The 69,982-nt window shown below is 44.9% G+C and overlaps 2 protein-coding genes and 1 non-coding gene across 6 annotated transcripts; 2 read left to right on the top strand and 1 right to left on the bottom strand.

Annotated features, from left to right (window-relative positions):
• Window positions 1-12,533: 12,533 nt before the first annotated feature.
• trnaq-cug (transfer RNA glutamine (anticodon CUG)) lies at window positions 12,534-12,605 on the top strand. The gene has a single exon. It is a non-coding gene; the product is annotated as a tRNA-Gln (tRNA).
• Window positions 12,606-18,475: 5,870 nt separating this feature from the next.
• On the bottom strand, window positions 18,476-48,393 carry zbtb8os (zinc finger and BTB domain containing 8 opposite strand). Its single transcript, XM_072246477.1, has 7 exons — window positions 48,278-48,393; window positions 34,524-34,548; window positions 32,387-32,508; window positions 26,613-26,695; window positions 24,958-25,010; window positions 22,165-22,201; window positions 18,476-22,067 (listed from the first exon to the last, which is right to left on the bottom strand). Exons 1-7 carry the CDS (start codon window positions 48,357-48,359, stop codon window positions 21,981-21,983), a joined length of 489 nt encoding a protein of 162 aa, XP_072102578.1. The 5' UTR covers window positions 48,360-48,393; the 3' UTR covers window positions 18,476-21,980.
• Window positions 48,394-48,470: 77 nt separating this feature from the next.
• On the top strand, window positions 48,471-66,722 carry iqcc (IQ motif containing C). 4 transcript variants are annotated; one of them, XM_072246193.1, is made up of 6 exons: window positions 48,471-48,530; window positions 52,327-52,470; window positions 61,388-61,757; window positions 62,593-62,714; window positions 65,420-65,475; window positions 66,411-66,722. In XM_072246193.1, the coding sequence occupies exons 1-6, from the start codon at window positions 48,492-48,494 to the stop codon at window positions 66,415-66,417; spliced, it is 738 nt and encodes a 245-aa protein (XP_072102294.1). In that variant the 5' UTR covers window positions 48,471-48,491; the 3' UTR covers window positions 66,418-66,722. The 4 variants fall into 4 exon arrangements, with proteins under 4 accessions (XP_072102294.1, XP_072102293.1, XP_072102296.1 ...); XM_072246192.1 differs by having other exon boundaries at window positions 66,292-66,722; XM_072246195.1 differs by lacking the exon at window positions 65,420-65,475.
• Window positions 66,723-69,982: the final 3,260 nt, after the last annotated feature.

The following is a 69,982-nucleotide window of genomic DNA, read 5'->3' as shown; positions in this document are numbered from 1 at the left end:
TTTAGATCATTGGGATCTCTTCTGGGGAAGGTGGGACCTGTACAGATTGGATGGATTGCACCTGAACTCGAGGGGGAGCAATATCCTTGCAGGTAGGTTTGCTAGCATGGTTCGGGAGGGTTTTAACTAATTTGCGAGGGGGATGGGACCCAGAGCGATAGAGCAGTGAAAGAAGTGCATGGAGTAAAGCCAGATCTAACATACAGAGAGGCTTTGAGGAAAGAGAAGCAGAATAAATGGTGTAGAGACAGTAAGGTAGAAGGGCAGAAATGTGTGTACCTCAATGCAAGAAGCATCAGGAACAAAGATGATGAACTGAGAGCTTGGGTACATACATGGAATTATGATGTAGTGGCCATTACAGAGACTTGGCTGGCACCAGGGCAGGAATGGATTCTCAATATTCCTGGATTTCAGTGCTTTAAAAGGGATAGAGAGGGTGGAAAAAGGGGAGGAGGGGTGGCATTACTGGTCAGGGATACTATTACAGCTACAGAAAGGGTGGGTAATGTAGCAGGATCCTCTTTTGAGTCAATATGGGTGAAAGTCAGGAACAGGAAGGGAGCAGTTACTCTACTGGGGGTATTCTATAGGCCCCCTGGTAGCAGCAGAGATACAGAGGAGCAGATTGGGAGGCAGATTTTGGAAAGGTGCAAAAATAACAGGGTTGTTATCATGGGTGACTTTAACTTCCCTAATATTGATTGGCACCTGATTAGTTCCAAGGGTTTAGGTGGGGCCGAATTTGTTAAGTGTATCCAGGATGGATTCCTGTCACAGTATGTGGACAGGCCGACCAGGGGGAATGCCATACTAGATCTAGTACTAGGTAATGAACCGGGTCAGGTCACAGATCGCTCAGTGGTTGAGCATCTGGGGGACAGTGACCACCGCTCCCTGGCCTTCAGCATTATCATGGAAAAGGATAGAATCAAAGAGGACAGGAAAATTTTTAATTGGGGAAAGGCAAATTATGAGGCTATAAGGCTAGAACTTGCGGGTGTGAATTGGGATGATGTTTTTGCAGGGAAATGTACTATGGACATGTGGTCGATGTTTAGAGATCTCTTGCAGGATGTTAGGGATAAATTTGTCCCGGTGAGGAAGATAAAGAATGGTAGGGTGAAGGAACCATGGGTGACAAGTGAGGTGGAAAATCTAGTCAGGAGGAAGAAGGCAGCATACATGAGGTTTAGGAAGCAAGGATCAGCTGGGTCTATTAAGGAATATAGGGAAGCAAGAAAGGAGCTTAAGAAGGGGCTGAGAAGAGCAAGAAGGGGGAATGAGAAGGCCTTGGTGAGTAGGGTAAAGGAAAACCCCAAGCCATTCTTCAATTATGTGAAGAAAAAAAGGATGACAGGAGTGAAGGTAGGACCGATTAGAGATAAAGGTGGGAAGATGTGCCTGGAGGCTGTGGAAGTGAGCGAGGTCCTCAATGAATACTTCTCTTTGGTATTCACCAATGAGAGGGAACTTGATGATGGTGAGGACAATATGAGTGAGGTTGATGTTCTGGAGCATGCTGATATTATGGGAGAGGAGGTGTTGGAGTTGTTAAAATACATTAGGACAGATAAGTTCCCGGGGCCTGACGGAATATTCCCCAGGCTGCTCCATGAGGCGAGAGAAGAGATTGCTGAGCCTCTGGCTAGGATCTTTATGTCTTCGTTGTCCACGGGAATGGTACCAGAGGATTGGAGGGAGGCAAATGTTGTTTCCTTGTTCAAAAAAGGTAGTAGGGATAGTCCGGGTAATTATAGACCAGTGAACCTTACGTCTGTGGTGGGAAAGCTGTTAGAAAAGATTCTTAGAGATAGGATCTATGGGTATTTAGAGAATCATGGTCTGATCAGGGACAGTCAGCATGGCTTTGTGAAGGGCAGATCGTGTCTAACAAGCCTGATAGAGTTCTTTGAGGAGCTGACCAGGCATATAGATGAGGGTAGTGCAGTGGATGTGATCTATATGGATTTCAGTAAGGCATTTGACAAGGTTCCACACGGTAGGCTTATTCAGAAAGTTAGAAGGCATGGGATCCAGGGAAGTTTGGCCAGGAGGATTCAGAATTGGCTTGCCTGCAGAAGGCAGAGGGTGGTGGTGGAGGGAGTACATTCGGATTGGAGGATTGTGACTAGTGGGGACCCACAAGGATCTGTTCTGAGACCTCTACTTTTCGTGATTTTTATTAACGACCTGGATGTGGGGGTAGAAGGGTGGGTTGGCAAGTTTGCAGACGACACAAAGGTTGGTGGTGCTGTAGATAGTGTAGAGGATTGTCAAAGATTGCAGAGAGACATTGATAGGATGCAGAAGTGGGCAGAGAAGTGGCAGATGGAGTTCAACCCGGAGAAGTGTGAGGTGGTACACTTTGGAAGGACAAACTCCAAGGCAGAGTACAAAGTAAATAGCAGGATACTTGGTAGTGTGGAGGAGCAGAGGGATCTCGGGGTACATGTCCACAGATCCCTGAAAGTTGCCTCACAGGTGGATAGGGTAGTTAAGAAAGCTTATGGGGTGTTAGCTTTCATAAGTCGAGGGATAGAGTTTAAGAGTCGCGATGTAATGATGCAGCTCTATAAAACTCTGGTTAGGGCACACTTGGAGTATTGTGTCCAGTTCTGGTCACCTCACTATGGGAAGGATGTAGAAGCATTGGAAAGGGTACAGAGGAGATTTACCAGGATGCTGCCTGGTTTAGAAAGTATGCATTATGATCAGAGATTAAGGGAGCTAGGGCTTTACTCTTTGGAAAGAAGGAGGATGAAAGGAGACATGATAGAGGTGTACAAGATAATAAGAGGAATAGATAGAGTGGATAGCCAGCACCTCTTCCCCAGGGCACCACTGCTTTAAGGTAAGGGGTGGGAAGTTCAAGGGGGATATTAGAGGAAGGTTTTTTACTCAGAGTGGTTGGTGCGTGGAATGCACTGCCTGAGTCAGTGGTGGAGGCAGATACACTAGTGAAGTTTAAGAGACTACTAGACAGGTATATGGAGGAATTGAAGGTGGGGGCTTATATGGGAGGCAGAGTCTGAGGGTTGGCACAACATTGTGGGCCGAAGGGCCTGTACTGTGCTGTACTATTCTATGTTCTATACCAAGGGGCTGGAGACTACCTAGACGGTATATGAAGTGTTGCTCCTCCAACCTGACTTTAGCCTCCATGGCAGTAGAGGAGGCCATGTATGGACATATCCGAAGGGGAATGGGAAGCAGAGATGAAGTGGGTGGCAACCGGGAGATCCTGTCAGTTGTGGTGGATGGAGTGGAGGTGCTCGACCTCCCTCATAGTTCTGCCTCCTTCTACTACCCATTGTGTTTTTCCCTATTCCTCCTTCACCTTTCCTGCCTATCCCCTCCCTGCTTCCCTTCCCCACCCCTTTATCTTTCCCCTTACTGGTTTTTCACCTGGAACCTACCAGCCTTCTCCTTCCCACCCTCCCCCCCACCTTCTTTATAGGGCCTCTGCCCCCTCCCTCTTCAGTCCTGACGAAGGGTTCCGGCCCGAAACGTTGACTGATCGTTTCCATGGATGCTGCCTGACCTGCTGAGTTCCGAGTTCCTCCAGCGTGTTGTGAGTGTTGCTTTGACCCCAGCATCTGCAGATTATTTTGTGTTTACGATATCACCACAGGCATAGATAGGGTAAATGCAAGCAGGCTTCTTCCACTGAGGTTGGGTGGGACTACAACTGGAGGTCATGGGTTAAGGGTGAAGGGTGAAAAGTTTAAGGGGGAACATGAGGAGAAACTTCGTCACTCGGAGGGTGGAACGAGCTGCCAGCATAAGTGGTGGATATGGTTTTGATTTCAACATTTAAGAGAAGTTTGGATAGGTACGTGGTTGGGAAGGGTATGGAGGGCTGTGGTCCAGTGTAGTTCAATAGAACGAAGCAGATTAAGTAGTTTGGGCATGGACTAAATGGGCCGAAGGGCCTGTTTCTGTGCTGAACTTTTGTGTGACTATATTTTCATTCCTGTATGTTACAAGTACAGCCCACATCATGACTTCATTGCCTGTGGAGAAAAAGTGCTATCACTCTGGTCGGAGAAGATGGAGTGAATTTATGAGGAACCGATGGGTCAGGTTAATGGCAGCATGGACTAAAGACAGTCAGTCAAAGTAAATTTATTAAAGTACCTATATATGCCACGATAAACCACTGCCAGATTCAGTTTCTTGCAGGCATCTACAGTGGAACAAAGAAATACAATAGAATCAATGAAAAACTTCACATAAACAACCAGTGTGCACAAGACAAACTGCAAATACAATAACAGAAGACCGATAAATATGTAGACAATTAATACAGAGAACATGAGTTGTAGAGTCCTTGAAAGTGAGCCCATAAGACTATAAGACATAGGAGCAGAATTAGGCCATTCAGCCCATCAAGTCTGCTCCACCGTTCCATCATGCTGATTGTGGACCCCACTCAACTCCAAACACCTGCCTTCTCGCCAATCCTTTGATGCCCTGACTGATCAGAAAACGATCATCTTCCGTCATAAATATACCCATGGACTTGGCCTCCTCTGCAGTCTGTGGCAGAGCATTCCACAGATTCACCACTCTCAGGCTAAAAAAAAAATTCCTCCTTACCTCTGTTCTAAAAGGTCACCACTCAATTTTGAGGCTGTGCCCTCTTGTTCTGGATACCCCCACCATAGGAAACATCCTCCCCACATCCACCCTATCCAGTCCTTTCAAACAGATCCACCCACATTCTTCTAGTTCCAGTGAGTACAGGCCCAAAGCTGCCAAACCTTCTTATAGCGGAGATCTTACAGAAATATCTAAAATTATGAAAGTGGTAGATAAGATAGAGGCAGGAAAGTCGTTTGCACTGAGGTGAGTAAATTTAGGACAGAGATGGATCTGACCAGTGAAGCAGTGGAGGCCACCTTAGTAATTATATCAAAGACAGGTTGGATAGATTTTTGCAGAGTAGAGGAATTAAGGGTTATGGGGAAAAGGCAGGCAGGTGGAGGTGAGTCCGTGGTCAGGTCAGCCAATAATCTTACTGAATGGCGGAGTAGACTCGACGGGCCAGATGGCCTACTCCTGCTCCTATTTCTTATGTTCCCCATATGTTAACCCTTTCATTCTCAGAATCATCCTCATGAATCTCCTCCGCACTCTCTCCAATGACAACACATCCTTTCCGAGATATGGGGCCCAAAACTGTTGACAATACTCCAAGTGTGGCCTGACCAGTGACTTGTAAAGCCTCAGCATTATCTCCTTGCTTTTATATTCTATTCCCTTTGAAATAAATGCCAACATTGCACTTGCCTTCTTTACCACAGGTTCAACCTGTAAATTAAACTTACGGAGTCTTAAGTGTCTATTTAAGTTCCTCTGCACCTCTGATGTTTGAACCTTCTCTCCACTCAGATACAGTGTTAGTCCACACTGTTGTTCCTTTTACCAAAAAGCATTATCATACATTTCCCAAAACTGTATTCCATCTGCCAGTTTTTTTGCCCATTCTTCCAATTTGCCTAAGTCCTGCTACAATCGTATTGCTTTCTCAGCACCACCTACCCCTCCACCTATCTTCGTATTGTTACGAACTGTAACGTTTTAGAAACAAACCAGCAGCAATAGAGTTCACACTGGAGCCTGGTTTTGATGTTAAAACCACTATCTTTATTAGTATCTACTTATAATATAGCAACTTAACTAAGATAAACAAAGGTTAACAGTGTTATATATATTGAATATAACTCCCAAACTATTGAGCTGAGGGGAACAAGGCTTAGCGTCTTGAGATGGTAAAGTATGAAAGTTCAGTTCATCCACGGAATAAATGGTAAGAGAGGAATATTTGTAATCCAGGGTGAATGTAGGGAGAAGGCAATTATGTCGAATTCCACAGGTTCCACGATGGTAATTAATAAGTATCAGTTGTCGAAGATCCTCCATCGAGCCGTTCCAAATCCACATACGAATTACCACCAAAGTGATCTGTCACAGGGATGTCGCATTCAAGGGGTTAGCACATAACATACCCAGGCAAGGGTTAACTTTGAGTGGTCCCACAGGACATTCCTTCATCCACTCCTACGGATTATACAAAGTGACCGCCACATGTTCGATGTGCACTGGATCGATGATCAACCCGCCCTTGTGGGTGCGGCAGAGTTCCAAATTCCCAGCTTCGACACGCTGGAGCGGCTCCCCTTTTCCAGGTTCACACCTCTCCCTCTCTCTTCTGACTGTGACTGTCTGTGTCCTTGTTTTGAAAGGTAAACAAACTGCGAGTCGGTCAGTGAACAACATCATGGTCCTGCCTCACTGAAGCGCTCTTTTAAAGTGACAGTCCACAGTACACGAAACCTATGGGTTTGTAACAGTATCATCTGCAAACTTTGCCACAAAGCCATCATTCCCATTATCTAAATCACTGACAAACAGTGTGAAAAGTAGCGGTCCCAATAAAGGCCCCCGAGGAACACCACTAGTCACTGGCAGCCAAGCAGAAAAGGCCCCTTTCATTCCCACTCGCAGCCTCCTGCCTGTCAGCCATTCCGCTATGCATGCCAGTATCTTTCCCGTAACCCACAAGTTTTTATCTTGTTAAGCAGCCTCATGTGTTCGCTAGTGAGAGCACGGCCTGGATGGCGGGGGCCCTTGATGACGGATACTGCTCTCCTGCGACAGCCCTCCTTGTAGACGTGCCCAGTGGTGGCGAGGGCTTTGCCCGCGATGGACTGGGCCAAAGCCACCACTTTCTGTTCCTGTTCTATGTTCCATAGAAGTGATGACTGAAAAAGGTGTTCTGGAGATGGTATTGAAAGAGAAGGGAGCTGATGCATAGGAAAGTTCGAATGAACCATTGTTTCCCGGGGGAACCCCCCCCCCCCAACTTTCAAATCTCTTACTAGCTCTTTTTCAGTTAGTCTTGACGAAGGTTCTCAGCCCGAGACGCTGACTGTACCCCTTCCTATAGATGCTGCCTGGCCTGCTGCGTTCACCAGTATCTTGTGTGTGTTGAAACAGGTGTTGGTATCTACGGTTCTCGAGGGTGCGGTGTTCAAAGAAATGCGAGCTGACGCAGGGGAAAAACATGCCTCTAAATGTTACTTAGAAGCCTCTGATGTGTTTGCCCGTACAACAACACCACGCAGTGCATTCCACTTGTCATTCACACACACGCCTGCTTCGTTTCATTTACTCGCCTGCGGTTTATAGGGCTGAAATATGCGAGACCCTGAACCTATTGAAATAAAATACGTGATGCGAACTCTCAGTCCTTTTTAACCAGTGCATAGGCAGTTGAAAATGCGCCATATCCTGGACCTATTTGAAGTTTTAGCCCCCAGCAAACAATGATTCACTTGAATTTTCCTATGCATCCGCTCTCTTTTCTTTCAATATCACCTCCAGGGGAACATCTTTCTCATCATCGCCTCTATGGAACATAGAACAATAACCAGGCACTTCAGCCCACGATGTTTTTCTGATCTTTTCACCTACTTATGCCAGAATCCTGTACATTGATTTCAGTTCAGCGTTCAATACCATCATCCCGCAGAGACTAGTGGAGAAACTGTTGCTCCTTGGCCTTAGCACTGCCATGTGTCACTGGATTCTGGATTTCTTGACAGAGAGACCACAGTCAGTCCGTGTTGGCAGGAACATCTCTGACTCCATCACACTGAGCACTGGATCCCCACAAGGCTGTGTGCTTAGCCCATTGCTGTTTACACTGCCAACACATGACTGGAGAGCCAGATTCAAGGAGAACCCGATCATTAAATTTGCAGGTGATACCACAGTGGTGGGGCTCATCAGCAAAAATGATGAAACTATGTACAGGGAGGAGGTCAAACACCTAGAGAGCTGGTGCAGGGATAACAACTTGATGCTTAATGTCACCAAAACCAAGGAGATGATCGTCGATTTCAGACCGTCTCAGCCTGAGCACACACCCCTCAGCATCAGCGGCTCCACAGTGGACAGAGTGGAAAACATCAAGTTCCTTGGGGTGCAGATCTTGGACAATCTCACCTGGTCCAGGAACACCACTGGGATTGTGAAACAGGCCCAACAGAGATTGCACTTTCTGAGGAAGCTTAAACAAGCATCACTCCCCACTAACATCTTAACTACATTCTACAGAGGCCTGGTTGAGAGTGTGCTGACCTCTTGCATCACAACTTGGTACTCCAGCTGCAGTGCTGTCGACAAAAAAGCCTTGCAGAGGGTGGTTAGGGGAGCAGAGAAGGTTATTGGGGTCTCCCTACCTTCTGTCCAAGACCTCTTCCAGAGTCGATGCCTCCAGAAGACACGGTACATCATTAAAGACCCCTCACACCCTCTCCATGAACTGTTTGTTCTTCTGCCATCAGGCAAACGTTACAGGAGCATCAAAACTAAAACCACAAGGCTACTAAACAGCTCCCTCCCACAGGCAGTCAGACTGCTAAATAGCTGCTCCACCTGACTCTGCTTTGGACACTTTTAACTTGCACTGAACACTTATAACTGATTTTAACTGACATGTGGCTGTTGTGTTTTACCATTTATTGTTATGTTTATCATTTAGTGTTGCGTTTGTTATGATTGCACTGCCCCTGAGAAACGTTGTCTCATTCTGCCCTGCAGAGCTGATGTATGGTTAGAATGACAATAAAGTTTTTTTGATTTTTTGAATCTTTTGAATCTACTCTAAGATCAATTCAAACTCTTTCCATCGACATAGCCCTTTTTTTTCAATTGAGTGACCTCAGATCTTTGGGCCGCCTCAAATAGCCTCTGACAACCGTCCAGCTCCAGTCCTCCACGTATGACTTAGCTACTACACCTGGCAGAACTGTTTCTACCGACAGGAGAAGGGGCAAAGGCTGGTTACCGGCGCCTTAAACAGACACCAACAGAATCGACAAACTCATTCATAAGGCCAGTGATGTTGTGGGGATAGAACTGGACTCTCTGACGGTAGTGTCTGAAAAGAGGATGCTGTCCAAGTTGCATGCCATCTTGGACAATGTCTCCCATCCACTACATAATGTCCTGGGTGGGCACAGGAGTACATTCAGCCAGAGACTCATTCCATCGAGATGCAACACTGAGCGCCATAGGAAGTCATTCCTGCCTGTGGCCATCAAACTTTACAACTCCTCCCTTGGAGGGTCAGACACCCTGAGCCAAAAGGCTGGTCCTGCACTTATTTCCTGGCATAATTTACATATTACTATTTAATTATTTATGGTGCATCTGTGACGAAAACCAACTTCCCCCGGGATCAATAAAGTATGACTAACTCACCAACTTTTTTAAAACTGGTCGTGTCGGTCAAATGGCTGTGGCTGGCAGCTCACCTCGGAGAAGGAAAACTCTGCTCTCAAACCTCCGCTGCCTAGCGGCTATACCCACTCATTGGGGAAGGGTTTGGGAGTAAGTTCCGGAGCTGGGGTGCCGAACGCAGTCCTGCGCTGAGTTCAGTGCCGACTGGCAACTCCTGCGACGCTTCTGGTGCCGAACTGTATCGGTCTCGGCCGGCCCTTTGGGTTGGTCAGGTGCGTGGAGAGGGGAGCCTGCTGCCCCAACAGCTCGTACTGCCCAGACTTGTGTCTCCGGGCAATGGCTGCACAACAAGCAGCACAGACAAACAGCTGGAGGCAGCGTCTATGGAAAAGAGTAAACAGCCGCCGTTTCCGACTGAGATGACGCTGCCTGGCCTACGGAGTCGCCCCAGCATTTTCTGTGTGTTGCTCGGCTCGGGTATCCAGCATCTGCAGATTTCGCAAACAACAGGAATTCTGCAGATGCTGGAAATTCAAGCAACACACATCAAAGACCCTTCGTAGGGTCTCGGCCCGAAACGTCGACTGTACCTCTTCCTAGAGATGCTGCCTGGCCTGCTGCGTTCACCAACAACTTTGATGTGATCTGCAGATTTCCTCTGGTTTGTGGAAACCCAGAGCCAGACAAACAATTTCAAAGAATTACGAACAATTTCCAAAGGCAAACTATTAGACCTAAATGTAAACACAAAATACTCTGCAGATGCTGGGGTCAAAGCAACACTGACAACACGCTGGAGGAACCCAGCAGGTCGGGCAGCATCTGTGGAAACGATCGGTCGACGTTTCGGGCCGAAACCCTTCGTCAGGAGGAACGCTGCACACCACGTGGTTACACCGAGAAAATACGATCTGCAAACTAAATGGAAAAACACATTTGGCACCAGGCCATTGTCTCCTACACCATCACCGACTTTATCCGCTCAGGGGATCTCCCATCCACTGCTACCAACCTTATAGTTCCCACACCTCTCACTTCCCGTTTCTACCTCCTACCCAAGATCCACAAACCTGGCTGTCCTGGCCGACCTATTGTCTTAGCTTGCTCCTGCCCCACCGAACTCATTTCTGCATACCTCGACACGGTTTTATCCCCCCTTGTTCAATCCCTTCCTACCTATGTTCGTGACACTTCTCACGCTCTTAAACTTTTCGATGATTTTAAGTTCCCTGGCCCCCACCGCTTTATTTTCACCATGGATGTCCAGTCCCTATATACCTCCATCCCCCACCAGGAAGGTCTCAAAGCTCTTCGCTTCTTTTTGGATTCCAGACCTAATCAGTTCCCCTCTACCACCACTCTGCTCCGTCTAGCGGAATTAGTCCTTACACTTAATAATTTCTCCTTTGGCTCCTCCCACTTCCTCCAAACAAAGGTGTAGCTATGGGCACCCTTATGGGTCCTAGCTATGCCTGCCTTTTTGTTGGCTTTGTGGAACAATCTATGTTCTGTGCCTATTCTGGTATCTGTCCCCCACTTTTCCTTCGCTACATCGACTGCATTGGCGCTGCTTCCTGCACGCATGCAGAACCCGTTGATTTTATTAACTTTGCCTCCAACTTTCACCCTGCCCTCAAGTTTACCTGGTCCATTTCCAACACCTCCCTCCCCTTTCTAGATCTTTCTCTCTCTGTCTCTGGAGACAGCTTATCCACTGATGTCTACTATAAGCCTACTGACTCTCACAGCTATCTGAACTATTCCTCTTCTCACCCTGTCTCTTGCAAAAACGCCATCCCCTTCTCGCAATTCCTCCGTCTCCGCCGCATCTGCTCTCAGGATGAGGCTTTTCATTCTAGGATGAGGGAGATGTCTTCCTTTTTTAAAGAAAGGGGCTTCCCTTCCTCCACTATCAACTCTGCTCTTACACGCATCTCCCCCATTTCACGTACATCTGCTCTCACTCCATCCTCCCGCCACCCCACTAAGAATAGGGTTCCCCTGGTCCTCACCTACCACCCCACCAGCCTCCGGGTCCAACATAACTTCCGCCACCTCCAACAGGATCCCACCACTAAGCACATCTTTCCCTCACCCCCTCTCTCTGCATTCCGCAGGGATCGCTCCCTACGCGACTCCCTTGTCCATTCGTCCCCCCCATTCCCTCCCCACTGATCTCCCTCCTGGCACTTATCCGTGTAAGCGGAACAAGTGCTACACATGCCCTTACACTTCCTCCCTTACCACCATTCAGGGCCCCAAACAGTCCTTCCAGGTGAGGCAACACTTCACCTGTAAGTCGGCTGGGGTGATATACTGCGTCCGGTGCTCCCGATGTGGCCTTCTATATATTGGCGAGACCCGACGCAGACTGGGAGACCGCTTTGCTGAACACCTACGCTTTGTCCGCCAGAGAAAGCAGGATCTCCCAGTGGCCACACATTTTAATTCCACATCCCATTCCCATTCTGATATGTCTATCCACGGCCTCCTCTCCTGTAAAGATGAAGCCACACTCAGGTTGGAGGAACAACACCTTATATTCCGTCTGGGTAGCCTCCAAGCTGATGGCATGAACATTGACTTCTCTAACTTCCGCTAATGCCCCACCTCTCCCTCGTACCCCATCTGTTACTTATTTTTATGTACACATTCTTTCTCTCTCTCCTTTTTCTCCCTCTGTCCCTCTCACTATACCTCTTGCCCATCCTCTGGGTTCCCCCCCTCCCCCTTGTCTTTCTCCCTGGGCCTCCTGTCCCATGATCTTCTCATATCCCTTTTGCCAATCACCTGTCCAGCTCTTGGCTCCATCCCTCCCCCTCCTGTCTTCTCCCATCATTTTGGATCTCCCCCTCCCCCTCCAACTTTCAAATCTCTTACTCTTCCTTCAGTTAGTCCTGACGAAGGGTCTCGGCCTGAAACGTCGACTGCACCTCTTCCTACAGGTGCTGCCTGGCCTGCTGCATTCACCAGCAACTTTGATGTGTGTTGCTTGAATTTCCAGCATCTGCAGAATTCCCGTTGTTTGTGTTTTTAATCCACCCCTGGTTGTGACGGAGCGCCGTGAGTGCGAGCGTTTGAGTGTGATAATGTAGCGCAGAGATAACCGGGTCGAACTCTGTCGGTTCTCTCAGGATTTGAACTTCCGACCCGGAGCTGAGGAAGGAGTTTGAATTGGTTTGAAGCCTCCGAGGTTGAGAGCTCCGGAGATAATTACGCTGCGCTGTTGGAGCCGCCGCTCAGAGCCTGTCAGAGCGGCAGCCGCCCCACCCTTCCGTGGTTCCATGGTGTAATGGTTAGCACTCTGGACTCTGAATCCAGCGATCCGAGTTCAAATCTCGGTGGAACCTCTGTAGACCGGACTCTTTTTACCAACAAAGTAAAAAAACAAGTTACCTCGATGTGAAAGTTTACACTGCCACTCCCCACATTTATACGCCGCAGATGCAGTTATAAACTACATTTGATTGTTGTAATTAAGCATAACTTTCCCAGGATTGAAATGTCTAATACCAGAGGGAATGTGCCTCAGGTGAGAGGAGGCAATTCTTTTGCACACAGGGAGAAGAATCTGCCGAATCTGGAGTATTGTGTTCAGTTTTGGTCACCAAATTACAGGAAGGATATAAATAAGTTTGAAAGAGTGCAGAGAAGGTTTACAAGGATGTTGCCGTAACTCAGTTACAGAGAAAGGTTGAATAGGTTAGGACTTTATTCCCTGGAGCGTAGAAGAATGAGGGGAGATTTGATAGGGGTATATAAGATTATGATGGGTATAGACAGAGTGAATGCAAGCAGGCTTTTTCCACTGAGGCAAGGGGAGAATAAACCAGAGGACATGGGTTAAGGGTGAGGGGGGAAAAGTTTAAAGGGAACATTAAGGGGGACTTCTTCACACAGAGAGTGGTGGGAGTACGGAATGAGCTGCCAGACGAGGTGGTAAATGCGGGTTCTTTTTTAACATTTAAGAATAAATTGGACAGATACATAGATGGGGGGTGTATGGAGGGATATGGTCCGTGTGCAGGTCAGTGGGACTAGGCAGAAAATGGTTCGGCACAGCCAAGAAGGGCCAAAAGGCCTGTTTCTGTGCTGTAGTTTCTATGGTTTCTAATGCCTGAAATGTCCTGTCAGGGGTGGTGGTGAAGATATGATAATTGGGCATTGTGTAGGCAGAAGGGATTAGTTTAGTTTGGCATTTGATGCTGGTTTCCTCCCACATTCCAAAGATGTATAGGTTAGCAAGTCAAAAACACGAGGCAGTCTGCAGATGCGGGAAATCCAGAGCAACACGCACAAAATGCTGGAGGAACTCAGCAGGCCAGGCAAATCTATGGAAATGAATAAACTGTCGATGAGACTCTTCTTCAGGACTGAGAAGAAAGGAGAAAGACGGCAGGATAAAAGGGTGGAGGAGGGGAAGGAGACTAGCTGGAAGGTGAGAGGTGAAGCCAGGTGGGTGGGAAAGGTCAAGGGCTGGAGAAGGAGGGATCTGATAGGAGAGGAGAGTGGACCATAGGAGAAAGGGAAAGAGGAGGGGCACCTGATAGGTGATAGGTGAGAAGAGGTAGGAGGCCAGTGGAGAATAAAAGAAGTGGGGAGGGGGACAGAATTTTACTGGAAGGAGAAATTGATATTCATGCCATCAGGATAAAAGGTGTTGCTCCTCCACCCTGAGGGTGGCCTCATTGTGGACAAGAGAAGGCCCATGTACCAACATATCAGATTGGGAATGGGAATCAGAATTAAAATGTTTGTTCACTGACTCAGGAGGCAACTGGTCACCCACCAATTTCAGGGCAGTTAATGTCAGGCAATAAATGCTGGCCTCTCTGGTGATGACCAGAATGCCCAAACTGTTGAAATTGTATAAGGCTTTGCTGAGTGTTGTGTGAAGTTTTGGTTACCTACCTATAAGAAAAATATAAATAAAGTTGAAAGAAGACAGAGAAAACTTACAAAGATAATGTTGGGTCTGGAGGACCTGAGTTATAAGGTAAGATCGAATAGGTTGGGACTTTATTCCTTGGAACGTAGAAGATTGAGTGGAGATTTGATGGAAGTTTACAAAATTATGAGGGGTAAAGAAAGGAGTAATGCAAGCAGGCTTTTCCTACTGAGGCTGGGTAGGACTACATCTAGAGGTCATGGGTTAAGGAGAACATGAGGAGAAACTTCTTCAATCAGAGGATGAAGTGTGGAATGAGCTGCCAGCATGTGAGCTTGAGTTCAACATTTAAGAGAAGTTTGGATAGGCATATAGATGGTAAGGGAATGTGGCAGGGCGGGGGGTGGGGGTGCGTGGTCACTGTGGTCCTGGTGCCAGTGGATGGGACCAGGTATTTTTAAATGGTTCAGCATAGACTAGATGAACCAAAGGGCCCGTTTTTATGCAGTACTTTTCTATGGCTCTAAAATATGCCAGATCTGTAAATTGTGCAGAACAGGGTGGTGTCCTCATAGAAACATAGGAAATAGGTGCAGGAGTAGGCCATTCAGCCCTTCGAGCCTGCACCGCCATTCAGTATGATCATGGCTGATCATCCAACTCAGAACCCTGTACCAGCTTTCCCTCCATTCCCCCTGATCCCTTTAGCCACAAGGGCCATATCTAACTCCCTCTTAAATATAGCCAATGAACTGGCCTCAACTGTTTCCTGTGGCAGAGAATTCCACAGATTCACCACTCTCTGTGTGAAGAAGTTTTTCCTAATCTCGGTCCTAAAAGGCTTCCCCTTTATCCTCAACCTGTGACCCCTCCTTCTGGACTTCCCTCACATCGGGAACAATCTTCCTGCATCTAGCCTGTCCAATCCCTTTAGGATTTTATACGTTTCAATAAGATCCCCCCTCAATCTTCTAAATTCCAACGAGTATAAGCCTAGTCGATCCAGTCTTTCATTATATGAAAGTCCTGCCATCCCAAGAATCACTCTGGTGAACCTTCTTTGTACTCCCTCTATGGCAAGGATGTCTTTCCTCAGATTAGGGGACCAAAACTGCACACAATACTCCAGGTGTGGTCTCACCAAGGCCTTGTAAAACTGCAGTAGTACCTCTCTGCTCCTGTACTCAAATCCTCTTGCTGTGTTGGTATGATCTTGTTTTCAGTGATTTGCCTACATGTGACTCACTGTGCTTGATAACGCTCGGTTGACCACTCATACTTAGGCCTCCATTGGCCAGGGTCGACCATGGCTGTTGCATCCTTTCTAGGTACATAAGCCAGGGCAGTACAATATGGAGAGCAAGCTGCCCTCTCCACCCATCTGATGAACCCAAAGAAATGGTGGAGATCGATACAGCTTGGCACCAGTGGTGTCGCAGGAGTTACAGTCAACATTGAACTCAACATAAGGCTGCCTAAGGGACTCCAGCTCCAGACTTTTCCCCTTAAGGTTTACTTCCAAAACCGTCCCCGTGAGTGGGTATGGCCACAAGGCAGTGGAGGTTTGAGATCAGTTTCTGTTTTACATGAGCTGCCGACTACGGCTTACGAGCCCCGTCTGCCTGAAACGGCTGGTTTTAAGGCACCAGTAACCCACCTTTGCCCCTTCTCCTGTCAGTAGAAATGGTTCTGTCGGACTTAGTAGCTAAGCCACACGTGAAGGCCAGGAGCTGGACTTGGTTCTCAGAGGCTATTTGAGATGCATGTCATTGGGCGCATTTAATAGGTAGTGGGAGTTCATCCCCTCTGTCCCTAGCTATAACACCTTAAGGAACCAACGCTCATACAGCGAAAAAATTAAACTGGACAGACCACATAACACTGCCACTAGACACACCAAAGGCACTCACAGCCAGCTGACCTTCCATAATTATCCTTGCTAGTTACAGGCAAAGGATAGGATTAATGGCAGGGTTCTTAGTGCGAAGGAACAGATGGATCTTGGGATCAAAGTTCACAGATCCCTCAAATCTGCCATGCAATTTGATAGTGTTAGTTGGAGGATTGAGGTCAAGAGACAAAGCTTAAAGAGCATTTATTATCAAAATATGCTCAACCTTGAGATTCACCTTCTTGCAGGCAGCCACAAAACAAAGAAACCCAATAGAACCCATTTCAAATAAAGATCTTCAAACTCCAAATGTGTTGAAAACAAAGAACAAATAGTGCAATCAATGAAAAAAGTAAACACATAATAGACTGAACATTAGCTGCAGAGTTCACAGCCACCGGTTAGACCACTCTTGGAGTATTGTGTTCAGTTCGGAATCAGAACTAAGTTTAATGTGACTGGTCTATGTTGTGAAATTTGTCATTTTGCGGCAGCAGTACAGTGCAATATATTAAAGAAACTACAAACAGCTTCCAGGACATTCTCAGACTGTGTTGGTGGTTGATGCAAAACAGCACATTTCACTGTATGTTTCAATGTGCATGTGACAAATAAATCTAATCTTCAATGATCAGACCCACAGGATGACCTGGGGATTTTCAGCAAAGAAGCAGCTGTACTGTGGGCTGGTTTTGATAGTATCACTGATACTCAACTGCTGGGGGACAGGAGTAGGTGTAAGAGCTTCCTTTGAGGGCGTGAATGCAGAAATGCATCTGTTTTCAATCTGACGGTTATGGATACATCTCTACCAATGGAGGTGAAAGGCACTCCTTCCATTTACTAGTCTGCAAGTCACCCTTGGGCAAGGTGTAGCACCTGCTTAGCCCCGGATCAGAGTCATGTAAAGTCATGGGAGTAGGTGGTGGATGGTCGTACGAGCAGCTGGTGCATATCACAAATCCTGGTTATGTGACCACAGACACCAGGCAATCTCTGAAGAGTATTGATAATGGCTGGGGTCACCCATCTTGTAAAGACCACTTCTGTAGGAAAATTTGTCAAGAACAATCATGGTCATGGAGAGACCACGATACAGCACATAAATGATGACGATGATGGTGGTAGTAAAACTCATTTCCTACAGCTTTTACAGCCACCTTACCTCAGAAGGTAACCACTAAATTACAAGTATATTAATGTTGGCAAGTGACAAACTGAACACAGATGCTTACTGTAACAGCTTTATTGAATTGTACTTTTAAATCTGCAGGTTTACGGACCCTGATCAGAGTAAAATATTAAGAACAGTGTAAATAATTCATAATACACTAAATGCTGGAGGAACTCAGCAGGTCAGGCAGCATCTATGGAGATAAATAGTCAACATTTTGGGCCGAGGTCCTTCATCAGGACTGGAAAGGAATGGGGCAAAAGCTAGGTGGGGCGGGGAGGAGTACAAGCTGGCAGGTGAAGGGGAAGGTGGGTGGGATGAAGTGAGAAGCTGGCAGGTGGAAGCCACGAAGGGCTGAAGGAGGAATCTAACTCATGATCACTGTGTGAAGCTACAGTACTTTGTCAAAGTATTCAACCACCATGCCTTTCTTCACATCAACCAGTATTACAACCAGGGACTTTGATCAATTTAACTGAGGATTTTAATTTGTAAATCACATGCTCCTTTTTCACAGTAGAGCCCCAAAGAAGGGAAAACTGTAGAGCACGAAATACTAAAAATTCAAAAACTGAAATGTCAGCAATTCAAAAGTTTTCATCCCCTTTGCTCAGTACTTAGTTGAAACACCTCTCACTGCTATTACAAACAGTACTTTTTTTTGGATAAGTCTCTGTAAGCTTTGCACTGTGCATCAGCCAGGTAACACCATCCCTACTGTATAGTGGAGGTAGCAACATGCTGAGGGGATGCTTTTCAGCAGCAGGGACTGGAAATCAGGTAAGGATTAATGAGAAGATGAATGCTGCTGAATACAGAGAGACCCTGGCTAAAAATCTGCTAGCCTCTGCCAGAAAGCTTAACCTGGGGAGGAGGCTTGTCTTTCAGCAGAACGATGACCCAGAGCACACTGCCAGAGAAACCATGGAGTGGCTTCAAATGAAGAAAACTGATATCCCTGAGTGACCCAGTCAGAGTCCTGACCCTAACCTGATCGAACATCTCTGGCAAGACCCCAAGATTGCTGTCCACTGCCATTCTCCAACTAACCTGACACAGCTTGAGCAATTTTGCAAGGAGGAATGAGCAAATCTTGCTCCATCGCATTGTGCAAAGCGAATGGAGACTTATCTAAAAAGATTACTGGCTGTAATAGCTGAGAGCAGTGATTCAATCAAATACTGAGCAAAGAAAGATGAATACTTTTGAACTGTTGATGTTTCAGTATTTGAATTTTTAGTGTTTTATGCTTTACAATTTTCCCTGTTCTTTGGGGCTCTACTGTGAAAAAGGAACATGGGATTCACAAATAAAAATTCTCGGCTAATTTGATCAAAATTCCTGGTTGTAATTATATGGACGAAGGATTGGTGGCTGAATACTTTTACAAGGCCCTGTGTACCATACCGAGAGGCAAAATTTCCCTTGGAGAATGTTTATAATAACAAGAGATTAAAATCATTTTCACCACAAATAGATCCATGATTCTGTGAAAGGTGAAAGGCACTGTTCCCACATCAACACTGCTTTAAAGTGCTGTGAATAACAGGAAGGTCAGGCGACATCTGTGGAGGGAGAAGCTGAGATAACGTTCTGCACTGAGGACCTTTAATCAACACTAGAAAGAGTTAGAAATCAAACATGCTTTCAGTTGCACGAAAGGGCAACATAGATGGTGGAGGAGAGAATGTCTGTGGTAGCACAGAGACCAGGAGGAAGTGACTGACACTAGTGGTGGTGGTGGTGCCGGGTCGGGGCAGGTGTTGTTTCCAGTTCATCTGTTTGCAGGAGCTGTAATTAGCAGAGGTGTGAGGATGGAAGAGATAAAGAACACCTGAACAGTGATACAACACCCTGTATATTCCGGAAGGGACTGTCTGGAATAAGGAACACAACGCTGGAGGGAGAGACTCTCAACATTTAGATCAGGGGTTCCCAAACTTCTTTACGTCATGGATCAATACCATAGAGCAAGGGGTCTGTGGACACAGATTAGGAACCCCTCATTTAGATCGTTATGTGGACGATCATTTAAGATTGAGCACATAAACAGGCTTGTGCTGTTGACTAGCATGACACTTGAATCTCAGTATGCAACAAAAACTAATTCAAGAAATGCTGAGCATCTTGAGCTTATCTGTAAGCAGAGGTGGATGGAAAATATTAAAGTTGGAATACCACACACAAAATGCTGGAGGAACTCAGCAGGACAGGCAGCATCTAGGAAAAGAAAGGAGTACGGTCGACGTTTTGGGCTGAAACTCTTCAGCAGGACTTCAGCAGGGTTTTCCCAGACGCTGCCTGGCCTGCTGAGTACCTCCAGCATTTTGTGTGTGTTGCTTGGGTTTCCAGCACCTGCAGATTTTCTCTTGTTTGAAGCTGGAATATCAGTTGGCATTGTAACCTGTTCCGGTGAAGCTGAACACAGACAAACAGGAACCTTACCCTCTGCACTGGTCAGTGAAGTCTGCAATTTGAGGTAAATTGCATTTCAGATTTTTATTGGAACTGAACAAGTTGATGAACGCTTGACATATCTTCCACATTTTCCTTCAGTCAGGGTTTCCCAATGTGCTGACATTGGAGAGGTTTCAAAGGAGTTTCACCAAAATTATTCTTGGGATTGAAAGGCTTATCATACAGGGTTTGGATAGAGTGGATGAGGAGAATATTTCTCATGGTGGTGGAGTCTAAGACCAGAGGACACCGCCTCAGAATAGAAGGACTTCCTTTTAAAACGGAGATGAGGAGGAACTTCTTTAGCTAGAGAGCTGTGAATTTGTGGAATATGTTGCCAGAGGTCACTGTGAAGGCCAAGTCATTGGGTATATTTAAGGCAGAGGTTGATAGATTCTTGATTAGTCAGAGCATGAAGGGAAACAGGAAGAAAGTAGGAGTTTGGGGCTGAAAGGGAAAATGGATCAGCCATGAAGAATTAGCAGAGAAGACTTGATGGGCCGAATGGCCTAATTCTACTTTATCTTATGGTCTTTTTAATGTTACAGACCCCTACCAATAACCGAGGTGTCTGCAGACCCTAGGTTGGGAAGCTGTGCACTAGATGCTGCCTGACCTACTGAGTAGTACCAGCAGTCTGTTATATCAGACATCTAGCATCCACACATTTGTTTTTTTTTGCCCAAATAATTTATTTCTGAATTTAAAAAAAACATTTCCACAGGGAAACTTCCACAGTTGGCTTAATCATTTCAAAGTTCAAGATTCAGAGTAACACACAAAATGCTAGAGGAACTCAGCAGGCTAGGTACCCGTAGTTTATATGGAAAAGAAGGTTCCTTAAGGTTGGAACAGCTGGGGGTGGTAGTGGGGACAAGGTCTCACTACCTATTAAATGCTCACATTGGCGTACATTTCAAATAGCCTCTGACAACCAAGTCTAGTTCCTGGCCTTCACATGTGGCTTAGCTACCAAGGCCAGCAGAACTGCTTCTACAGACTGAAGGGGCAAAGACAGGTTCCTGGTGCTTTAAAACCAGATGGGTTCGTCAGCCATGGTTGGCAGCTCATCTAGGAGAAGGAAAACTTTGATCTCAAACCTCCACTGCCTTGAGGCTGTATCCACACACGGGGAAGGTTTCAGGAACCACCTCTGAGGAAAGATCCAGATTTTGAGTCCCTAAGGCGGTCCTACGTTGAGTTCAAAGCTGCTGGGCTACTTCTGCGACACTGTGGGTGACAAACTGTGTCGGTCTCTTGTCATTCCGTTTGATTCATCAGATGCGTGGAGAGGGGGAGCCTGATGCATGGACAACAGCTTGCTTTCCATATTGTACTGCCCTGGCTTGCGTATCATGTGGACAGCTAGGATGTAGTATCTGTGGTCGATCCCAGCCTCATGGAAAAGAGTCTGAATGGCGAAGGACCTGAGGAAGAGTCTCGGCCTGAATCACCGACTCTGTATTCCTTTCCATAGATGCTGCCTGACCTGCTGAGTTCCTCCAACGTTTCATAGTCACAGAAACAGGCTCTTTGGCCCATCTTGTGTGTGTTACTCTGCTGAATCTCGTGTTCAAGTTTCAGATTTATTTATCATGCGTACATCGAAACATACAGTGAAATGCGTCGTTCGCAATAACGACTGACACGACCGAGGATACACTAGGGTGTCACCTCACATTCCAGTTCTAGCCGGAATCCTTTCCCACCCTCCTTTAAATTTGATTGTTATTTATATTTTATCCTGAGTTATCTATCTTGCACGTTAATTCTTAGAAACACCATATCATTCTGTAATTAGGCCACTCCATGTAATAGATCTGTTGGTCCACCTTGCTAGAGTGATGTTCAAATATCTGAATACTTCAAACGGTTTCAGATCTGATATGTTAAAAAACGCACCCAGTATTAAAAACCTTACCAGCAACAACAGTCAGTCTGCAAGAATGTCAGATAAACAGCTGGATTACCAGCACTGCCCAAAAAGTAGAAATAAGATATCCATCCAGTTCAGAAGGGTTAGAATTAAGTAGAAATATGTTATTCTACCAAATCTAAGTGGATGCGATATACTTATCCAGCTCAGGACAGATATTTTCTAATTTACTGCATCACCATCTTTGTCAGAAGTGTCACATCTTGATTTCCTTTTTCCAGTTTAGCAAGTTAATTTCTTTTAATAATTAGTGTTTGCTGAGCAGGTAGTTTGCCAGTTATTAGCCCACCTTGGCACATTATTTCCAATACAGTTATTGAAAAAATATACTTTGTACATAGTTTTTGATAGACAGAACTGAAAAGCGGAGTGAAAAAAGTCAAATATCAATGATAACAAAAATCTGAGGTGTTTCCTCTTCATGAATCTGCATCGCTGAGTATGTGATGGCCTTTACCTCCGTGCCCTGCAAGAGTAAACACAGAAAGCTAGCAGTCAGATAGGGTTTAGGGCTCTGAATACAGCAATTTGTAAAGTCAGAAGGGATGGCATTTAATCATTACCTGAGGATGCTTGGCCAAATCAAATTCTTCACCCCATCTTAGAGTAGAAATAAAATTGTTAAATTTTTAGATTACATCATGGGTAAAGCCCTCCCAACCATTGAGCACGTCTATATGAAACACAGTCGTAGGAAAGCAGCTTCCATCATCAGAGATCCCCACCACCCAGGCCATGCTCACTTCTCGCTGCTGCCATCAGGTAGAAGGTACAAGAGCCTCAGGACTCACACCACCAGGTTCAAGAACAGTTACCACCCCTCAACCACCAGGCTCCTGAACAAAAGGGGATAACTACACTCACTTGCCCATTCATTGAGATGTTCCCACAACCAATGATCTCACTTTGAGGACTCATTATCTTGTTATTTCATGTTCTTGTTATTTATTTATATTTGCATTTGCACAGTTTGTTGTTTTCTGCACTCTGGTTGATCTTTCACTGATTCTGTTATAGTTACTATTCTATAGATTTGCCGAGTACGCCCACAGGAAAATGAATCTCAGGGTTGTATACGGTGATATCGATGTACTTCGATAATAAATTTACTTTGAAACTTTTATATTTAAAAAAATAAAATACATGTATCAAACAAAAATCTTAGCACAACTTCCCATTAAAATACTTACTTAAGTATCAGTTTAAATGTTGCTAGATATAGGAAACAAGGTGATATTTTCATCGAATAAGTATAGAAAAGTGGACAGTACACTCAATTGACAGAACACACCAAACTAAATTGCAATGGATATACAGTTTTTCTTATTGCTAAAAGGAATCCCTAGTTGGGCAGTCTTTCATTGATTCAGTTATAGTTACTCTTCTACAGATTGGTTAAGTACACCCACAAAAAAATAAATCTCAGGGTTGTATATGGTGACATATGGTTGGGTTTTGGTAATTTGCTTGCAAACGTTTCGTAGCAATACTCAGAGAAATCATCAGTGAGCTGTTAATTGTGCAGTCCTCTGAATACTTGGGCTTTATACACTGGCTCAACCGCTCCAAGAACATACAATTTCAGTTGCACATAAGCCAACAGCAATGTTGAGGAGAGTACTCTGCAGACCAAAAGAATGAATCAAGCTATTGAACAAGACCATCATGGTCTACAAAATCCAATGCGGGGACTGGGGAAGATTATCCACAAGGATCCATCAGCATCAAGAGGCTGAAATGTGACGTGACTAACTCTCCCTCGTCTCTACCCATGAAGATCGAGAGGGGTACAAATTCCACTGGGCATCAGTGAAAGTCGTGGCGCAAGCAAACACGCGACCTGCAAGAAAATTCCTTGAAGCGTGGTTTTCTGTGAAAAATCCTGTAAATAGACATGTAGACCCATCCCAGTTATCAGCCGCTGCAGGCAGAATTCCAGACAACAATGCATGAAGTTCGCCACACAACCCATCAGTGACAAGACCTACTCCCTACATCACAACTGAGTTTCTGTAATGACAACCAATTAGCCAAGCACTTGGACGGCACCACAACTAACAGCACACTGATGAGTTCTCTGCATATGGTGATGAAACGTTTGCACGAAAATGACCAAGTCTGGAGAACACCTCAACCCAAACTTCAACTACACGAGCTACATGTTTTCTGAATGGTGACATATATGAACTTTGATAATAAAATTTACTTTGAACTTTGAACCATGGATACTTTAAAATTTAACTGTAAGGGGTTTCTTCTTTTATGTTACTGCTAAGGCTAAAAAAAATAGCTTCTTTGTTATGATAACTGCTGAGAAAGTGCTTCTCTATAGCAGCTTGTTTGGGTTATAATTACTGATAGAGAGAATTGTATTCATTTGCTAACCAATTGGGATAGATGTTATTCTTTGTTGTGTGTCTGTAAGCTATTGCTCTCGTGGGCTTTGGGGGAGAAGGCGTGACGGGGACAGAGAGAGGAGACGCGATGCTGTAAGCTGGGCGATGGAACCGACCCAGAGCGGGAGTCCGAGGCCCAGGGTTTTCGAGAGGAGAACCGAAGGGGAAGGACGTGCTGGGCATGCTCTGGTCGACCACCGTTGTTGGTCCCAGGCGGCGGGTCGTGGGGTCAGAGGAGATCGCATGGTGGAAGGAAGACCCCATTCATTGAGCTCCAACGGTTGTGCACGAAGTGGTTGAACTTTGATAAGATTGGCGCCTTTTACTTTCATTTTATATTTTATCTCTATTAATTACATAGTTCCAGTAAGATCTATAAAATGTAATCATTCAATCGCATATGGTGTGTTGTCTGTTATTTGGTGGGGTGGGGTACATCACACAGCATCCACACAAACTTGATTACCCAGTTTGACAGGGCCGAAGGCTGCTCCCCCCAGACGAAAGCGAGCCGAGCGAGCCTGAGGCTCACCAGGGGGCTACATAAGCACATAAATCCACATTGAACTTGTGCCAATTTACAAAACTTGAATATCTCCAAAGCCCTCTGAATATGCAGGTCTTGAAACTTAATTTTCAATTTGCTCAGTAGATCTCTTCCCTACTTGCTGTGAAATGGCTTCAGGGGTGGTGATCAAGTATTAAATAGACAGATGGAAAATGGGGGCAAAAAATATCAAAACTATTTGAACCGCAATGGAATAAGAGAGAAAATAAAACAGTGATCTTTAACAGGCTCCTAGACGGGCACCTGAATATGTAAGGAATGGAGACACATAGCTTTAGTTTAATTTGGTCAAGCAGCCATTCCTGTGCTGTACTGATTGATGTGGACTCAAAGACTGCTAATTATCTAGATCCCAGTTAGAACTCATTGGTCCAGGAAACTGTAGTACTTACCCTATTGATCGAATTGTATAATTAATTCTGTCAATGTGAATCACTTTCATCTCCTAAAAGAGCAACAAGAAGAAAAAAGTTGGAACGGCATCTTTAAAAGTCAATACCAATCATTAACAATTGACCTCTGCCTGGTTCCTTTCCAGTCCTGATGGAGGGGGCTCGGCTTGGTCCAAAACATTGACTTTTCATTTTAAGATTCAGGATGGTTTAATGTCATTTCCAGTGCCAAAGTGTAAAGGAAAATGAAATAATTGTTACTCTGGATCTAATGCAGCACAAAAAATACATAATAAGATAAAGAACACAATAATTCCTCAAAAACACAATGAATATAAACATGTAAGATAGCTTTCATACATAAACACGTGAAAATCAGCAGATGATTTTCTGACTCTGACTCTAAGTTCACTTTGCTTGCATCTGTAGCTGATACTATATTCAGTCTGACAAAAAAATAACTTGCTGGTTCTAGCCAAGTCAAAAGACACAACTTCTCAATAGTTAATCAAAAGCAGCATACACAAAATGCTAGAGGAACTCAGCAGGTCTATGGAAAAGAGTAAACAGCCGATGTTTCAGGCCAAGATCCTTCTTCAGGACTCATACATATGTAGGTTGATTGTATGCCCATAAAGTGATGCTAGGCACAGGAAACTCTGCATATTGACAGGATGCAGTGGGTGGAGGTGTTGGGGAAAGTAACTGTTTACTGATATTACTGCAAAGGTAAATGGTGCTCCTGCCATGGATGCTTCATAGTCCCCTCTCTGATGGGAGTGGGACAAACCTCAGATGTGACCTGACCTGCTGAGTAGCTCCAACATGTTGTGCAAGTTGGCTAATTGTAAACTTTTAGTGATAAATCCCAAACAATGAACAAGACAAGGAACAGAATATATTTTATACTGCATATCCATGCCCTACTCCTTCAATGTCACCAAGAGGACATGGCCACAGTCATCATGAGGAAACACTGGAGATGGACTGGGCACATGATGAGAAGAGAGGCCAACTCCATCATCAAGGCAGCACTTCAATGACTGAAGGGCAGAGGAAACATGGGAGACCAAAGACAACTTGGAACCATGGAAATTTGGAAAGCTCAGAATTGTGGGAGGGTATTAGTAAAATGGAAAACTAGGAATATGCTGCCTTTCGTCAAGAATGGAGAGAGAGAGTACTGGGGAAATTGTGGGGAAACTGCAGGAAAGTTAGCTTAAAAACATTTTTAGGAAAATGCTGGAATTTACTAATCAATGAAGCTTATACATCAAACTTATCTTCAGACAAACTTGAAACAATCAAATCAGAGTGACACACACAAAATGATGGAGGAACTCAGTAGGTCAGACAGCACCTAAGGGAGAGGAATAAACAGTTGACGTTTCAGGCTGACACCCTTCTTCAGGACTGGTGCAATGTTGTCATCAAATAATCTGGTTTGAGCCAATTGGGCTTCCACTTTGAGATGGGATGCAACTGGTTCTCATAGCATCCCATGGATTTAATGCTATATTTATTTAATGTAGGAATATGCAAAACTGTTTAAAATTCTTTCAGACTTTCTGGAACATTGCTATCTTCTCACAAACAATTCATTTCACTCTATAACTGTCAGTTCATGCACAACTTAGTTTGAAACAGTTACCAACCCTTGGAATAAAGAACATTTCTGCGCTGAACTGGTACAGCCATTCAGTCATGAAATTATAGAGCAGTGATAGCATGTCATGTCCTACAGGAAAGGAGACAGAAACACAATAATTCATTACAATTCATATTATATTCCCCTTCATTCAAATAATCACATGTACATCGGGATCTATCGTTTGTGTTAACAATCAACACGCCCAAGGATGTGCTGGGGGCAGCCCACAAAAGTTGCCACACATACCAACACCAACATAGCACACCCACAATGTTCAACACAGAAATAACACAACACACAGCACAGGCCAACATATGCATCACCAACAACGACAGAACAAAATGACAACACTCTTTCACACAGTCCCATCCCATCCCTTCACTCGTGCAGGTTTCCAGTTTCAGGACGAGGCTGCTTAATACTTGGCTCTGGACTCCCAAACTCACAGACATCACGCAAGTGTTGCTGCAGCAACTGACAAACACAGAATGTAATACCTTCCAGTGATCACAAAATCACTCCAATTATCACAGCAAGACACTAACTTATCAAGTAACTTTCCACCTCTAAAATTCCAAGCTTCACACATCAAAGTTGCTGGTGAAGTTAGCGTTCACCAGCAACTTTGATGTGTGTTGCTTGAATTTCCAGCATCTGCAGAATTCCTGTTGTTTGTGTTTAAGTTCCAAGCTTGTTATTTTGCAGGCTTAAAACCTGTAGGACAAGTAACTTGGCCTCAGTTTGATGGTAAACATGACCGAAGAACAATTGAAGTTTGTTGCCATGCACTAAAACTTTTTCCACATTTATAGTACAGCTTCCTTTGATTAATAGACAGGAAATTCCACTTTGTGGGTGGAGTGAATGACAGTTGTCGATTTCTGAAGATTGACTGAACATCATAGAGAGACACAGCCCAGCCTATCACAAAATAAACCAGACTTCCCTTCACTGGCTCATCTACACTTCCTGCTGCCCAAGTAATCAAAGACCCTGTCACCAGGATCAAGGACAGCTTCTATCCCACAGTTAACAGATTCCTGATCGGGACATTTGAACAGGCCTCTTGTATGATAAAGTTGAAATCTTGATCTCTCACTCTGGTCATAGCAATATCCTTATTTGTCTACCTGCTCTTTCTGTAACTGTAACACTACAGGATTTTGTTTATTGAGATGCATTGTGAAACAGGCCCTTCCAGCCCTCTGAGCCGTGCTGCCCACAAACTCATGAATTAATCCTAGCCTAAACAAGGGATAATTTATAATGATCGATTAACATCATCAGGCACATCTCGGGACTGTGGGCGGGTTAATGGGTGGAGATGTTGATCAGCCTTACTGCTTGGGGAAAGTAATTGTTTACCTAAATTACTGTGAAAGCAACTGATGCTCCTGTCATGGATGCTACTTAAACTCCTCTCTGATGGGAGTGGGACAAACCTGCATGACCTGCTCCAGTGCATAGTGTGAGTTGGCCAATTGTAAACATTTAGTGATAAATCCCAAACAATGGACAAGACAAGGAACAGAATGCATTTTATACTACAGATAATACATTTCCACCCACTGCTCCTTCAATGTCACCAAGGGAACATGGCCACTATCATCATGAGGAAATTTTGGAGATGGACTGGGCACGTAATGAGAGGAGAGGCCAACTCCCATCATTGAGACGGCACGTTATCGGACCTCTGCAGGGAGCAGGAAACCTGGGAGCACTGTACTGCAGAGGCAGAAATGAGGACCCTGACAATTTACAATAGCCAGTTAACCTACCAACGGCTATGTCTTTGGACTGTGGGTGGGAGGAAGCCCAGACAGTCACAGAGAGAACGTACAAACAGGCAGCAGTGGGAATTGAAGCCAGGTTGCTGGTACTATAAAGCCTTGTGCTACACTATGCTACTGTGCCTCCCTCTATTCTCTTATTGTTTTTGTTTAAGACTTCCTCAACGTACCTATGTAAGGAATGATTTGTCTGGATGGCATGCAAATAATGTTTCTCTACTATATCTCAGTACATGTAACAATAATAAACCAATTATTAAACAACTATATCCTCCCTCACCTGCATTCAGGGCCTAACAGTCCTACCAGGTGAGGCAACACTTCACCTACAAATCTGTTGGGTTCATCCAGCACCTCTGGCTCAAGTGGACCTTCCTGATGGCCAAAAATTTTAATTCAGATTCCCGTTCCGGAACACCTACTTCTCCATTCTGTCTCCTCCACTTTACCAATGCAACAGTGCATGTTCAGGATGAACCCCCCTCAAGCCAAGTCAGTTACAGCTTATAAACATGAGAAATTCTGCAGATGCTGGAAACCCACAGCAGCACACACAAAATGCCGTAGGATCCCTACAGGCCAGGAGGTATCTATGGAAATGAATAAACTGTCGATAGTTCGGGCTGAGACCCGTTCTTCAGGACTGGAGGGCTGGGGGGGGGGGGGGGAGAAGGGGAAGGAGGCTAGCTGGAAGGTGATAGGTGAACCCAGCTGGGTAGGGAAGATAAAGAGCCGGAGAGGAAGGAATCTTTTAGGAGAGGAGTGTGGACCACAGGAGAACGAGACCGAGGAGGGGACCCAGGGGGAAGTAATAGGATGGTGAGAAGAAATAAAAGGTCAGAGTGAGGAATGGGGGGGGGGGGGGGGAAGAAGGGAAATTTGTTTACCAGAAGGAGAAATTGATGTTCATGCCATCAGGTTGGAGGCTACCCAGACGGAATATAAGGTGTTGCTCCTCCACCCTGAGGATGGCCTCATCTTGGCACAAGAGGAGGCCATGGACTGACATGTCGGAATGGGAATGGGAATCGTAATTAAAATGTTTGGCTACCACCAGAAAGTTCCACTTGTAGCGGATAGTTACAGTTTTCTGGATTCAACACATTTAGGGAGCAAATGTTGTTCCTTTGTTCATGAAGAGCAATGGTGAGTTTATAATGGACTAGTCAGTGGTAGGGAAACTACTGCAAAAATTCGAAGGAAGAGGGTTTATTTAGATTTGGAAAGGTGGGGATAGATAATGGATAATCAGCAAGGCTTTTAATTAATCAACTGATTTAATTTTATTTATTGATCATGGGAACTTGTGTTTCGTGAATTTGATAAAGAATAGCTTTTTGTCACATGTACATTGAAATCTATAGTGAAGTGCGTTGTTTGCATTAAATCAAATCAGAGAGGATTGTTGCTGTGCTTCTGGCACTAACTTAGCATGCCCACAACTCACTAACCCTAACCGATTGTGGGAGGAAACCAGAGCACCTGGAGGAATCCCACGTGGTCACAGGGAAAATGTATAAAACTCCTTGTAGACAGCAGTGGGAATGGAAGCCTGATCTTACAGCCAGTGTTGTAAAGCATTATGTTGACCGCTACGCTACCATGTCACTCCGCTGAATTTTTAAACTCAGCGTATTGCCGAGGACAGTGCAGTAGTTGTCCATGTGCAGATATAATGTGACAAAATGGAACCTGTGTGATCTTGGAGTGCTTTGCTGGTTCAGATGCAGGCTTACAAGAAGTGCGAGTGTTTCATGGTGGGGGCGTGTTTACAATAAGGAATGTTTTGACAACAGAATAAAACAGGACGCAGCTGTCATGGGGGAGGAATGTTATGGGATGAAACAACCTCAAAGGTGAATTACTGGACTTTGTATAAGTATAAAAATGATTTGTTTTGGGTTGTAAGATTGAAGCTATCTTCCAACGATTTAATATAGGAAGGTGGACCCTCCCTTGCAATAAAACATGCTTATGATTTGATCCACTCTGAATTTGTTGTAGTTTGTTACTGTATATTAGAAGACCTCGCTGAGTGGTACACAACAACATGAAGGACTTGGATGTGACTATGTCTACAAGTGAAAACTGGCTATAGATAGCAAGGAGGGTTCTTTCCATCAGCTGGAATTTAATGCTGGTAAGTGAGATGTTATGCACTTTAATTGGTTAGGCACACAAAGTACTCTGTATAGTTCTGGTTTCCAGACAACAATTATGATGTAATTGCTGTGTAGAGATACAGAAGAGATTCACCCGGATCAGAGAACTTCATTTCTGAGGAGAGATTGATTAGCCTGGGCTTTTTTCACCCGGAGTGTGGGAGACTTGTGAGGATGACTTGGTAGAGGTACACAAAATTATGACAGGAATAGAAAGGGAAGATAGCAATGAACTCTTTTCCCCATTTTGGGGGTGTATAAGACAAGGTGGCATAGGCTTAAAGTGAGAGGTACCAGTTTTAGAAGGAATCTTGGGAAGTTTTTTGAGGAGGTGGTAGACATTTCAGGAGGATTTAGTAAAGCACTTGAATTGACAAGGCACTGAATGCTGTGGACCTACTGGAAGTGATTAGTGTGGGCATGGTGTGATGGAGAGCTGTTCCTGTGTCGTACAACTCTAGGATCCTTTTTCCTGTTATTTTTGAAAACATCCAAAATTTTCTTTAATTACCTTTTGCCTTGCATAATAATTCTTTCTGTCATTTGATCTCCTGCCAAACACCCTTTATTCCCTCTTCCCCTTGCACTGCTCAGAGCACCTTAAATCTTGTTAATCTACACTATCATTTGTCTAGTACCGATGAAAGATCAATCTGGTGTGAAAGCGAGAGTGAGAACGAGAGCGAGAGCGAGAGTGGGAGCGATACCAAAGTGCTGGATAATGGACTGTAGTTTTTGATGGACTCTAGACTGAAGTCTCTCTGGGAGCTTTTGCTATTGCTTGCACGCCAGGGGAATGAGGGGGACGGGGTTTGTCGGTGCTTCTGCGGCTGCTTGTGCATGGGAGGGGAAGAGGGGCTTTGGGGTTCTGATGTTTCTATCCCTTTTTAGGGCTTGTTTCATGGATGTCTGTGAAAAGTAAGAATTTCAGGTTGAACACTATATACGTTCTCTGATATTAAATTGAGTCATTTGATTCACTAAATATATTTCAGCCACTGCAACAGGTGTGCCAAGCATTTGCTGCATCTGGGGAAGATCAGGGGAAAGGATTGATGCTGAATAACCCAGGAATTCTATTAAACACTGTTCCCATATCCCAAACATCTCCTGTCAGACAACTGGGAATGCAAAACTCTATCTATCACAGCACCCCCCCCCCCCCATATGTAGATATTTAGAGAACAGTGTGAAGACACATTAAATTGATGGGGTATCTGATGCCCCGAAGCCTTGGCCTCACAACATCACAGGACTTGATGAATACCACATTTTTCACATGAAACCATATCATTAATGTGGAATGCTGCAAGTCCGATTCACTGATTCATTGGTGGGTGTACGGCCTTGGTCGTAGTGAGAACTCGGCCTCAAGCCGCAGTGTCACCTGCTTACAGCTGTGCAGGAGAGAGGTGTCGGAACTGGTGCGCTCCACCAGGGCGGGCGTCTCAGCGTTCAGCAGAAGACAACCTGTATTGTGTTTGACTGCAGACCGCTGCAACATTCGTGGATTTAGGGTTTGAACTATACCTTTTGAGTGACTGTATTTTACTGATAATATGTACTTGCTATCTTATATGTGCTATATGTGTTTTGTGTGTCTGTTGGTAATGTGTTTTACACTATGGTCCTGGAGTAATGCTGTTTGGCTGTATTCATGTATGTTTAAATGACAATTACACTTGAAATGATTAACAGATGACCCTGTATCACAGGTATAGTCACATAATGGATAACAAAACTTTATTACCCTTTAAGGATAATAAAAGATATCCTTTGTTGAAAATCTATCAACACCATTAAACTAATCAGAATGCTAAGGTTACCTTCAGCCTTTACTTCAAGGGTGGTTAATGGCTGCACAGTTTCTATGTCTGTCATATAGCCAAACATTGCCATGACAACCTGCTCAAAAGCCTCTTCGACTGTATCCCCCCATGAGTGCAACCTGCAAAGCACAAAGCAGAGGAGCTCAGGGCCTTGAACTGAAAGTAACTCTTACAAAGTAATGGGAAGCAAAGATAGATTGTGCACCTTAATTGTAAAACCAGGAACTGATTTTTTTTGTACTAAACTACCAACAGCTGTAAAAATAAACATTTAGATAGAAGTCAAGTGGTATTATTGAACTGTTAAAGAGAAATGAACACAATTTGACAACAATCTAGAGACAAGCTGGTTTTCATCATGACCATCCAGGACATGCCCTCTTCTCATTGTGAGCATCAGGGAGGAGGTACAGGAGCCTGAAGACCCCTCTTCTCATTACTACCATCAGGGAGGAGGTACAGGAGCCTGAAGACCCCTCTTCTCATTACTACCATCAGGGAGGAGGTACAGGAGCCTGAAGACCCCTCTTCTCATTGTGACCATCAGGGAGGAGGTACAGGAGCCTGAAGACCCCTCTTCTCATTACTACCATTAGGGAGGAGGTACAGGAGCCTGAAGACCCCTCTTCTCATTACTACCATCAGGGAGGAGGTTATGGCTATTATTCTTTGGATTTATTGAGTATGCGCACGAGAAAATGAATCTCAGGGTTGTATACAGTGACATAAATGTACTTTGATAATAAATTTGCTTTGAACTTTGAAATAAGAGGAAATCACTGGTCCCTCTTACCTGCACTGTCCGTTAATAGATCATAACTGATCTCTTGCCTCCGCACCACTTTGCATCTACCCTTGACGTCTACAGATATATTGGTGTCTACCTTCAAAATTCCCAGTGACTGCACCGCAACAGCCCTCAGGATGAGGAAAGCCCTTTCCATTCTACTCTCCTCTTACTTGACCGGAAGTGCACTGAGAGCGGTAAGCGTAAAGGAGTTGGGTGCTTACTGTTCTGGTTAACAACAGATGGTGCAATCCGGGTCATATTATGATCGAGGAACGTGTTTGTAGACCGGATATTGAACTTTTTACTGTTGGACTTCAGCCACATTCCACCGAGATACAACACTGGGTGGCACGGGAGGTTGTTCCTGCCTGTGGCCATCAAACTTGCAGCTCCTCCCATGGAGGGTCAGAAACCCTGAGCCAATAGACTAGTCCTAGACTTATTTTCCATCTGGCATAGTTTGCATTTTGTTGTTTGACTGTTTGTGGTTTTTGTATTGCTATATTTACGCTCTGTTCTTGGTTGGTGCGGCTGTAACGAAACCCAATTTCCCTCGGGATCAATAAAGTATATCTATCTATCTTTGAGACTGTGACCCCTGGTTTCTGACACCTCCACGAAAGAAAGCCAAATTCTCATCTGCCTATGTCAAGCCCCCTAAGAATTGTGCATGTTTCAATCAGATCCAATCTCATTCTTCTAAACTCTCAGGACTATAGGACCTTCTGCTTAATATTATGTTTTGAGGCATTCCCACCCTCATGTTAGAAATCAAAGTGGTAAATTTTTGTAGGACTTCTTATACTTTAAATATTTCCACAGTACTTTAAAGTCCACATTAAAAACTTACAGCACATTAATGTCACATTGGGTGGTGGGGTGGAGATATGTCTCTACCAAAGGAGGTGCAAGGCTCTCCTTCCCTCCGCTCACCTGCAGGTCACCCTTGGACAAGGTGCAGCACTTGCTTAGCCCCCCCCCCCCCATTTCCTCCCGATCAGGGTCAGGTGAAGCCATGGGAGCAGGTGGTGGATGGTCGTATGAACAGCTGGTGCACATCACAAGTCCTGGTTATGGAACCACTGACACCAGGCAGACAATCTCTGAAGAGTATTGATAATGGCTGGGATCACCCGTCTTATAAAGACACTGCCCAGAAGAAGGCAATGCAAAACACTTCTGAGGAAAGATTTGCTGACAACAGTCATGGTCATGGAAAGACCATGTTCACTCATGTCACGCAACACGGCACATAATGAACGAATGAATGTCATCCAATTTACTTGCATGATATATCTCTTTCAACTATTAGTTCACTTTATAGTAGGCATTTTAATAACTTACTGAACATCAGCAGTGTGGTCCAAATCTACAAAGAGAGGAAAAAAGACACAGAATTACAACCTGTATAAACGTAGGAAATATACAAAAATATTGAGGTGTATACTGCAACTAGAGGTCATGGGTTAAAGGTGAAAGGTGAAAAGATTAAGCGGAGCATGAGGGGAAGCTTCTTCACTCAGAGGGTCGTGAGAGTGTGGAACGAGCTGCCAGCACAAATAGTGCATGCAAGCTCGATTTTAGCATTTATGAGAAGTTTGATCGTATATGGATGGTAGGGGTATGGAAAGCTATGGTCCCGGAGCAGGACAAAGGGATCTGAGTACCCCTATACACAAATCACAACAAGATTCAGATTAACAAAGTATTGGAGGATCTCAGCAGGTCAGGTAGTACCTATGGAAATTAATAAGCAGTCAACATTTTGGGCCGAGACCCTTCATTAAGACTGGAATCACCAAAATTCTGATTAATTTTATTTATCACATGTACATCAAAATGTGTAATTTGCATTAGTGACCAAAATATCCCCAGGATGTGATGGGACAGCCCAGAAGTGTTGCCATGCATTCTGGCACCAGCATAGCATGCTCACAATGTTCAGCAAAGCAACAAAACAACAATAGCTAAAAGGCTTGTTCCTTCCTCCGAGCTAATTAAACAAACCAATTCAACAACCTAATGAAAACAGGCTCAGCAAGCAAATGGTAAACAGTTCTGTGTCGCCCTTAAGGCATTTATTGGACTTTGTTGGGTCTACGCTTTAAATGATTTGTTTGTAACTATTTTCTAGTTAAAGTTAAAGGTTGATAAATATGTTACAGTATAACAAAGCTAAGTTCATTGTCTATGGTATATCGCGGCACGTGATGACGTCACCTCCGGTTTCACCACGTCTTGTGTGTAACCTCTGGTTCGGGAAGGTGTAAAGGCGGGTGCCATGCGTGCCGCATGATCGTGAAAAGCTCCGTGTCTACCCACAAAGAAACATTATAGAAGCAACACCGTAAGTTCGTAAGAATGTATTTGAAGTAAAAACGTTAACGCGGTTTCTGTTAAGGAAGCGGCAGTTGGGGCAGTGCGCACGTCGGCTTTTCAACTGCAAACGCGGGGTGGGCTCGAGCCCGGCGGCGGTTTGACAGGACCTCCTCGCCACTACTCGGGGCGGCTGGAGACTCTCGCTAAAAGAAGAGAGCGCGGGTGGTCTCCAGAATGAAACAGATGCTGTATATGTTTGTATTTTTTTAATCAACAGTTTTCACCATACGATGCTAATGTGGAAGAGTGAACAGTAAATGGTTAACCTTACTATGGCTCTGTCTTCATTGGCTTCGGTTTAACTTGGTGTTTAGTCAGAGTTTCAACACACTGCACGAGAACACTACAAGTTCCCTGCCCATTATTGTAAGAGGATTGTCTGCAGTTGTGCTCAAATCACATCCAGCCCAGGTGAGACCATACTTGGACCATCCTGCATAGGTCACCCTGTCCAAGGAGAAACACACTTGCAATAGAGAAAAGCACATAAAAGTTCAGCACATAATTGCTGGAATGGGGGTTTGGCTCCAAGATGGGAACATAACTTTTCATGATTCATGTAGAAAGCATAGAGGTGGATGTAGGAGCAGGTATAATGTACAAAGACACAAGACCATAAGATACATAAGATATAGGAACAAAATTAGGCCCTTTGGCCCACAAGTCTGCTCTGCCATTTCATCAAGGCTGATCCACTACCCTCTCAGCCCCAATCTCCTGCCTTCTCCCCGTATCCCTTCATGCTCTGACTAATCAAGAATCTATCAACCTCTGCCTTAAATTCACCCAATGACTTGGCCTCCACAGCGGCCTTTGACAAGGAATCCCAGATTCATCACTCCCCGGCTAGATAATTTCCTCCTCATCTCCACTCTAAATGGACGTCCCTCTATTCTTTATACTTTTATACTTTATATTTTATTGTCGCGAAACAATTGATACTAGAACGTTCTGACGCTACGTCTCCTGGTATTAGAGAAGATTTGGTATGTTACCAAAGAACTTGCAAATGTCTATAGATGTACTGTACATAGTATTCTAACTGGTATGTGGGGGGAGGGGTGGGGGTGTGGGGAGAGAAGGCTACAGCACAGAATTGAAATAAGCTGCAGAAAGTTGTAAACTCAGTCAGCTCCATCATGGGCACTAGCCTCCGTAGTACCCAGGATATCTTCAAGGAGCGATGCCTCAAAAAGGCAGCATCCATCACTCAAGACATGCCTTCTTCTCATTGCTACCATCAAGGAGCTGGTATAGGAAACTGAAGGTACACACTCAATGATTCAGGAACAGCTTCTTCCCCTCTGCCATTAGATTATTGAATGGACATTGAACGCATGAACACTATCTCACTACTTTATTTCAATTTTTGCACTACTGCTTTAATGTAACTATTTAATAAATATATACATTTACTGTAATCCACAGTTTCTTCTCTATTTATCACTTGCACTGCGGCCACAAATACAAGTTTCTCTGGTATTAGACTCCCCACCATAGGAAACATCCTCCCCACATCCACTTTATTGAGGTCTTTAAACATTCGACAGGTTTCAATGAGATCTCCCCCCATTCTTCTGAATCCTAGTGAGTACAGGTCCAGAGCGATCAAATGCTCCACATATGGCAAGCTTTTCAATCCCAGAATAATTTTCGTGAACCTCCTTTGAACCCTCTCCTATGTCAGCATATTGGGAAGACCTGATTGAAGGGAAACGTGGAAGATATGTCAAGCAGCCATCAACTTGTTCAGTTCCGATAAAAATCTGAAATGCTGTTTACCTGAAATTGCAGACTTCACTGATCAGTGCAGAGGCTGTAAGGTTCCTGTTTGTCTGTGTTCAGCTTCACCGGAACAGGTTAGAATGCCAACTGATATTCCAGCGTTAACATTTCCCATCCACCTCTGCTTACAGATAGGTTCAAGATGCTCAGCATTTCTTGAATTAGTTTTTGTTGCATACTGAGATCCAAGTGTCATGCTAGTCAACAGCACAAGCCTGTTTATGTGCTCAATCTCAAATGATCGTCCACATAACGATCTAAATGAGGGGTTCCTAATCTGTGTCCACAGACCCCTTGCTCTATGGTATAGATACCTGGCGTAAAGAATTTGGGAACCCCGCTCTAAATATTCACAGTCTCTACCTCCAGCGTTGTGTCCCTAATTCCAGACAGTCCCTTCCGGAACGCACAGGGTGTTATATCACAGTTTGGGTGTTTTTCATTTCTTCCATCCTCACACCTCTGCTAATTACAACTCCTGCAGACAGATGAACTGGAAACAACACCTGCCCCCATCCTCTCCCACCAGGCACCACCACCACCACTAGTGTCAGTCACCTCCTCGTGGTCTTTGTGCTATCACAGACATTCTCTTCTCCACTATCTATGTTGCCCTTTCGTGCAACTTAAAGCATGTTTGATTTCTAACTGTTTCCAGTGTTGATTAAAGGTCCTCAGTGCAGAACGTTATCTCAGCTTCTCCCTCCACAGATGTCACCTGACCTTCCTGTTATTTCCAGCAATTTAAGGCACTGTTGATGTTGGAACAGTGCCTTTCACTTTTCAATGGATTTATTTTGTATTGAAAATGATTTTAATCTCTTTTGTTTTTATAAATATCCTCCAAGGGAACTTTTGCCTCTCGGTATGGTACACAGGGCCTTGTGAAAGTATTCAGCCACCAATCCTTTGTCCATGTAATTACAACCAGGAATTTTGATCAATTTAACTGAGAATTTTTATTTGTGAATCCCAAGCTCTTTTTTTCCCCACAGTAGAGCCCCAAAAAACAGGGAAAATTGTGAAGCATAAAACACTAAAAATTCAAAAACTGAATTGTCAGCAGTTTTCAGTGTAGAATGTTATCTCAGCTTCCCCCTCCACGGATGTCGCCTGACCTGCCTGTTATTTCCAGCACTTTAAGGCAGTGTTGATGTTGGGACAGTGCCTTTCACCTTTCAAAAAATGGATTTTATGGAGTGAGAATGATCTTAATCTCTTTTGTTTTTATAAACATTCTCCAAGAAAACTTCTGCCTCATTTTAGTTGTCAGGTGTGTTGATATTTACACCAACACTCCAGACGCCTAAAATGACTGCTGATCTCCGCTGACTCTGGGCTGCATTTACACATGTGCAGGCATCTCAAGTTGACGGGGTGTTTTTGGTTTACAATTGACCCCACTCCACAGCTCCAAGCACACCACTGTTCTGAGCTAGATTTTAAATTCAATCTGCAATCAATGGTTCAATTTAATATTAAAGAATGTATACATCACACAACCTGAAATTCTAACTCTTCGCAGACATCCACAAAACAGAAGAAAAGGCAAAGAAAGAATTACAGAAAAACATCAGAACCGCAAAGGTCCTGCTCTCATGCACAAACAGCAATCCCCCACCACCCAATAGCAAAGCCCCCCACAGACCACGATCTAGAGTCCATCAAACACTACAGTCCATCCTAACACTTCATATCTCAAATATGCCCTCTCACTAACAAGTGAGAGAGGTATCACTCCTGCCACAGCACCAAGGGAGGCCAACAGCTCACCGTTTTGATGTTACAATCTGCAGCACCACTTATTCAAGTTCCCTCAACTTGAAACCAAGAGGCGAGAGTGAGAGTGAAAGTGAGTCATAGTCATACTTTATTGATCCGGGGGGAAATTGGTTTTCATTACAGTTGCACCATAAATAATAAATAGTAATAGAACGATAAATAGTTAAATAGTAATATGTAAATTATGCCAGTAAATTATGAGATAAGTCCAGGACCAGCCTATTGGCTCAGGGTGCCTGACCCTCCAAGGGAGGAGTTGTAAAGTTTGATGGCCACAGGCAGGAATGACTTCCTATGACGCTCTGAGCTGCATCTCGGTGGAATGAATCTCTAGCTGAATGTACTCCTGTGCCCAACCAGTACATTATGTAGTGGATGGGAGACATTGACCAAGATGGCATGCAACTTAGACAGCATCCTCTTTTCAGACACCACCGTCAGAGAGTCCAGTTCCATCCCCACAACATCACTGGCCTTTAGAATGAGTTTGTTGATTCTGTTGATATCTGCTACCCTCAGCCTGCTGCACCAGCACACAACAGCAAGCATGATAGCATTGGCCACTACAGACTCGTAGAACATCCTCAGCATCGTCCGGCAGATGTTAAAGGACCTCAGTTTCCTCAGGAAATAGAGACGGTTCTGACCCTTTTTGTAGACAGCCTCAATGTTCTTTGACGCGTCCAGTTTATTGTCAATTCGTATCCCCAGGTATTTGTAATCCTCCACCATGTCCACACTGACCCCCTGCATGGAAACAGGGGTCACCGGTACCTTAGCTCTCCTCAAGTCTACCACCAGCTCCTTAGTCTTTTTCACATTAAGCTGCAGATAATTCTGCTCACACGATGTGACAAAGTTTCCTACCGTAGCCCTGTACTCAGCCTCATCTCCCTTTCAGATGCATCCAACTATGGCAGAGTCATCAGAAAACTTCTGAAGATGACAAGACTCTGGGCAGTAGTTGAAGTCCGAGGTGTAAATGGTGAAGAGAAAGGGAGACAAGACAGCCCCCTGTGGAGCCCCAGTGCTGCTGATCACTCTGTCGGACACACAATGTTGCAAGCACACGTAATGTGGTCTGCCAGTCAGGTAATCAAGAATCCATGATACCAGGGAAGCATCCACCTGCATCGCTGTCAGCTTCTCCCCCAGCAGAGCAGGGCGGATGGTGTTGAACGCACTGGAGAAGTCAAAAAACATGACCCTTACAGTGCTTGCTGGCTTGTCCAGGTGGGCATAGACACGGTTCAGCAGGAAGACGATGGCATCCTCAACTCCTAGTCGGGCCTGGTAGGCGAACTGGAGGGGATCTAAGTGTGGCCTGACCATAGGCATCAGATTCAGATTCAGCAGGTCTGAAGACTGGTTGCTGTTGAAATTAATATTTGCTATACGACATAACTCCAATACGCTCTGCCCAACTGCATGATTAACTTTCAGTCTTAAAGTGATACAGTGACACTTGCTGGATCTAGGTTAGTGCTATTTGCCTGTATTTGGCTCACAGCCCCCCACATCTTTCCTATCCAAGTACCTCCATGTACTGGTCCATTTTAAATGCTGTTAAGGTACTTGCCTCAACCACTTTCTCCAGAACATTCCACATACAACCTCTTGGAGAAAAATTTGCCCCTTAGGCTCTTATTAAATCTTTCCCTCCCGTCATCTTAGTCATTGATTCCAGAAACCTGGGGAAAACACTGGCTGCATTCACCCTATTTAAGTCAAGTTTATTGTCATTTAACTATATACATGTATATCGCCAAAAGAAAGCTTCGACCAGCAGCCAATCCGGACATTGGAAGTTTAGAGTAGAGGGGACTTCAGACAAGTCCACTGTCCAAGGATAAAAGGCAGCAGTGGGTCAGTACAGCGAAAAAGACCTTTGACCAGTGGCCAATACGGACACGTGGCCAAGTGGTTAAGGCGTTGGTCTAGTGATCTGAAGGTCGCTAGTTCGAGCCTTGGCCAAGGCAGCGTGTTGTGCCCTTGAGCAAGGCACTTAATCACACATTGCTCTGCGACGACACCGGTGCCAAGTATGGGTCCTAATGCCCTTCCCTTGGACATCGGTGGCGTGGAGAGGGGAGACTTGCAGCATGGGCAACTGCTGGTCTTTCATACAACCTTGCCCAGGCCTGCGCCCTGGAAACCTTCCAAGGCACAAATCCATGGTCTCACGAGACTAACGGATGCCTATTATTATTATTAATATGGACATCGGAAGCTTTGAGAGGAGGAGACTTCAATCACATCCACCGCCCGAGGTTAAAAGGCAGCAGCAGTGAAGAATAGCTTTGACCAGTGACCAATTGGCATTTGGGATTGATTAATGAGCAAATTAAAGAAAGGTCGGAGCAAGCACAGAGGCTATCATCTGAGTGGACATGATCAGATGGTGATCTTAAGGCTTTAGCTCTTCGAGGCTTCAGTCGGAGAAAGCAAATTTCAAGTTTTTTTGTTCTCTTCTTTATATCCGCTCAGCTAGGACAGTAGGAATGACAGGCAGGTAGTGGAATGCTCCTCTTGCGGAATGTGGGAAGGCAGGGAGACCCCCAGAGTCCCTGATGACTATAACTGCGAGAAGTGCATCCAACTGCAGCTTCTAACAATCCGCGTTAAGGAGTTGGCGCTGGAACTGGATGAACTCTAGATCATTCGGGAGGCTGAGGGGGTGATAGACAGGGCATATAGAGAGAGGTAGTTACACCCAAGGTGCACGACATAGGGAACTGGGTGACAGTCAGAAAGGGGAAGAGGTTATGGAGCCAGTGCAGAGCACCTCTGTGGCCATTGCCCTCAGCAACAGGTATATCTCTTTGGATACTATTGGGGGAGATGACCTAACAGAGAAAAGTCACAGTGGTTGGGTCTCTGGCACTGTCTGCCTCTGTGACTCAGAAGGGAAGGGGGGAGATAAGGCACACTGCGGTGATAGGGGATTCTTTAGTTAGAGGAACAAACAGGAGGATCTGTGGGCAAGAATCAGATTCCCGGATGGAATGTTGCCTCTTGGGTGCCAGGGTCCAGGATATCTCAGATTGAGTCCTCAGCAGTCCTAAGTGAGAGGGTGAACAGCCAGAGTCGTGGTCCATGTAGGTACCAATGATATGGGTAGGACAAGTGACGAGGTTCTGCAGAGGGAGTTCAGGCAGCTAGGTGCTAAGTTAAAAGGCAGAGCCTGCAGGGTTGTGATCTCAGGATTGATACCCATGCCATGTGTTAGTGAGGCCAGAAATGGGAAGATTATATAGTTTAATATGTGGCTAAGGGGTTGGTGCAGGAGGGAGGGCATAAGGTTTTTGGATCATTAACCTCTCTTTCAGGGAAGGTGGGACCTGTACAGGAGGGACAGTTTGTACCTGAACCGGAGGGGGACTTATGTCCAGCAGGAACGTTTGTTAATGCTGCACAGTGGGGTTTAAACTAGAGTTGTAGGAGGGTGGGAACCAGAGTGCCAGAACAGTTAGTGGAGAGGTTATGGAGGCTGATGTTGGTAAGACATCAGACAAAGCAAAGAATCAAAAGGTTGAACATGGTGCAACTAGTGTCCTGAGCTGCATATACTTCAATGCAAGAAGTGTCGTAGGAAAGACGGGTGATAGTGCTGAAGATGAGGTTAGCTGGCTTACAAACAAAGGCAATGTGTAGTGAGGAGAGGCTGTTGATAGGGAAAAATTGCAGTCAACAGGCTGAGTTGCAATGTAAGAGGCAGAGAAAATTGAAAAAAGCGAATATGGGACTGAAGGAGTTGTGTTTGAATGCATGCAGTATAATGAAGAAGGTAAGTGAACTTGCAGCGCAGTTGCAGATTGGCAGGTATGATGTTGTAGGGCTGTAGGCACTACTGAATCATGGCTGAAAGAAGATCGTAGCTGGGAGCTAAATGTCCAAGGATACACATTGTATCGAAAGGACAGGCAGGAAGACAGAGGGGGGTGGCTTTACTCTGCTCGTAAAAAATGAAATCAAATCTTTAAAAAGAGGTGACATCGAGTCGGAAGGTGTTGAATCATTGTGGATAGAGCTAAGGAACTGAAAGGGTAAAAAGACACTGATGGGAGTTGTATACAGATCCCCAAACAGCAGTAAGGATGTGGCCCACAAATTACAATGGGAGATAGAAAATGCATGCCAAAAGGGCAATGTTACAATAGTCATGGGGGACTTCATTATGCACATAGATTGGAAAAATCAGGTTGGTGCCAGATTACAGGAGGAGACATTTCTAGAATGCCTACGAGATGGCTTTTTAGAGCAGCTCATGGTTGAGCCTGCTAGAGGATCAGCTATTCTGGATTGGGTGTTGTGCAATGAACCAGAAGTGATTAGAGAGCTTAACGTAAAAGATCCCTTTGGGGCAAGTGATCATATGATTGAATTCACCCTGAAATTTGAGAAGGAGAAGCCAAAGTGCGGATGTATCAGTATTACAGTGGAGTAATAGGAATTACAGAGTCACGAGAGAAGAATCCGCCAGAATTGATTGGAAAAGTACATTGTCAGGGATGATGGCAGAGCAGCAATGGCTGGAATTTTGGGAAGGATATATACATCCCAAAGAGGAAAAGTATTCTAAAGGCAAGATGACACATCCATGGCTAACAAGAGAAGTCAAAGCCAACATAAAAGCCAAAGAGAGGGCATATAATAGAACAAAAAATAGTGAGAAGTTAAAGGATTGGGAAGCTTTTAAAAACCAACAGAAGGCAACTAGAAGTCATTACAGTAAAGATGGGATATGAAAGTAAGCTAGACAATAATATTAAAGAAAATACCAATATTTCTTTCAAATACATAAAGTGTAAAAGAAAGGCAAAAGGGGATATTGGACCACTGAAAAATGACTATGGAGAGGTAGTAATGGGGGACAATGAAATGGCAGATGAAATGAATAAGTATTTTGCATTAGCCTTCACAGTGGAAGACACTAGCAGTATGGTGGAAGTTCCAGGAATCAGGTGTCATGAAATGTGTGAAGCTACCTTAACAAGGGAGAAGGTTCTTAGGAAACTGAAAGGTCTGAAGGTAGATAAGTCACCTGGACCACATGGTGTAAAGAGGTGACCACATGAAAGAGGTGGCTGAAGAGATCATGGAGGCATAAGTAATGATCTTTCAAGAATCATTAGATTCTGAAATGGTTCCGGAAGACTGGAAAATTGCAAATGTTATTCACTCTTCAAGAAGGGAGAGAGGCATCAGAAAGTTAGTCTGACCTCAATGGTTGGGAAGATGTTGGAGTCAATTATTAAGAAAGCTGTGTCGCTGTACTTGGAGGCATGTGATAAAAGGGGCCGTAGTCAGCATGGTTTCAAGGGAAGATCTTAACTGACAAACCTGTTGGAATTCTTTAAGGAAATAACAAGCAGGATAGACAGAGGAGAACCGGTTGATGTTGTGTACTTGGATTTTCAGGTGGCTTTTGACAAGGTGCCACACACGTGCCCGTGGTATTACATAAAAGATTCTAGCGTGGATACGCAGTGACTGAGTGGCAGCAGGTAAAGAGTGGGAATAAAGGGAGCCTTTTCTAGCTGTCTGCTGGTGGGGAGGGGGGGGGATCGTCAGTCTGCTGGTGACCAGTGGTCCATAGGGATCTATGTTCCGACTGATTCTTTTTACATTATATGTCAATGATTTGGATAATGGAATTGATGACTTTGTGGCCAAGTTTGCAGCTGATATGAAGATAGGTGGAGGGGCATGTAGTTTTGAGGAAGTAGAGAGGCTACAGAAGGACTTAAACGGATTAGGAAAACTGGCAAAGAAATGGCAGATGGTATACAACGCCAGGAAATGGATGGTTATGCACTTTGGAGGAGGAAATGAAAGGGTTGACTATTTTCTAAGTGGAGAGAAAATACAAAAAAACTGAGGTGCAAATGAACTTGGGAGTCCTTGTAATACACACAAAATGCTGGAAAAAAGCAGGCCAGGCACCATCTATGGAAAAGAATACAGTCAACATTTTGGGCCGAGACCTTGTGAAAGATTACCTAAAAATTAATTTGCAGGTTGAGTCTGTGGTAAGGAAGGCAAATACAATGTTAGCATTCATTCCAAGAAGATTAGAATACAAAAGCAAAGATGTAATGTTGAGACTTTATAAAGCACTGGTGTGGCCTCACTTGGCATATTGTGAACAGTTTTGGGCCCCTGATCTAGATAGGATGTGCTGGAATTGGAAGGGGTTCAAAGGAGGTTCACGAAAATGATTCCAGTCATTGGGTATATTTAAGGCAGGCGTTGATAGATTCTTGATTGGTCGGTCAATGAAGGGATGCAGGGAGAAGGCAGGAGATTGGGGCTGAGAGGAAAATTGGATCAGCCATGATGAAATGGTGGCACAGACTTGATTCTGCTCCTTTATCTTTTTGTCTTATAGTCAAATGAGACGTTTCTCTGGACCGAGATGTAAAGCACAGTAATACACGTAACACATTATAACTCAGGAAAGCAAGAATTAAATGTACAAATATACACATAAACAAAGTAAAGTGCATAAATTAAATATTGTAGGGTACAGTACAAATCGAATGGGATGCGGTAGATAGTTCAGAAACCTAAACCTAATGGCCTGAGAGGAGGAGGTATAGGAGCGTGAAGGCACAAACTCAACTATTCACAAATAACTTCTTCCCCTCTGCCATCATCAGATTTCTGAATGGACATTGAACCCATTCACATTACCTCACGATTTTTTTTGCACTACCTATTTAACCAAAATTATGTATTGCACTGCAGCGCTGCCGCAAAAAAAAAAGCACATTTCCTTACATATGGCGGTGATATGAAACCTGATTCTAACAAAATGGGCCGAAGGGCCTGTCCTTGTTGGCCCTGGGCCGAGTGGCCAGGCCATTCGGCCTGTGGTAAATAGACATTCCCTGGAGCAAGCACTCGGTGATTCTCCCCTCACTACCTACATCTGCTGAGGGATGGGGCAGGCCGCTCCGCACTGTACAGTGAGGGATGGGGGGCAGGCCGCTCCGCACTGTACAGTGAGGGATGGGGGCAGGCCGCTCCGCACAGTACAGTAAGGGATGGGGGGGGGCAGGCCGCTCAGCACTGTACAGTGGGGGATGGGGGCAGGCCGCTCCGCACTGTACAGTGGGGGATGGGGGGGAGGCCGCTCCGCACTGTACAGTGAGGGATGGGGCAGGCCGCTCCGCACTGTACAGTGAGGGATGGGGGGGGCAGTCCGCTCCGCACTGTACAGTGAGGGATGGGGCAGGCCGCTCCGCACTGTACAGTGAGGGATGGGGCAGGCTGCTCCGCACTGAACAGTGAGGGATGGGGGGGCAGGCCGCTCCGCACTGTACAGTGAGGGATGGGGGCAGGCCGCTCCGCACTGTACAGTGAGGGATGGGGCAGGCCGCTCCGCACTGTACAGTGAGGGATGGGGGCAGGCCGCTCCGCACTGTACAGTGAGGGATGGGGCAGGCCGCTCCGCACTGTACAGTGAGGGATGGGGGGGGGCAGTCCGCTCCGCACTGTACAGTGAGGGATGGGGCAGGCCGCTCCGCACTGTACAGTGAGGGATGGGGCAGGCTGCTCCGCACTGTACAGTGAGGGATGGGTGGGGGGCAGTCCGCTCCGCACTGTACAGTGAGGGATGGGGGGGCAGTCCGCTCCGCACTGTACAGTGAGGGATGGGGGGGGGGAGAGTCCGCTCCGCACTGTACAGTGAGGGATGGGGGGGGCAGGCCGCTCCGCACTGTACAGTGGGGGATGGGGGCAGGCCGCTCCGCACTGTACAGTGAGGGATGGGGCAGTCCGCTCCGCACTGTACAGTGAGGGATGGGGGGGGCAGTCAGCTCCGCACTGTACAGTGAGGGATGGGGGGGAGAGTCTGCTCCGCACTGTACAGTGAGGGATGGGGGGGGGAGTCCGCTCCGCACTGTACAGTGAGGGATGGGGGCAGGCCGCTCCGCACTGTACAGTGAGGGATGGGGCAGGCCGCTCCGCACTGTACAGTGAGGGATGGGGCAGGCCGCTCCGCACTGTACAGTGAGGGATGGGGGCAGGCCGCTCCGCACTGTACAGTGAGGGATGGGGCAGGCCGCTCCGTACTGTACAGTGAGGGATGGGGGCAGGCCGCTCCGCACTGTACAGTGAGGGATGGGGGCAGGCCGCTCCGCACTGTACAGTGAGGGATGGGGCAGGCCGCTCCGCACTGTACAGTGAGGGATGGGGCAGGCCGCTCCGCACTGTACAGTGAGGGATGGGGCAGTCCGCTCCGCACTGTACAGTGAGGGATGGGGGCAGTCCGCTCCACACTGTACAGTGAGGGATGGGGGGGCAGTCCGCTCCGCACTGTACAGTGAGGGATGGGGGCAGGCCGCTCCGCACTGTACAGTGAGGGATGGAGGGGGCAGTCCGCTCCGCACTGTACAGTGAGGGATGGGGCAGTCCGCTCCGCACTGTACAGTGAGGGATGGGGGGCAGGCCGCTCCGCACTGTACAGTGAGGGATGGGGCAGGCCGCTCCGCACTGTACAGTGAGGGATGGGGTGGCAGTCCGCTCCGCACTGTACAGTGAGGGATGGGGGGCAGTCCGCTCCGCACTGTACAGTGAGGGATGGGGGCAGGCCGCTCCGCACTGTACAGTGAGGGATGGGGCAGGCCGCTCCGCACTGTACAGTGAGGGATGGGGCAGGCCGCTCCGCACTGTACAGTGAGGGATGGGGCAGGCCGCTCCGCACTGTACAGTGAGGGATGGGGGCAGGCCGCTCCGCACTGTACAGTGAGAGATGGGGCAGTCCGCTCCGCACTGTACAGTGAGGGGGGGGGCAGGCCGCTCCGCACTGTACTGTGAGGGATGGGGGGGCAGGCCGCTCCGCACTGTACAGTGAGGGATGGGGCAGGCCGCTCCGCACTGTACAGTGAGGGATGGGGCAGGCCACTCCGCAGTGTACAGTGAGGGATGGGGGCAGGCCGCTCCGCACTGTACAGTGAGGGATGGGGGGCAGTCCGCTCCGCACTGTACAGTGAGGGATGGGGGCAGGCCGCTCCGCACTGTACAGTGAGGGATGGGGCAGGCGCTCTGCAAATGTTCAGCCTCCAGGAGGCCAGTGTCGCCCAGCAACGGGACCGACCCCTCCCGTAACCCCCGACCCGAACCCAGCCGCGGCTGACAGCACTCACACTCGTACTTCTTGGTGACGGGCGGGTACTTGTCCTTGACCGCCCGCTGCTCGGCCGTCAGATCGTACTCTCGGTTATCCATGTCTAGGCCGCTCTCTGCCCACTGACCGGCGACCCTCCCACCCCCTGATTGGCAGAGCCCATGTCAATCATCTCAGCAACTCGACAGCGGTTGGGCCACTCGACCATGCGTCACTTCCTCACATCTTTTAAAATGGCGGCGGCAGAGCTGCGTGGAGTTTGTACTATACAGGTCAGCTTTAAAAAAAAGTTTTTTTTTGTCGATTCTTCTATGATCGGGGTTCTGACCACAGAAAAGTGTGCTTAAACTTCCTGATACAGTATAGCTAAGTTCTCGTTTTAAAACTGTCAGCAGCATTTAGGTGGTTGCTATGGTGATAGGCTTCGCTGGGTGTAAATTCAAACGCTGAGTGGAAGCTCGGTCTCAGCTGCAATTGAAATGTCTTTTTTTTTGCAAGTAGCGGTTAAATAGTAGCTACTTGAGTCAGCTATTTTTCCGTTGGTCCGGTTTTTTAAAAACAGGAATGATGCTTGTCTGATGGTACGTGCCTGTGATGCTGCTGCAAGTAGCAGCATTGTACAGTACAGGTACCTGTACATACTCGACTTGAAGGCAATCCTCAGTAACGTGCTGGAGAATCAGAATAATTATTACACGCTGTGTGCTGCCCTTTGAGTAATTAAGCTGAACCCCTTGTCTGGAAGCTGCAATTTTTATTTCTCCTTTACTTTCTGAATCCAGAACCCTTAGAGATGGGCACATTTATAGAACACTGCTGTTCCCTGCGAAAAAAAAGTATGTTACTATTTCCTGTTACTGGCACAATAGACTGTTGTAACACAGAACGACTACAACGCGGGAGCAGGTGTCTTGGCCCACAGTGTTGCATGGTTACTGTCCAGTCCATCACAGGTAAAGCCCTCCCACCACTGAGCACATCAACATGAAATGCTGTTGCAGGAAGGTAGCATCCATTATCAGGGACCCCGTCACCCAGGTCTTGCTGCTATCTGGAAGAAGGTACAGGAGCCTCAGGCCTCATACCAACAAGTTCAGGAACTACTCCTCAACCAACAGGCACTTGAACCAAAGGAAATAACCTCACTCAATTTCACTCACCCCATCATTGAAATGTTCCCACAGTCTATGGACTCACTTTCAAGGACTCTTCATCTCATATTCTAAGTATTGCTTATTTATCTTTTGCACACTGGTTGAATGTGGTCTTTCATTGATTCTGATACAGTTATTCTATAGATTTGTTGAGTGTGCTTACAAGAAAATGAATCTCAGGGTTGCATATGATGACATATATGTATTTTTATAATAAAATCTACTTTGAACTAATTAAATTAGTAATCAAACACCTAAATAAACTAATACTTTCTGCCAATACAGTGTCCATATCCTTCCATTTCCTCCACATTCAAGCACCTGTCTAAGAGTGTCTTAAATGCCTGTTGCATTTCCCTTCACCAACCACCCCAGGCAGTGCTTTCCATGCTCTGTGTATACACTCAGTGTTTAAAATAAATAAATTTGCTCTGCACGTTTCCTTTGAACTTACCACCTTATATGTATGTGCTCTAGAATTATATGTAAGTGTGAGCATGTGGCCAAGTGGTTAAGGCATTCGACTAGCGATCTGAAGGTTGTGAGTTCGAGCCCCAGCCAAGGCACTTAACCACACAGTGCTCTGCGATGACACCGGTGCCAAGCTGTATGGGTCCTAATGCCCTTCCCTTGGACAACATCGGTCTCGTGGAGAGGGGAGACTTGCAGCATAGGCAACTGCTGGTCTTCCATACAACTTTGCCCAGGCCTGCGCCCTGGAGTGTGAAGGCTTTCCAGGCGCAGATCCATGGTCTCGCAAGACTAACGAATGCCTTTCTTTAGAATTAGATATTTCAACCCTGGGGAAAAGATACTGACTCTCTATTCTCTTTAAGCCTCTCATAAGCTTATCAACCTCCATCGATTCTCCCCTCAGCCTTTGGCATTTTAGAGAAAATAACAGAAGTTTGTCCATCCATTGGTTTTAGCACATGCTCTGTAATTCATGCATATTCCTGGTAAATCAAAAGCACATCAGAGTCTGCAGATGCTGGAAACCAAATCCAAATGCACACAAGATGCTGGAGGCACTCAAAAGGCCAGACAGCATGTATGGAAATGAATATACAGTCAAATTTTGGACTGAGACCCTTCTTCAGGACAGAGAAGGAAGGGGGAAGATGCCAGAATATAAAGGTAGGGGAGGGGAAGGAGGCTAGCTGAAAGGTGATAGATGAAGCCAGGTGGGTGGGAAGGTGTAGGGCTGGAGAGGAAGGAATCTGACAGGAGAGGAGCAATCCCCACCGAGGGTAAAGGGGGTGGGGGGGTGGTAAAGAGATGTTTAGTGGTAGGATCCCTTTGGAGATGGTGGAAGTTGTAGAGGATAATGCGTTGAATGCAGGGTCTGTTGGTGTGGTAGGTAAGGACAAGAGGAACTCTTTCACTATTAAAGCAGTGAGAAAATAGGCGAGCGCGGATGTAGAGAAATGGAGGACATGCGGGTGGGGGCAGCACCATTCGTGGAGGGAGGGAAACCCCATTCTTTAAAGACCAAGATAGTCCAGATATCTACCCCAGCCAGTCCTACTTGGGTGCATTTGGATCAATGAAAGATCAACCAGAGTGCAGAAGACAACAAACTGTGCAAATGCAAATATAAATAAACAGCAATAAATAACGAGAACATGAGATAATGAGATAAAGGGTCCTTAAAGTGAGATCATTAGTTGTAGAAACATTCCAATGATGGGGCAACTGACCTTGAGTGTAGTTATCCCCTTTTGTTCATGAGCCTGATGGTTGAGGGGTAGAAACTGTTCTTTGAACCTGGTGGTGGGAGTCCTGAGGCTCCAGTATCTTCTGCCAGATGGCAGCAGCAGGAAGAGAGCATGGCCTGGGTGGTGGAGATCTCTGATGCTGCTTTCCTATGGCAGCGTTTCATGTAGATGTTCTCAAAGGTTGGGAGGGCTTTACCTGTGATGGACTGTGTCGAATCCACTACTTTTTGTAGGATTTTCCATTCAAAGGCACTGGTATTTCCCTACCAGGCTATGATGCAGCCAGTCAATACATTCTTCCTACACACCTATAGAAAGTGGTCAAAGTTTTAAGTGTCATGGTGAATCTCCGCAAACTCCTGAGGAGGTAGAGGCACTGCTGCGCTTCCTTCGCAATTGCACTCACACAGGGGTGGCGGGATGGTGTTACCTGAGAGTGATCATCATCTGGTCCAACCAGGCTGATGTCACAGCCAAGCAGGCTCACCAATGTCTATACCGGCTCAGGGGGCCAAAGAAATGTAGCATGTCCCCATCGACCCTTATCATAGAAAGCATTCCATCGGGATGCACAGTGGCTTGGTATGGCAACTCCTCTGTACGTGACTGCAGTAAACTGCAGAGCGTTATGGACATAGTTCAGCAGGTCATGGTAACCCACCTCCCCTGTATGGACTCTGTCTATACTTCCTGCTGCCGCAGTAAAGCAGCCAGCATGATCAAATAATGGAATTGAAATGTTGTTTAACATAACAAAAATTAAATGGTTCAATTTAATATCAGAGAATGTATGCAGTATACAGCCTGAAGTTCTTACTCTTCACAGACAATAAACCCCAAAGTACGAGTGACAGAAACAACAGAACCCCAAAGCCCCTCTCCCCCTCCCATGCACAAGCAGCCGCAGAAGCATTGACCGTCCCCTCCCCCCACTTGCGCCAACAGAAGCACCGACCTCCTCCACCCCTCCCCAACATCCATCATGCAAGCAATAGCAACCCCCACCCCCCAAAGAGACCTTGATCTGGAGTCCATCAAAAACCACAGTCCATAACCCTGTGGAATATTGTTTTAAATGGAGCAGACAACAGTACTCTGCAGGGAGGAAGAACCAACAGGGATATAGACCTATTTATATTAGGAAAGCAGTTGGATGTGTTATATTTATCTTTTAAAGTCCTTTCATCCATTTGTAGGCTCACGTTAGAGGCTATTTGGTAAGAAAAAAGTTCCAAAGCCTCCGCCATGACTATGAATGTATTGTGAGAGAAATCGAAGGGGTTACGGACATGTTGGAATGGGATGGGAAAGAGTTGCCTCGACCCAGATTTCGGAATCAGGTATGTAATGTATATTTGGAAATTAAACTTACATATTTAACTAGCCTTTTAGATCTGGGGTTTTAGATGTGGGTCCCAAACTGGGACCCACAGGCCCCTCGGTTAATGATAAGGCTCCATGGCATAAAAAAAGGTTGGGAACCCTTGTTTTAGATAATATACATCTAAAGTGGAGATCAGAGAAACTTGAAGATTGTGGGATGCTCAAATAGCTCCCTATCATGTTGCTTAATACTGATTTTAAGAAACAATAATTGTCAACAATTACAAACCTGTCCCTGATCTGTATAAATTCAGCCACTGTACTTAATAATAATGATAATTAACTTCAGGAAGGCAAGAGGTCTCGAAGAAGCCCCACTATTCAAAGTACTTTTATTATCAAAGTATGAACACATTCTACAATCTTGAGGTTCTGCTCCTTACAGGCAGCCACGAAACAAAGAAACCCAAAAGAACCCATATAGAAAAAAGACGGTTGAACATCCAATATGCAGAGAAAAATAAAACACATCATGCAAACAACAACCACAAGCAAGTAGCTATCTAAAATGAAGTCCACAAAGAGAGTACCTTAGTTCTGCGCAGAGCCGAGTCATGGAGCAGAGTTCTGAAGTGGCCCGTCCCTCACCTCGGGCCCCAACGCCCTGACCCTTTCAATCTGGCCCGGCACTAAAATCTACATCCAAACATAGGGTTCAATCGCCTCGATACGCTCTGAGGCCAGGACCTCACCGCCTCGATTTGGTCCTGCACTTAAATGTCTGTTCAAACATCTAGTTCAGTCGAATTGGTACACTTAGGTACCCGACCTCACCGCCTCAATTCTGCTTGTAGCCGACGTTTCTGATTTGGCACGGCACTTACAACGATTGAACCCTGGGTCTTCCTCAATCTCGGCAACAGGCCTGCTGCCTGGCCTTGCCTCGTAAGTGCTGAGGTAGTGGAAAGCGTCTCCAGCTGCAAGTTTTTGGGGATAAACATCACTGAGGAGCTGTCGTGAGTCCATCAACTCAACCTTGAAAGTAGGGAAGGTAAAACAGTGACTATTCTACCTGAGGTGCTTCAGGAGAGCTCATCTGCCCCAAAAATTGCTGGCCAGCTTGTATCGATGTGCGACAGAGAGCATACTGACATACGGAATGACAGTGTGGGACTCCAGCTGCAGCAAGACAGATCACAAAGCACTGCAATGGGTGATTAGGGCGGCTCAGCACATCACTGGGACTCAGCTACCAAACCTGGAGACAATCCACAACTCTCGATGCCTACAGCTGTTTGTAACATCATTAAAGACCCATCCCATCCCAGACACGGTCTGTACAATCTCCTGCCATCCGGTAGGAGGTGCAGAAGCATCTCAGCCAAGACAGTAAGACTGAAAAACAGCTTCTTCCCGAGGGCCGTTGTGCAGCTGAATAATGCTGCACCCTGGCTTGCCAATGACCTTTCAGTGATGTGGATTATCAAAAACACTTGTTGCATATAGATACCAGATTTTTTAAAAATTGAGCTGTACCGCATGCATTGTAAGTACCTGTTTTGCACAGACTGGAGTAGCACCGTAATCTTGTCTTGAGCAATGACAATAAAGTTCTATTCTGTTCTGTTGTTATCATGTGATAGGCTTTATACTGTTAAATCAACACAGGTAACAGTTTAACTACAAAATAACGCGTGGGTGAACATAATAGACGTCTGCTCCCCAACAAACAGCCTAACACAAAGTTCAAAAAACTTTCAAGTAACAACATTTTCTTTAGGGAGGCCTATAACAAATTCTGATGGAATTCCTCTCTGTCAGTAGATTTTGGAATGATCCACGAACACTGTCTTGTTATTCGTCTTTTGCAGTATTTATTTGTTTGTGTGTAACGTATAGTAATTTTTATGAGTTAACACTGTTCTGCTGCTCCAAAACAGCAGATTTCACAACATATGTCAGTGATGATAAACCTGATTCCGATCCTTTCCTTTCTCGCCACTGCTCAAGATTCCCACTGCTGCTTGTGAGGAGTTTGTATGTTCTCCCTATGACTACGTGGGCTTTCTCCAGGTGCTCCAGTTTCCTCCCACAGTCCGAAGACCTACAGGTTGGAAGGTTGTAAATTGTCCTGTGATTAGGCTAGGGTTAAATTGGGGATTGCAGAGCGGTACAACACGAAGGGCCAGAAGGGCCTTTTCCATGCTTTTATCTCAATAAAACACAATCCCTTCTCCCATCATCATCTTATCTCATCTCCCCAACCCAGCCCAACACCTCTTTAAATCTCAGAATCTTACCTTTGGCATTGGGAGTGAGGTTGTGGAATATTTAAATTAAAACATTCAGGAGCCTCTAATAAAGGCTTTGATTTCCATGATATGCTCTAAGCAAATCAAACTGGCAAATCTATTCACCTGAATCTGCTTTACCTGCCACATCAGATCATACCTTCTGAAGAATATCATCTGAAGTATTGGTGCAAATTATTTAGTAAATGTGTTAAATAAAGGATAAAGGTATGAATTTATGCCTGGAGCCACAGGTGAGGTCTTTAATGAGTATTTCACATCAGTATTCACAAGGAGAACAGCAAGGATGATGCTGAGATTGGGGGAGATAAATTGATATTCTAAGGCATGCCAATATCAAAAAGCAGGTGGTGTTGCGTATTCTGAAAAACATTAAGGTGGATAAATCCTCAGGGTCTGATAGAATTCGTCCCAGCATATTGAGAACAAGGGAAGAGGTTTTTGTGGCTTTGATTGAGATCTTTGCATCCTCCTGTAGAAGACTGGAGATTAGCCTATATTGATGTGTTTGTTTATGATGGGCAACAGAGACAACCCAGGAAAATATCAGAGTCAGTGTCAGGTTTAATATCACCAGCATATGTCATGACATTTGTTAACTTTGCAGCAACAGTGCAGTATAGAGAAAAAACTAAATTACAGTAAGTATGTATATATCCGTACATTAAATAGTAGAAACTAAAAAAAGTAGTGAGGTAGCGTTCATACGTTCAACGTCCATTCAGAAATCAGATGGCAGAGGGGAAGAAGCTGTTCCTGAACTGCTGAGTGTGCCTCTTCAGGCTCCTGTATCTCCTTCCTGATGGTAGCAATGAGAAGGGGGCACATCCTGTGTTGTGGGGATCCTGAATTATAGGATGGTGAGCAGAGCATAAGTGATTGGAGAAGATGCATTTGGAAAAGCAGAGTTTTATTAGGGATAGTCAGCATGGCTTTATGCAGGACAGGTCCTGTCTCACATATTGACAGTTTAAAAAATAATATTTTATTTATTTAAATACAGCATGGAATAGGCCCTTCTGGCCTTTTGAGCTGCACCACCCAGCAATCCCCAATTTAATCCTAGCTTAGTAATGGGACAAATTACAATGACCTATTAACCTACCAAGCAGTACACCTTTAGACTGTGGGAGGAAACCAGAGCACCTGGAGGAATCCTTGTGACGAAGATGACTGATGGCAGCAATGAGAAGAGAGCATGAACTGGGTGGTGAGGATCTCTGATGATGAATACTGCATGTAGATGTGCACAATGGTTAGGAGGGTCTCACTCGTGACGTACTTTGCTGAATCAACTATCTATGCCTCTTATTATATACCTCTATCAAGTCACCCCCCCCCCCCAGCCTCTTTCATTCCAGGGAAAACAAGCTCAGCCAGTCCAATCTCTCCCTCCCCCAATCCAGACACCATCCTGGAGAATCTCCTCTGCACTCTCTCCAGAGCAACTTGTACATTCTAACCAGTGTTTTGTAAATTTCTTACATTACCTCCCAACTTAGCAAATGGTCTTAAAGATGGAATATGATGTATGAAAATGGGAGACTATTTCTTTGGTGAGAAGAATTGAAAGTAGTGAAGGCTAATTAAATGTTAACATCATTATGTGTCGTGTCGTATGACATGGGCGATTATGGTGTCATGACCATGATTGTTCTTGGCAAGTTTTTCTACAGAAGTAGTTTGCCATTGCCACCTTCTGGTCAGTATCTTTACAAGATGGGTGACCCCAGCCATTATCAATACTCTCCAGAGACTGCTCTGCCTCGCATCACTGACCAGAACTTGTGATAATACAACTATTCTACAGACATCGTAGCTTAGTAAATTTAAAGTTGTTGCATTCAGGCCTAATGATTTAATCACTATGGAGGCTTTGTTGCTCTTGTGGGATAACTTCTTTCCTGACGGGGCGGCGGATGGTGGGAGGCCACTCTGCTCGGCAGGAAAGACTTGTTACTGTGAAAACAATCTTTGGTTCTGGGATCTCCTCCGTGATGATTGTAGGAGTTGACTCTGGGACTGCAATAAATGGTTCTGACACGTCTCTTCTCGGCTTTTCTCTCTGGATCTACTTCGCTCCTTGCTCCTCTCCTGGTGCTGGTTTCTTTCTCTCTCTTTATCCTGCTTTTTTTTTCTTTTTTCTAGGATGTGCATCTTGACCTTTGGAAGGTGCATTTAGTTCACTGGAGTATTCTGTTACTAATCCTTCTATTGCTCCCTATATGATCTGATCCCTCCTCTTAGTTTCCTCTTCCACAACATCATCCGACGAATCCTCCATTTTTGTAACTTTATTTACTCCTTTCTTCTTGGCCTTCCATTCATCCAGCTGGGTTTTGTTTGTTGCATCTGCTTTTACAAGCAACTTTTTGCCTCCCACTTGATGTTCATGCAATAATCTTAATGCACACAAAGTAGATTCTGGTTCTTTATATTCACAAAAGCCAAATGCTTGCAACTTTCCTGCAGCTCCGTGAACATTTCCAGATTAAAAGCAAGCTACATTTCACAAGTAATTGCCTGATTAACATATCAGAAGCTTTCTACAAAAACTGTTGTAGTGGGACCACTGCTTTCATCACTTTCACGCTTGGTCCAATATGCTTACCAAACAGAGGCACAGAGGTTGGCACCAACACCTGTTTGCCCTCTATTGAGCAACGGTTCATGGTGCACAGCATGGAGTCAGTTGTGGCTTCATCCAGTATCTTTCTTAATTCACTGAGGATTTGGCTTGCAAATGGTGGACGGATCTCCAATCAAGCTGTAGTTGTCTGAGCCACTCAGGTCCCCACAATTCTGGCCTTCCTGTTCTACCACATACAAGCTCAATGTGGCTTGTTGTTTGTTGTATTTACTGTTACAAATGCCATTCCCACAGGGTTATCTTTTCTGTAGTATAAATTCTTAGTTGGATATCTGCGGGCTTCAGTTCAGTGCCTTTGAAATGTCATTCAAACTCATTTTGTGAAATGACTGTAACACCCAAGCAAGTGTCCAATTCCATTTTAATTAATTTGCCATTCACTTCTGATGTAAGCCATATTGCTTGTCTCTTGTAATAAATCTCAAGGCTATCCAGTTCTGTGCCACTCATCGTTGTCAGATTTTTCATAAACAGCATGCAGATCAGTTGTCTTTTTGAAAATGCTTCTCCAGTAACCTTAACTGTTCCTTTAGCCAACACCAATACCAATCCTGTTCTTCTGGGAACAATTTTCTTTAAAATCTGTAGTAGTACTTCTGCTCAAGTTGATTTATCTTTGGACCTGACTTGATAACCCATTTTACCATGTGACTTTGCTTCAACGCTAAATATCTATTTGGCTTCCTTCTGTAGCAACTTACAAAAGGTTTTCCTTATCCTACGTGTCATAATGGCCAACTGACGCCATTCGACTCATCTTGTTCAGTGAGCCCTCTGGAAGCCTATTCAAAATTCAAAGTACATTTATTATTAAAGTATGTATACTACATACAACCTTGAGATTTGTCTTCCTATTTTCAACCACAAAACGAAAAAAAACAATGGAACCCATTAAGAACAAGACCATCAAATACCCAGTGTGCAGAGAGAAAAAAAATAAAGGGAGTCCGTCCACAGACTTTTATCTCAGTGCAGTGCAGTGCAGAGCAGCGAGCTGAACCGGGCAACCCTTGTCTCAGACCCCAACACCCTGACCTTTTCAATTTGGCCCAGTGCCGAAACCATCTTTGAAACTTCGGGTTCAGTCATGGCCCGGACCCATCTATTCTATACTATGAATTGAGCTTGCTGAATACACATCAAGATGCCTCTATCATTGCCTTGATGTAGTTTTTTATAAGACTTGTTCCCTTTCTAATTTACTCAAGATTTCCAACAACTGCAGAATCTTTTTGTGTTTGTAATTATCACTCTCCTCTTTGCAGTCCTGCCAGGGTTTGCTCCTACCCAGCAGATGCACCAATGTTTATTTTATCCAGTAGTCGGTGCTTTACAGACAATGTTCTTGTACAACCAAATCAATCTCCACTCCAGTTGTATAAATGGATTTCCAGTTAATGTATTGGTTGCAACGCCTCACAGACCTTGCACTGTCCTTCCCCCGTACTGTCTGGTACATCCAGAATGCTGCATGTAGATGTGCACAATGGTCCTTGAAAATATCCTGCCTGCTTTCTGTCTGAAGACAAGAGTGCCAGGCTCTTCAGTCTATTGTGGTAAATGTGGTCCCTCAACCCAGCAACTATTCTCATAAATCTTTTCTATACCCTGGCAAACATTGTTATATCTTTCTTGTACCTGGTGACCAGGTCTGAACACAAAATGCTGGAGATACTCGGCAAGTCAGGCAGCATCCATGGAGGAGAATAAACAGTTTTGGGTCAAAGACTTTTCATCAGGACTCTTCCATCTCTTCCACCAATCACCTTCCACTTTCTTACTTCACTCCCCCACTTCCCCCACCCACTCACCTGGTCTCGCCTATCACTAATTTGCTTGTACTCCTCCCCTACCCCTACTTTTTTATTTCAGCGATTCCCAACCTGGGGTCCACGGACCATTCGGTTAATGGTAAGGGCTTCATGGCCTAAAAAGGTCGGGAACCCCTGTTCTAGCTTATGCCTCCTTCCTTTCCAGTCCTGATGAAGGGCCTTGGACCGAAACATCAATTGATTAATGCTCTCCATCAGTGCTCCCTGATCTGCTGAATTTCCCCAGCATTTTGTGTGGGTTGCCGGTGGTAGATTGCAGCAGTTTAGAAAGAAGCTGGTGGAGTGGACTGACACGAGATCAATGACATTTCTGTGGAGAAATGTGAGGTGATAAATCTTGGGAGGCAGAGTGAAGAAAGTGGTGTAATGTAAGGAACACTATTCTAAAAGAATGTAGGAGCAGGGAGACCTCGGGATCAATAAGGATATATTGCTGAGGCTTTATAAGGCATTGATCAGGCTGCTGTTAGAGTATTGTGAACAGTTTTAGGCCCCTTATCTAAGAAAAGGTGTGCTGGCATTGGAGAGGGTCCAGAGGAGGTTCAGAAGAATGATTCTGAGTAAATAAATAAACAAAGACATCCGTTAGTCTTGTGAGACCATGGATCTGCGCCTGGAAAGCCTTCACTCTCCAGGGCACAGGCCTGGGCAAGGTTGTATGGAAGACCAGCAGTTGCCCATGCTGCAAGTCTCCCCTCTCCACGACACCAATGTTGTCCAAGGGAAGGGCATTAGGACCCATACAGCTTGGCACCGGTGTCGTCGCAGAGCAACGTGTGGTTAAGTGCCTTGCTCAAGGACACAATACATTGCCCTGGCTGGGGCTCAAACTCACGACCTTCAGGTAGCTAGTCCAACGCCTTAACCACTTGGCCACGTGCCCACACGATTCTGAGTATGAAAGGGTTAATGTATGAGGAGCGTTTGATGTCTGGAGTTTAAAAAGAATGAGGGGGGATCTCACTGAAACCTATCAAATATTAAAAGGCTAGATGGATTGAATGTGGAGAAGATATTTCTTATAGTGAGGGAGTCGAGGACCAGAGGGCACAGTTTCAGAGTAGAGGGACGTCCCTTTGGAACAGAGCTGAGGAGGAACTTCTTTAGCTAAAGGATGGTGAATCTGTGGAATTCATTGCCACAGATGACTACGGAGGCCTTGTCATTGAGAATATTTAAAATGGAGGTTGATAGTTCTTCATTAGACAGGGCATCAAAGGTTACAGGGAGAAGACAGGACAATGGGGTTGAGAGGGATAATAAATCAGCCATGATGGAATGGCAGAGGAGATTCGATGGGCCGAATGGTCTAATTCTGCTCCTATGTCTTATGGGTGTACAAACTGTGGAAGGGAAGGTTAATAAACAGTGAATTAGACACCAGGTCTGAACTTTATACTCTACAGATACAGGGAAGTTACATGAATTTTTATAAAACACTGGTTGAGCCTCAAATGGAATATTGTGTTCAGACCTGGTCACCAGGTACAGGAAGGATATGACGATGTTTGCTAGCGTATAGAAAAGATTTATGAGAATAGTTCCTGGGTTGAGGGACCACATTTACCACAGTAGACTGAAAAGCCTGGGACTCCTGTCTTCAGACAGAAGGCAGGCAGGATATCTTTAAGGAAATACATGAAATGTTAAGGGGTGTTGACAGAGAAGATAATGGGCGGAGCGGTCAAGAATTAGAGGGCACAGGAATGAAATAAAAGAGAAGAGAATTAAAATGATTCAAAGATTCAAAGTATATATGTAGTATACAACCCTGAGATACGTCTTCCAAACAAAGAAACACCCTGGAACCCGTTCAAAGAAAACATCAAACACCCAATGTGCAAAAAAACCCAAATTACACAAATGTCAAAAAACAAGTGAAAAACACAGAATAGAAAACATCAAACTGCAGAGTTATTGAAACAGTCCAGGAAATGAGATGAGGGAAAATATTTTACTCAAAATCCTTACTTGAAGGAAAAGCAATTTTCAAGCTTTATGTGCTGACACAAACTCAAGAGTTTCTGCAGCTGGCTCTCCATAGATGCTGCCTGACCTGCTGAATTCCTCCAACATTTTATCTGCTTTTCTACAACAGCTGTCCAAGAATTTAGGTTGAATTTGTTTTCATCTTCTCCAGGTTTCAGGAACAGAAGGTGTCCACAATATACTTCAAAGAGAAACATCTGAAGCACTTTGCCCCGAAGCTGAAAAAAGCACTGACCGTCCACTACTTGAGAACGATGAGCCAGTAAAGGATTCCTGTGAAAGCACAAAGCCCTCCAGCAGGCAAAGTACTCCCAAGCACCTGGACGTTCCTAACACACCAAACATAGGTACCTGTTCACATGAACACGTACCACAGATCGAAAGTACGGTTCCATTTTCAGAGACAGAGGAAATATTCTGTGCAAGTGGGGATGAAAGGAAGGACTGTGATAATTCCTCCACTGTAATGTCAGCATGCAATCGTGCAGTACTGGAGAATATATCCAAAGGCAACTTCACAGGTAAAGTGCAAGATTCACTCAATGGTACGTAACGATGAGGCTCACAATAAAGGGAATCCCTTTGAAAGTGAGATGAGGTGGTATTTCTTCAACCAGTGGGTGGTGAACCTCTAGAATTGGATGCCACAAAGGTCTGCAGAGGTCATGTCATTAGGTCTATTTGTGACAGAGATTGTCATAGAAAAATGGAGCACAGAAAAAGGCCCGTCAGTGCAGCTCATCCGTGCCAAACCATCTAAACTACCTCATCCCTAGTAGGTTCTTAATTGGTAAAGGGGTTAAGAGTTACTGGAAGAAGGTGGAGTGTGGGGTAGAAAAATTAATCAGCCACAATTGGAAGCCACAAATGGACTGATTGGCCTAATTAAGCTCCTATATTTTATAAATTCAATTGTTTTTACTCTTGATGGCTATAAAATATTTTGAAATATTAATTGTTTGCACCAATGTTACAGTTAGTTGGAATAGATTTTTGGTTTGGGAATAATGATTCAAAGTTCTAAAGTTAATGAGGAAAGTGTTCTGTTTAGGTGGCAAGAAGAGAAAACAAAAAAGTTCTTTGCACAGATGGAACAAATGCTTCCATTCTTCTCCACCTATCTATTTTCATGCATTCCTTTTGGGAACGTCTTCTATGTCCCAAGGATGTATTCTGCTGTAAAACAGTTTTATGCTTTATCAGATTCTTACAAAAATGAAAACATATTTTAAAATGATACCAAACTTCTTATACTAACTGGACTTTCCTTTTAAGTCTCATTAAAAATGACTGGTGTGAGGTGTAAGTGGCAGGTTCTGTAACACTACAGAGGAATGTTGTCATTTGAATCTGCAGGACCTCTTTGTAAATTGCAAAGGAAAGAGATGCCTACGTCATTCCAAGAACTTCAGAACTACAGAAGTAGCCTCGCGATGGAACTCTTGTGGCTACAACAAGCCATTGTGAGCCGTAAAAATGTAAGTAATAAATTCATGTGCGATTGAGAGTACACCCAGGTTTGACATATAAAGGTAAAAAACACCAATTTGTATCTCATCCATCCCCTAAGTGATCATTCCCTTTATACGCAGCCCAGGATGAGTGCACTACATACCATTTACAAACCCATATAGGCTGGTCCAACAGCTCCATCAACACCCAAGAAGGACATGTCGCACTGGACAACACATTTTTTCGAAAGTGTTGCTTCCACAGAAATGTTTTTGTTTATGATACACCATGTGAAGCCGGACACAAGTATAATTTCTGACTACTTATATCACATGGGAATTTGGAGAAACAAGATATTAACTTTTATTGAATATAATGCATTTAATGCCATAACAGTGCTGACGCTTTCTAATAGTTCAACTAAGCTAAAAAGCTTTTTTATTGTACTCAGTGCCTGAAGCTTCCCCCTTCAGTGTCCAACAGTAATCAGCTAGCATTGACAGATTCCAGTTCTTCTTGACTGCAATGTCCTGGTGAAACCTTTCACCATGCTCATCACTGACAGCAGCAAGATTTGCAGGGAAGAAGTCTAAATGGGAATGGCAGAAAATGAATCTTTAGTGTCATGTTGCACTTCATGGTTTTGTGTGCTGGAAGCATGTTGTCAACCAGCTGCATGTTGTTTGGTGGTCTGTAGTTGCCAAGAAAATTTTCATCAACATCCTTGAATGCCTTCCATACAATTTTCTCTGGTCCCACTGGAAGTTCTTTGAATTGCTTGTCATTGAGGACCAATAAAAGTGCCTTCCTTAATCTTGGCATCAGTTATTCTGACTTGAATTACGAATTGAAATAACAAGTATAGGTGATTTTTAAAAAATTGGTGTGTAATAGGGGAATTTCATAGTGATTTTCATGATTAGCAGCCCAGGATCTATAAGATATACCCAAAGTATTCAGGAAATAAAATCTTTGTTGTCCAGTGTTATCGGTCCTTTATTGTCACTAGGTCTAAATCCTGGAAGTTTTTGCCCAACAGTACTGTGTAGCTACCACTATGGGCAATTTACAGTGCTAACAAATCTACCAGCTTGCATTGGAGCACCAGGTCACGGAGAATGTGCAAACTCCACACCAACAGGACCTGAGGTCAGGAATGAACTTGGGTCACTGGAGCTGTGAGAGAGCAGCTATGTTAGCTATACCTCTGTGGTAAATTGAACCAAAAATAAACATTCAAGCCCAAAATATCTGGAATGCACCTGGTCAAGGTCTCTTTTTGATGAACCTCAAGTACTATATTCCAATAAGTGCTTATTGTACCTGAAATCAAAGGAAAAAAATCAATTCTCAGAAGATATTTGATACAGGTCAACCTTCTATATTCCGGCACCATTGGGACCTGAGGAGTGCTGGATTAGTGAAAATGCCGAATTACAGAAGGATCACCCTAAGCAATAGCTAACCGCCTCATCATACCTTTAAAATATCATGTAAATCAGTACAAGTTAGATAATAATGAAACAGAAATATTAAATGAGTAGCAAGTGAAATGTTAATAAAGTAATATACTGCACAGGCACAGATAAAATAAAGGGTACAGGTAAATGTACAGGAATTAACTTATACAGAACGTTGAGCACTTCCGCTTGTAAAGTGAGACGTTTAATATACCTTCAGGCAAAGTTACATGTCTGCAAGTGTGGGGTTGTCAGGATCATCAACATCTTCATCTTGAAAAGTGAGTGAAGCATCAGGAACTGGTGCTGAAACTGGCACAGCAGTTTCTTCACAAACTAGATGTTGGTGGCAGCACGTCTGGGTGAGCAGAAGCAGGAGTCGGAGAAAGGAGGTCTTCTATACACCACATTTCATGTGGGCAGCCGTGGATTCGGCGCTGGGCTGTTCCCTCTTCACTCGCATTTACTGAGGGAATCCTCGTTAGTTTCTTTTCCTCTGCTTAGTAATATTCTTAATTTCAGCGGGTCACCATGTCAGACCTGAGGTCGTAGGCAGAAGAGAACGGAATTCCGGCCGGGCGACGCCAGAGAGCAGTGCGCAATTGCTGGCAGGCGGGCGAGAAGGTGGACCGACCCAGTGCGCGCCAGCTCCCCCCCTGCTGGCAGGTGAGATGGGCGGGTGCCGGACGGCCGCGTCTCACGCAAATGATATTAAATGCAGGAAAACAAGCAGGAATTGCCTGTCTGTGCTTACAAGAGGACGCCAACACTTGAACAGATCTAGCGCAACGAGAACAGTGCGCAGCAGATTGGTACGGTGGCCTGGGAAATTTGAAATCAGTGCCGGATTATCGAAGGAACCGGATTACAGGTAGTCGGATTAGTGAAGGTCGACTGTAATACTGGGTTACCAACAAACACAATAACCTAAACAAAATGAATCTTTACTACAGCCAGAGGTCCAGAGTGTATGCTCATGCCCCAAGTAACCTTCTCAGTCAGCACCTTCACCAAAGGTCTTACCAGTACCTTTTTAAGGGTAGTTACAGATGGACAAATAAACGCTGACTTTACCACTGATGACCACACACCAGAAAAGTTGTTTTTCAGAAGTCCTCAAACCTTCGTCTGGGTTAATATCTCCTTGGGAACTAGTAGAAGATTTGTTTAATTACCCTGCTTTGGGATTTTTTTTCTCATTAAAGGTGCTGTTTAAATGAATATAGTTTTCTTTTAAATTAATTCACTAATGGTCTTTTTTTACTTGCCAGTATCTGTTACTGAAGCAAAAGTTCGGACCTCCAGAATTGGCAACAGCATCTGAACTGTAAGAAACAAGTTGGATAAAACTCGCTTTTTGTAGTTTTTTATCAATCAGTGAACTGGCTACGACAAGGGGGATACCACAGAACAGGTTACCCTGGGCAAGCACTGTAACACAGCACTTGCTAGAAACCTTTCCCAAGAAAGAAAAAAGGTTTTAAGAATGTTGTTGACAATTTAATGCAACCTTGAAACTGTAATTGTATATTTTAGAGTTTGTAGTTCGTGTTGTAGAGTTTAAGACTAGAGGACACAGCCTCAGAATAGAGGGATGTCTATTTAGAACAGAGATGAGGAGGAATTTCTTCAGTCAGAGGATGGTGAATCTGTGGAACTCGTTGCCACAGATGGCTGTGGAGCCTAAGTCATTGAATATATTTAAAGCGGAGGTAGAAATGTTCTTGATTAGTCGAGGAGTCAAAGGTTATGGGGAGAAGGCAGGAAGATGGGGTTGAGAGGGATAATAAGTCAGCCATGATGGAATGATGCAGCAGACTCAATGGGCTGAATGGCCTAATTCTGTTCCGATGTCTTATGGTATGTTACAGGTAGTTTGTTTCAAGATCATGATTCATTACTGGTCCTGTTAAACTTCCAGTCATAATTCTACACTTCAGAAAATTATATTACTTCTAAATTAATATTTGTAACTGGTTTCGTGGTCAGGGGACTGCAGCGCCTGTCGCTAATCTTGGGCATCCATCCATCTCTGCCACGAATAACCAATTGTAACACTCATCAGTCTGTCTGACAAAGTGGCTTACTTTATAGAGGAATAGCCTGCTGCTTGATGATGTTATTTCCTTTGTATTTTTTTCAGGATTTTTATTTCTCTCAAGGTTAATGTGTTGCTAATTGATGGCTGGTGTGGGGATGAATTTAACACAGATATTGTTATAAAAGGCAATCTAATTTGTGGCCTTGGTTTTCTTTGGTAAGATTCTGATTGCTCGCTGAAGAAAGAATTCACGGAAAAGAAGCCGGACATTTCCCTAAGGAAATAAAATAATTTAAATGCCTGTGGTGCCTAATTCTCCACATTTTATACAAGAGCATTTCTGCACAGAATCCTTAGTGAGCTGTTCCAGGCAAATCCTGAAATAAGGACCATAAATTTAAATACATACACTGTGTTGTTTTTTATGGATTACTGTATAATAGTTTCTGTTGTTGTTCTGAAAATTTCCTGTATGGAACTTTTCCTCTGCACTTATCCATGAGAAAGATTAATAAAAATATATTTTGAAATTATATTGATTATAGTTTTTTCTTGTTTCCAAACACTGCCCAACACGTTGTATGAGAGGTAGCTGTAACCTCAATCTCCATCCCTCAAGCTCAATTCTTTAAAAATAATAAAGGAATATCGGCATTCCCAGTTGCCAGATTTCATTTGTGCTTCATAAAGTTCTGATCATGATTGGATTTCCAGGAGCTTCACAGAATATTTCATCCCAAAGCTTTACATAGACCTGATGGTCTTATAAGCTAGCCTGTACAGTCACACTTCATCTAGCGCCCCTCAGGAATGTGTGCTTAGCCCACTGCTCTACTCTCTCTACGCTCATGACTGTGTGGTTAGGCACAGCTCAAATGCCATCTATAAATTTGCTGATGACACAACTATTGCTGGAAGAATTTCAGATGGTGACAAGAGGGTGTACAGGAGCGAGGTGTATCAGCTGGTTGAGTGGTGCTGCAACAACAACCTCACACTCAATGTCACTAAGACCACACAACTGATTTTGGGCTTCAGAAAGGGTAAGATGAGGGAACACACACCAGTCCTCACAGAGGGACCAGAGGTGGAAAAAGTGAGCAATTTCAATTTCCTGTTTGATGGCAAACTCTGCCATCTTCATCAGGGATGAAGCCTAGGCATTTATACCCCCATCGTCTGTCCCTCCTGATTGGTTAGTCCTCATCCAATCGGGTTTCTCTATCCCACCTTGTTTACAATCAAATTACAGTTCTTAAATAGAGCAAGAATTTTGCGTTTATTAAATTCTTTTCCTCTAAGTGAGTCTTACCTCAGTGGTTGGTAAGTTGATGGAGAAGATCCTGAGAGACAGGATTTATGAAAATTTGGAGAGGTGTAATATGATTAGGAATAGTCAGCATGGCTTTGTCAAGGGCAGGTCATGCCTTACGAGACTGATTGAATTTTATGAGGATGTGACTAACCACATTGATGAAGGAAGAGCAGTAGATGTAGTGTATATGGATTTCAGCAAGGCATTTGATAAGGTACCCCATGCAAGGCTTATTGGGAAAGTAAGGAGACATGGGATCGATCCAAGGGGACATTACTTTGTGGATCCAGAACTGGCTTGCCTACAGAAGGCAAAGAGTGGTTGTAGATGGGTCATATTCTGCATGGAGGTTGGTCACCAGTGGAGTGCCTCAGGGATCTGTTCTGGGACCCTTACTCTTCGTGATTTTTGTAAATGATCTGGATGAGGAAGTGGAGGGATGGGTTAGTAAGTTTGCTGATGACACAAAGGTTGAGGGTGTTGTGGATAGTGTGGAAGGGCTGTCAGCTATTACAGCAGAACATTGATAGGATGCAAAACTGGGCTGAGAAGTGGCAGATAGAGTTCAACCCAGATAAGTGTGAAGTGGTTCATTTTGGTAGGTCAAATATGATGGCAGAATATAGTATTAATGGTAAGACTCTTGGCAGTGTGGAGGATCAGAAGGATCTTAGAGTCCAAGTCCATAGGACGCTCAAAGTAGCTGCGCAGGTTGACTCTGTGGTTAAGAAGGCGTACGGTGTATTGGCCTTCATCAATCGTGGAATTGAATTTAAGAGCCGAGAGGTAACGTTACAGCTATGTAGGACCCTGGTCAGACCCCACTTGGAGTACTGTACTCAGTTCTGGTCGCCTCACTACAGGAAGGATGTGGAAACCATGGAAAGGGTGCAGAGGAGATTTACAAGGATGTTGCCTGGATTGGGGAGCATGCCTTATGAGAATAGGTTGAGTGAACTTGGCCTTTTTCCCTTGGAACGATGGAGGATGAGAGGTGACCTGATAGAGGTGTATAAGATGATGAGAGGCATTGATCGTGTGGATAGTCAGAGGCTTTTTCCCAGGGCTGAAATGATTGTCACAAGAGGACACAGGTTTAAGGTGCTGGGGAGTAGGTACCGAAGAGATGTCAGGGGTAAATTTTTTACTCAGAGAGTGGTGAGTGTGTGGAATGGGCTGCCGGCAACGGTGGTGGGTGCGGATACGATAGGGTCTTTTAAGAGACTTTTGGATAGGTACATGGAGCTTAGAAAAATAGAGGGCTACGGGTAAGCCTAGTAATTTCTAAGGTAGGGACATGTTCGGCAGAACTTTGTGGGCCGAAGGGCCTGTATTGTGCTGTAGGTTTTCTATGTTTCTATGTTTCTAGTTTCATTTCAATGGCTTCCTTCACCAGGCGGGTCCAAAGGTCATTGGAGTGGCACATAGATTTGTGACTTCGAAGTCAATCCTATGGCTATTGCAAATGCAATGTTCTGCTACCGCCGATTTCTCCAGGTAATCCAAACAGATATACTGAATAGCTATATGTATAGCTAGGATGCTTAATACTTTTGCACAATACTGTATTTGTCAACATGGAGCAGAGATCGAGTTTGTGAATCTGGCAGGAGCAAAGGATGCCGGGAATGGCGAAGATAGAGTGCCGCTGGAGGGGTGTGGGACAAGTGGCAGAGAACGAGAGCCGGGGCGGGGTGTGGCGCGGGTGCAGATACCCCCAGCCTTGAGACACCTGGCAAGGTCATTTGATTCCACACAATTGGTTTATTGATCATCACAGCATGTCTCTCGGCTGTTTTCCGCTTCCTCCCCTCTCCCTTCCCCTTTTCCCAACCATGATTCCCCTCTCCCTGCCCCCTTCCCACTCCCAGTCCAGAATAGAGACCCGTATCAGGATCAGGTTTATCATCACTCCATAGGTCATGAAATTTGTCTCCTTTTGCAGCAGGACAGTGCTATACATAAATTACTAGAGTGCTGTGCAAAAGTCTTAGGCACCCTATGATATACCTGCACAGCACTGAGTGTGTTGCGATCTCATGGCTCCACTATTACCGCTTCTTTTCTCCCCTGCCCATCACCTCCCCGTAGTGCCTGTACTCGCATGGTCCACTATCCTATCAGATCCCTTCTTCTCAGTCCTTTACCTTTTCCCCCTATCACCACCCAGTTTCTCACTTCACCCATCTTCCTCCTCACCTATCGCCTGCCAGTTTGTCCTCCTTCCCCTGCCCCACCTCCTTATTCGGGCTTCTTCCCTCTTCCTTTCCAGTCCTGATGAAGGGTCTTTGCCCTCAATGTTGATTGTTTGTTCCTTTCTATGGATGCTGCCCGTACTGATGAGTTCCTCCAGTATTTTGTGTGTGTTACTTTGTAAATAAGCCCTTCACTTTAGTGCCTATTTCAGAGGCCTTTCCACTTTTGATGAAGATAGGCTCAAACTCATGACAGCCCTGCACTGTTGCAGCTGGATGAGGA

This window comes from Mobula birostris, chromosome 29 (assembly GCF_030028105.1).
Source record: "Mobula birostris isolate sMobBir1 chromosome 29, sMobBir1.hap1, whole genome shotgun sequence".
Classification (NCBI taxonomy): Eukaryota; Metazoa; Chordata; class Chondrichthyes; order Myliobatiformes; family Myliobatidae; genus Mobula; species Mobula birostris.
Note: the sequence above shows the minus strand (reverse complement) of the source record. Positions and strands in the feature narration are given on the sequence as shown.

Excerpts from the sequence above, each read along its gene's own strand:
- zbtb8os (XM_072246477.1), bottom strand. The coding sequence starts at position 48,359 with ATGGATAACCGAGAGTACGATCTGACGGCCGAGCAGCGGGCGGTCAAG. Across the intron at positions 32,509-34,523 it reads GACCACACTGCTGATGTTCA|GTTGCACTCATGGGGGGATA; the intron begins GTAAGTTATTAA and ends TGTGCTTTGCAG. Across the intron at positions 26,696-32,386 it reads CCTTGAAGTAAAGGCTGAAG|GACATGACATGCTATCACTG; the intron begins GTAACCTTAGCA and ends CCTTTCCTGTAG.
- iqcc (XM_072246192.1), top strand. The coding sequence starts at position 48,492 with ATGGCGGCGGCAGAGCTGCGTGGAGTTTGTACTATACAG. Across the intron at positions 48,531-52,326 it reads GTGGAGTTTGTACTATACAG|GCTCACGTTAGAGGCTATTT; the intron begins GTCAGCTTTAAA and ends ATCCATTTGTAG. Across the intron at positions 52,471-61,387 it reads GACCCAGATTTCGGAATCAG|GTTTCAGGAACAGAAGGTGT; the intron begins GTATGTAATGTA and ends CATCTTCTCCAG.